Genomic DNA, 60,948 nt, shown 5'->3' on the forward strand with positions numbered 1-60,948 from the left:
GGACATGCCTGGAACACCTCACCCAGGAGGCGCCCAGGAGGCATCCTTACCAGATGCCCAAACCACCTCAGCTGGCTCCTTTCGATGTGGAGCAGCAGCGGCTCTACTCTGAGCCCCTCCCGGATGGCCGAACTTCTCACCCTATCTCTAACGGAGAGGCCAGCCACCCTTCGGAGGAAGCTCATTTCCGCCGCTTGTATCCGCGATCTCGTCCTTTCGGTCACTACCCACAGCTCGTGGCCATAGGTGAGGGTAGGGACGTAGATCGACCGGTAAATTGAGAGCTTCGCTTTTACACTCAGCTCCCTCTTCACCACGACGGACCGGTGCAGCGTCTGCATTACTGCAGCTGCAGCCCCAATCCGTCTGTCGATCTCCGGCTCCCTTCTCCCATCACTCGCGAACAAGACCCCGAGATACTTGAACTCCTCCACTCAACAAGTGTTAACACTCTAAAATATGCCAAGAATTATATCGCCACCAACACCTTGACCGTTGAGAGAAAGAAGGATGGATCCATGCTCGCACGTTGTCTATACCAAATTCTGACCCTACTGTCGCAACATTACAATAGACTCATCAGAACAGGCACCATTTTTCCAGTCTAGTTGTCTGGTTTTGCTGAGCCTGTAAGAACTGTAGCCTCAGTTTCATATTTGTAGCTAACAGTAGTAGCCTAGCTCAGCGGTCTCCAACCTTTTTTGCGCCACGGACCGGTTTATGTCCGACAATATTTTCACGGACCGGCCTTTAAGGTGTCGCGGATAAATACAACAAAATAAAACTAGTACCGGTACCGAAAAAAAGAAGATTTACTCATAACACACATGAAAAGACCCAGGAAAACCGAGTTAATGATAAAAACAATAACAAAATAACGCTGAAAACCATACATTTCACACCCGAGCCTCAACTCTCGCGGCCCGGTACCGGTCCGAGGCCCGGGGGTTGGGGACCGCTGGCCTAGCTCATTATTAACATAAACAATTAGACAATTCACTCCTCTATGTATCAAAATTATCTTTATTGATAATATTCAGGTGTTTACGAGTGCTCAGAATAACAAGAGGAATGAGATGCATGACAGGAAACAGCAAACAAGTTCAGATGTTGTCATGTGCTCTAGTATAACTGGAGAAAGTTTTTACTCTGATTAAATACAGCGTATTCTTCATATGTGTTTAAGGCACAGTCTGGGACGAGCTAATCGGTATTTATCCAAAATATCTTTTACAAATATAAACCACATTGCGAGTAGCTCACAATGTGAAGTGACAACACCTCCAGTGGTTTCTTTTTCGACAACATGTTCAAAAGACCATTTAATATCAAATCCACATATATACACAGCTATAAAAAATACCTCAATCCAGGAAACATGACACAAATATACATATTTAGAAAAAAGCAAAGAATATAAAATATTCACCTTAAAAAGCTGTTACTCAAAAAGACGAACACTTAAGTCAAAAACCAAGCATTTCCAGCACACACGCAAAAAATAAAGAATTAAATGAAGTTACCTGGTTGTCTTGGACAGCAGAATAAAAGATGAAATATGAATTTTCACTTTTTTTTAGTTCCAGTAAAGAAAAGCTGAGGATGATGAAATGAGACAGTCATTAAAAGCTGCTGAGAAACGATGCACGCTTTAACAGGCAACAGGAAATTAAACAGCTCAGTCAGTGTTTCGATGCATGCACATGAGAAAAGATTATCGCCACACTTGTGAAGTGGAATGATGGTGTAACCTCTTTTAACATGCGTGCATGAGCAAAAACTGTTTAAATTTTTGTGCAGTTGAACCAAATCATATGCATATGACTTCAATTTAAATACAATGTAATCTCTGAGAGAAAGAATAACACAATTATCACAGCACACATCACACTTCCACGTTTCTCCTTTCTCGTAGCTCCTTCTACAGTGCAAAGAAGAATCAGGCAGCTTGGTTTTTTTTAGCATCCTTTCTCCTCCACCTCAGACACCACAGGCAGGACAAGATGGGAGATGCGACTCCACAGACCACCAAACTTATCATTATTCATTATATTGAAGGAAGTTTCGCCACCAGTGTCCACCAGCCTCTCCTTAAGATAGTCTTGCACCATCTCTTCCACCTCTTTTAGTCTCTTTTCCTTCGGGATCTCATCTTGAGGCAGCAGCACAGAAAACAACAAGAAAACCCGCTTATATGCAGCGTTCTCGTGGTCGCAGTAGCGATAAAAAATGAGAGTGGAGCCTGGCGGCAGCTCTTCCAAACGATGAATGATGGCCGCAGGTTTTTCTCCCTCAAACGCTGCTTTCAGCTGACTGTCAATGTCTAACTTCACCTCATCACTGTCCTGGCCTGCTTTGCTTTTTCCATCAATGTCAAGGAAAGAGGCATTGAGGGCAGATGAGAAGGAAGCAGCCAGACCCCGAGCGAGGCACTGCAGTGTCCTCTCAGCCTTCTGGCCTGCAGTGAAAATCAGACTGACTGGCTCAGAGGGATGGGCTGTTTCAAGGTGCTTCTCCAGGTGGATTCTGCTCATCCTCCACAACTCAGGCCGCTGACTGGGGAACTGAGTCTGAAGATCAGACAATTGATCAGCAAACCTTTCTGGCTTCACAGCCCTGGATGACTGCCCTCCACCACGTGTCATGTCTTGGAGTAAAGGGACGATCTTGTATATCAGCAATGTCACCATCACAAATAGTACCAGGCGAACTAAACCCCACAAACACCATGTGAACCCTTTAATAACACAGAAACAAAAGAACACACAAAGTTAATAAATAATGTTTAAAAAGCATCATCAGGTCTAAAGATAATAATTAAAATGACTTACTTACCTCTAGAGGAATTTCTGGGACGTGTCTTGGTAGCAACAGGTTTCTGTTTGTCTTTTAATAAAAGAAAACATGATTATATTAATGCACAGATGTCACCACTATAGCAGGTGTTGCAGAGGACTTTAATACTGAGATAAAGCAGCAATACCAGATTCTTTGGAATGACTAGTCTCTTTTCTTGGAACGTTATTCACACGTCTCGGATGCACACTCTGGGTAAGGTGGTTAACTTTGGATAAATCTGAAGATGAGGCAGAATTTAGAAAAGAAAACATCTTTTCAAAGATCAAAATTCATCACGCAGACGCTCAACCTTTGTATACAGAATATGAGCAGCACAATACCAGCGCTCTGGGCTTTGAGCATCATCGTCCTCTGGTAGTCTGCCATGTTGGACCGCTTGAGAGCCGGTGAATCATGTCTGTTCCCTGTCGCGCTGATCTGTGCGACAGGCTTGGTGGGGGGTGCAGGTGCTTTAGGTGCTGGTGTTGCTGAAACTAAACAAAATAGGTTAGGTCAAATAACTTACACTATGATTTAACACTCTGAATGTCAAGGAAGATGGAGCATTTTTCTACCTTTCTTGGATTTCATCAAGTTGGGATCCTCAGTCTTAAGACTGGGTCTGTAGAGCTCATCAAGCACTACACGGGGATTTAAGTTCCTATCTCCGAGAGCATCTGTGTTAAGCAGAAGATTTTTAAGATAAAATCCTAATAAAGTCATAAAAGAAAAGTAACTTAACACAAAGTGTATTTGTATATTATTATATGGCTTATATAGTGAAAATAAAGTATTGGTCCAAGTTTTTTGCCTTTGTTTTTTTTTTTAAATTTATTTATTTAAATGTGATGCATTCTCAATCATCCAGGTAAGTAAATCTCCAGAAGTTGATTCTGTTCATCTGGACTTTGCGTTTTCAGAGGGAGAAACGTTTCGTCACTCATCCAGGTGACTTCTTCAATCTCAGCTGACTGCAGGTTTCCCCAATCTTATGAACAGTACATTTGCATAGTTTCAGTAATAGACCCTGTGCACGAGAAAATGCTAACTTCCTGGTTTGAGACCGGATGTGGGGTTGTACATTTCCAGTAGCTTTACTTTGCGGTCAATCGCTACTGCGAAGATATACTCCAAAATCATGTCCAAAACTCGAAAACAGAAAGATGGCGTTAAGTTACAAAGAGCAGAAGGTGGGAACACTCACCACTGTTGTGTCATAAAAGCTAATGATCAAATTTGACGTTTAAAGAGTTTAGATCGATCAGTTGTTTACATCACTAAACACAAGCAGAACTGCATCACTGCAGCAGAAGACACATCGTCCACATTCAGAAGCACATCTCTGTATAGTGACTGGTCTTATGATTTAAACAGGCAAATGTTCAGCATTCAAACTACAGGTGAAGAAAAGTCAAACCAGATGTTTCCCCGTTATGTTGATATCAGCTAGTCAAGTACACACCTACACAGCATGTCAACAAACCGTGAAAAAAGCCACACAAAAAATGAATGATTGCTGGTAACGGTTTCTATACATTAGTATTTACGAAGGGTATGTTGTGACTTACCTTCAAAATGACAGTGGTCCCTCGCTATAACGCGGTTCACCTTTCACCTCGCTGTTTCGCAGATTTTTTTAAATGCAAGTTTGCATGCTTTTTTTACGTCACATTGTGTCCTGATCGCTGCAGACGATCTCCTTCGTGACGTCTCTCCTGTACAGAATCGCTGCATCGATCGCTGGCAGTGTGACTCTGAAGTGCAGTGCTGTATGTCCACGATGTCCACGAAACGTTTTGCACCGTCAAAAAATAAAATTGGCTACTTGATTTCACTTATCACTGGTTATTTTTAGAACATAACACCGCGATAAACGAGGGACAGCTGAGAAATATAACATTTGAATCCCTTTTCTCTTTTGCTCTGAGGCGCGGGGAAAAATATCGACAAGTCGATGAACATCATTTACAGATATATTGGGTAAATGCCCGAGACATCTATAGAAATGTAAATCGCCGCTTGATTCATTCATTTGCGTAACTTGTTTTGGACCGTAAACAAGGCGCAAATAGGACACCGGAAACAAAGCTCCCCAAAGGAGTTTCTGCACCGGAAGTAGCATATGCTAACGTGCACATAGTCTATTTAGCAAATGAACTGTGTATAAGATTTTGGAACAGGTTGATGAACAGAATCAATCTTTGGACATTTAAATGTGGTGTTTTGATAACTTAATTCAGTCCTGTTTTATTTACACTTTATACAGCCTCCCTATTTTTTAAGTTACTCTATTATCCATTTGTTCTTTACATTTAATAAAAATAAATGAAAAGGGAATATTATCTAATCTCTATGATTTATTTCATAATGAATATTCACTAGTTGTAGTACAGACCTTTGCGTATGTTTGGCAGATCAGTGACTTTAAAGGAATCCTGTTCAATATCCATTTCCTGGTCTTCATTTTTCTGAATGTCTCCAGATGATTCCTCAACATCCATCTTACTTTCAGCGCTCTTGTCAAACACTGCTTTTTGAGCATCCAGTCGGCTCTTCTTGCTAGGGGACTCTGTTAGGTAATAAATAATAGACACGGATTGTTTGTTTTTTAACAGTGCCTTGAACAGTGAGGGTAACTAAGGGTAATCAGCCATTAAAATTAGGCAAATACTTAATTCCAGCAACTAACCTCCATCTTCAAAGTCAGGCTCCCCATCTTTGGTACCATTAACTGATGTAGGAGCATCAGCAGCGTCAGCTTGTGCTTTTTTTCTTTTGGTCCTCTTTATAGGCTGCCTAGGAGTTGCCTCAAAACTCGACCCTTTGGAAGACAGGATTAGAAATGAGTATATCACATGGACAGCTCAGGATAAGTTATTTAGAGAAATAGAGAGGCAAGCCTGAGATAGTTTGGACAAGTGCAGAGGAAGGATAGTGAATATACTGGGCAAAGGAGGTTGAAAATGCAAATGCCAGGCAGGAGGAAAAGAGGAACACAAAAGAAGAAATTCCTGGATGATGTGAAGGAGGACATGCAGAGCTAGGGACAGGGTGAAAAAGAAGGAGATGATCCCCTGTGGGGACCGCTGACGGGAGCAGCCAAAAGAAGAAAAAACCCTGAAACAGCACTGGTGTCCAGCCAGCTTCTATTTTGCTTTGTGTTCCCTATGTATTCTAGTATTACGGCAAGAGACGCGGAAACCTGATTTCAAAATAAAAACCACCTTCAAGTAAATGTAGCTTCAACATTAACCCTGATTTCAAAATAAAAGCATTCGAAACCTAATTGCAAAATAAAAGCTTCGAGTTAATTAACAGATATGTTAAGTACATAATAACAAATATCATTTAGTCTTGTTTACACATTCTGATGTTACATCCAAATGACACACCCTTGTACTCTAGTAGCGCCCCATCAATGCCATTTTATTTTGGATTTCACAGTAAAAGCCTGTGAATTTTCATTTTTGAGCTACTCTGTCACTGACTTCAGAATGCTCTTAAAAGGAAAAGTCATATTTCTACAGACTAGTTGCACTCAATATCAAGTCAGTCTGACTTTGCTTTTCACAGTTTGCCCATATATCAGTGTGTTTAGCGGCTTAATGAAACGTTGATCCCTGTCACTGACCGCCAGTGCTAAAAGCGAAAGTCAGTTTGTGATTTTAATTTCGCTGCTGCTGTAAACTGTTTCGAGACACAGCGCTAAAAAACAAACACAAACAAACAACAACAAAAAACCCCTCACATACATAATGGCTAATATATAGCAAAGCATTTCAATGTAACGAGATAACTCATTGGTTTTAAAGTTGTGCCTGAACTCGTACCAGGAACTGAAACATTAAGTTAATTTTAATACAGATTCCTATCTGAGGATCATTTACACCGGTGAAGCCTGCTAACATTAGCCAAAGCACCGATTCAAATCTGATTTTCTTTTAAACTTGTGAGTATGAGGGAGCTAATTCCGACGGCTAAGCTAGTTAATTGACATACCACTCGAACAGTGCTCACCTTTACCTGACATCCGTCGTGTCAATCTAGTCATGGGACGAGAGAGCTTATCTTCAGAGTCTCTGGTATCCATTTGTAACTCAAATTCAATTGAGCAATGCCAAACAACTTTAACTAAACAATGCGATGTAACATCGCGCGCACAAACAAGCTACAATCACTGGACTTCCCTGTAGCTGGGGGGACATTTCTTGACAGGACACCGTTGCCGTCCGGAATATAGTGCAACGTTTAGTTATCTCGACAGAAACAAAAGCACTAATACGTTCCGCTTCAGAATTTTAGTCTGCTATGAGTGTCACATATGCTAACTGAAAGCTAAGGAAGCGTATGATCTACGGCGATATGACCCGTGACATATTTGGTATGGAGCAGTAATCAGAAAAGCCCACGTATCGTTAGGACTTTTGAGTTACACGAAGGCATTTTTTTACAGTAACACCCAAGTAATGCTTTGGTAATTGTTGGCTAAATTAGCATCTCTCTGGCTGGGCTAGCTTAGTTATCTTTTGTCACTTAAATAACTAGCTCTATTTAATTAAGGTTACCAACAATTTACGTTTCGTGCATGTCATTAGAGCTTAGTTCCCGGCGAGTAGTTATTTCTCTCGCAATAATTTATACTAGCTTTTCTTCGGCTAGCTTACTGTCACCTCGCAGCAAGTTCAGTTTCGATTTAACAACAAAACATTATTTAGCAAATCCCCGAAAGCACAGCCACAAATTAATACTTCCAAATTGCAATGTACATATTTCATTTTTATTTAGTGACAGTTTGAAAAGTTGAGGAGCGTAATGGTTGTTCTTGTTCTTCTTTAACTTTAGCGAGACTGCCTTTGAGCTTGGCTCTGTTGACATGCACGTAAGCAGATTTACAATATTTGTTTGGACCTTTGAACATGTGACGACAAACTGTAACTCGTGGCTTCGCATAAAAAAGAAAAAAAAAAGTAATGTTTATTTGTTTTATTCACGCTTGAACCATCCAGTGAACCCTGAGTGAAGAAAAGGAAGATCATCTATCTAAAGACATGGAAAAGGAAGTCCCCAATCAGAACGCAGCAGGTAAAATTCTAATATTTCCTTGTTGCTCAGCGAGTGTTTGCTGTTTGTTGGTCGACTCGCTGCATTGTTAAAGCAGTACAGACATAACTAATGTTTATCTCTGTTTCAAGAAATACTGAACACATATACGGTTAATATTTGGCATTTACTTCAGTTATAGCATGTTTCTGAACTAAAATGTTATTTGTTTCTCGTGATGAAATGTAAATAAATATTAAAAAATCAGTTATAACCAAGATCTGTATAGAACAAATATATAAAAAGGGAATTACTGTTGCCCTTTGCTTTGTTAAAAGAAATCTCCATTTAGGATGCTGCAGATGCCTGATCCAAGATGATTTTTGGGGCATAATAATATTAAAAATGTAGAGATCGGAAGTCCTAGGTTGCTGTGGAAGTTAAACTATTTTTATTTCATCAGACACAAGTCAAACCAAGACACAAGAGGAAGCTGTAACAACTGTATCACCAATCCAAGCTGTTGTTAACAATGGTGGTGACTGCAAACAAGAGACACAAAAAAGAGAGAAATCAGCCACAGCAGAAGGGACTGCTTCAGGTCAGTGTTTCTGTCCAAGTGTTACAGCACATAATTCAGATATTAGTCAACAATCAGTTATATTATATACCCCACTTTGGAACATCATCAACCAGCATTGTTTGTCTTAGTTATTAGTCATTTGTAAATTTTGTTACTGCTGTGCTCCTAAAATGGTCATATTCATTTTACAAATCTTGTTACAGACATAAGTCTTGAGCCACCCCTCATTTTTCCTCCTTTCTTTTTTCTTCCAATGAGGCAGACTTTATTGTTAAATAGCAATGACAGAGCTCTCTGGGCTTTCTGAAGGAGTTTTAAAACGTTTCTTTGGACACTGGGTGCTTTTTCACTCATTTTCAAGGGATGAGCCGCTGTTGTAACAGACAAAAAACTGATTTTGAATTGTATTTTAGGATCTTTGTTACTTTGCTAAAAACATATATTTTTTTCCACCTGAGCTCTAAAATATGCTAAAGATGGGCATTTTGCACTAAAACAGGTGATTCCCAAAGAACTGTTGAGATCAAACTTGGCATACTCAGCATGGTGTGTAGTGTGTTCTTGAAAAACAGGAAGGTGAAGAAGAGGAAGACAAAAGAAGAAAAAGCAGGACTCTGTCTTCCTGTGTTCCAACAGATTGCAGCTTTTCTTTTTGTCGCTGCTGGACTTAGAACAGATTTTCAATGATCAGGTTGATTTTTATCCCTCAGCTATAAAAAGCTAATGGGGTATCATCGTCACCCTGCCGGGTGGGCGGGGCTAGCACCCAAGTTTTTGAATGTGATAAGTCGAGAATGAGGCGACATAGGATTTTGGAATTCATACCATAGGTGCATCTAATAAAACCTTGGATGAGTTTGAATCTCAGTGACCTCAACTTAAGGTCAAGGTCGGAGGTCAAGTTTTCTGAAAATGTTCCATATCTCACCTATTGTCAGTCTTATTGTTCTAAGTTTGAAAAGGGAATTACTGTTGCCCTGGGCTTTGTTAAAAGAAATCTCCATTAAGGATGCTGCAGATGCCTGATCCAAGATGATTTTTGGGGCATAATAATATTAAAAATGTAGAGATCGGAAGTCCTAGGTTGCTGTGGAAGTTAAACTATTTTTATTTCATCAGACACAAGTCAAACCAAGACACAAGAGGAAGCTGTAACAACTGTATCACCAATCCAAGCTGTTGTTAACAATGGTGGTGACTGCAAACAAGAGACACAAAAAAGAGAGAAATCAGCCACAGCAGAAGGGACTGCTTCAGGTCAGTGTTTCTGTCCAAGTGTTACAGCACATAATTCAGATATTAGTCAACAATCAGTTATATTATATACCCCACTTTGGAACATCATCAACCAGCATTGTTTGTCTTAGTTATTAGTCATTTGTAAATTTTGTTACTGCTGTGCTCCTAAAATGGTCATATTCATTTTACAAATCTTGTTACAGACATAAGTCTTGAGCCACCCCTCATTTTTCCTCCTTTCTTTTTTCTTCCAATGAGGCAGACTTTATTGTTAAATAGCAATGACCGAGCTCTCCGGGCTTTCTGAAGGAGTTTTAAAACGTTTCTTTGGACACTGGGTGCTTTTTCACTCATTTTCAAGGGATGAGCCGCTGTTGTAACAGACAACAAAGAACTGATTTTGAATTGTATTTTAGGATCTTTGTTACTTTGCTAAAAACATATATTTTTTTCCACCTGAGCTCTAAAATATGCTAAAGATGGGATATTTTGCACTAAAACAGGTGATTCCCAAAGAACTGTTGAGATCAAACTTGGCATACTCAGCATGGTGTGTAGTGTGTTCTTGAAAAACAGGAAGGTGAAGAAGAGGAAGACAAAAGAAGAAAAAGCAGGACTCTGTCTTCCTGTGTTCCAACAGATTGCAGCTTTTCTTTTTGTCGCTGCTGGACTTAGAACAGATTTTCAATGATCAGGTTGATTTTTATCCCTCAGCTATAAAAAGCTAATGGGGTATCATCGTCACCCTGCCAGGTGGGCGGGGCTAGCACCCAAGTTTTTGAATGTGATAAGTCGAGAATGAGGCGACATAGGATTTTGGAATTCATAACATAGGTGCATCCAATAAAACCTCAACTTAAGGTCAAGGTCGGAGGTCAAGTTTTCTGAAAATGTTGCAAATGAGATATCTCGCCTAGGAGTTATTATCAATTTTATTATTCCAAGATTAAAAAGGGAATTACTGTTGCCCTGGGCTTTGTTAAAAGAAATCTCCATTTAGGATGCTGCAGATGCCTGATCCAAGATGATTTTTGGGGCATAATAATATTAAAAATCAGAAGTCCTAGGTTGCTATGGAAGTTAAACTATTTTTATTTCATCAGACACAAGTCAAACCAAGACACAAGAGGAAGCTGTAACAACTGTATCACCAATCCAAGCTGTTGTTAACAATGGTGGTGACTGCAAACAAGAGACACAAAAAAAAGAGAAATCAGCCACAACAGAAGGGACTGCTTCAGGTCAGTGTTTCTGTCCAAGTGTTACAGCACATAATTCAGATATTAGTCAACAATCAGTTATATTATATACCCCACTTTGGAACATCATCAACCAGCATTGTTTGTCTTAGTTATTAGTCATTTGTAAATTTTGTTACTGCTGTGCTCCTAAAATGGCCATATTCATTTTACAAATCTTGTTACAGACATAAGTCTTGAGCCACCCCTCATTTTTCCTCCTTTCTTTTTTCTTCCAATGAGGCAGACTTTATTGTTAAATAGCAATGACAGAGCTCTCCGGGCTTTCTGAAGGAGTTTTAAAACGTTTCTTTGGACACTGGGTGTTTTTTCACTCATTTTCAAGGGATGAGCCGCTGTTGTAACAGACAACAAAGAACTGATTTTGAATTGTATTTTAGGATCTTTGTTACTTTGCTAAAAACCTATATTTTTTTCCACCTGAGCTCTAAAATATGCTAAAGATGGGCATTTTGCACTAAAACAGGTGATTCCCAAAGAACTGTTGAGATCAAACTTGGCATACTCAGCATGGTGTGCAGTGTGTTCTTGAAAAACAGAGGAAGGTGAAGAAGAGGAAGACAAAAGAAGAAAAAGCAGGACTCTGTCTTCCTGTGTTCCAACAGATTGCAGCTTTTCTTTTTGTCGCTGCTGGACTTAGAACAGATTTTCAATGATCAGGTTGATTTTTATCCCTCAGCTATAAAAAGCTAATGGGGTATCATCGTCACCCTGCCGGGTGGGCGGGGCTAGCACCCAAGTTTTTGAATGTGATAAGTCGAGAATGAGGCGACATAGGATTTTGGAATTCATAACATAGGTGCATCTAATAAAACCTCAACTTAAGGTCAAGGTCGGAGGTCAAGTTTTCTGAAAATGTTGCAAATGAGATATCTCACCTAGGAGTTATTATCAATTTTATTATTCCAAGATTAAAAAGGGAATTACTGTTGCCCTGGGCTTTGTTAAAAGAAATCTCCATTTAGGATGCTGCAGATGCCTGATCCAAGATGATTTTTGGGGCATAATAATATTAAAAATGTAGAGATCGGAAGTCCTAGGTTGCTATGGAAGCTAAACTATTTTTATTTCATCAGACACAAATCAAACCAAGACACAAGAGGAAGCTGTAACAACTGTATCACCAATCCAAGCTGTTGTTAACAATGGTGGTGACTGCAAACAAGAGACACAAAAAAGAGAGAAATCAGCCACAACAGAAGGGACTGCTTCAGGTCAGTGTTTCTGTCCAAGTGTTACAGCACATAATTCAGATATTAGTCAACAATCAGTTATATTATATACCCCACTTTGGAACATCATCAACCAGCATTGTTTGTCTTAGTTATTACTCATTTGTAAGTTTTGTTACTGCTGTGCTCCTAAAATGGCCATATTCATTTTACAAATCTTGTTACAGACATAAGTCTTGAGCCACCCCTCATTTTTCCACGTTTCTTTTTTCTTCCAATGAGGCAGACTTTATTGTTAAATAGCAATGACAGAGTTCTCCGGGCTTTCTGAAGGAGTTTTAAAACGTTTCTTTGGAAGTTAAACTATTTTTATTTCATCAGGCGCAAGTCAAACCACGAAGCAGGGAGAATCTGAAACAACTGTTCCACCAACCCAAGAGAAAAAAGATGATCAGATAGATGGAGGCGAAAGTGAGAAAGAAGAAATCTCAGCCACGGACAACAAAGACTGTCAGTCTGGAGACCGTGAGTCTGACCTTTCTGAAACATCACTGATCAGAATTCTTTTTTGCTTCAGTCAGATAACTTTCTGTGACTCCACAAACAAAACTGTGATTTCTTTTTTACAGAGTTCAGTGAAGGAAGTACACAGTCAACAAATACAAATGAAGACAGATCCTGTGAGAACTTAGACGGTGATCGGGCTCATTTTCAGGAACACACAGTTACAGCAGGTAAATTGTTCAACCGTTCAGAGTCAAGAGAACATTTGTTACCAAATGTTTCTACTGATCAAAAAATGCTTTGATCCTGTTTAATCAGCCACAGCTCAACATGCTGACTTCAGCGACACTATTCAAGGTAAGGAAGGAATATTAAAGAGACCACGTGTGGGATCTTGAAGAGATATGACAGATTTCATGGGTAATTAACATAAATGAGTCACGTGGTTATTGCAACCTGTTGCAGAAGCACATTCTCCCGATAAGGACAGCACACAGACGGAGAAGAAAAGCAATCCTAGTCAAACTGATGGCAAACAATTGTTATCAAAAAATGAGAAACAAGTCACGATAGCGCCAAAATCAGGTTAGTGTTCCTGTCAGAGTACTGTAACAGCTGATTCAGATATTATTATGGATTTATTTGAAAGACAAAGTCTATATTTAATTTGGTTTAAAACATACATTTAGCCTCGTTGTTCTAAGATTAAAAAGGAAACTACTGCTGTAATAAAAGTTTTCTAGTCATATTTAAAGATGAAGCACTTGCTTAATCCTATGGGACACAAGTGTTTAGAGATCCAAAGTCTTAGGATGTTGTGAAAGTTAAACTGTTTTTATTTCGTTAGATGAAAGTCGCGTCACAACGAACGAACCATCAGAATTACCCACTTCACAAATCCTGAATGACAACGCGGATGACCAGGGCGATGAACCAGAGCCTGAGCTAAATGAAAACATCTCAGCCATGAACAAGTCAGATAATCAATTCGGAGATGGTGAGTCAGAGCTTTTTGGAACATCACTGACTAGAATTTGTTCCTTAAACCTTTTGCTTCAGTCTGCTAACTTTCTATGACTCCACGAGGAAACTGGAAGTGTGTAAGTTGTTTTTTCTTTTCTTTACCATGTTTTATTTGTGTGAACTTGTTTTTTCCCTGTGAACAATTTTTCAGCTTCAGAGGAAATAAAGGACAGACCTGAGAGCCCAACACAGTTAGATGACCGCAGTAATGATGTTGAAAACATCGGTCCTATCACCCCAGAGGCTAGTCAAACTGAAGATCCACAAGTCACTAGCGGTAATCTTAGTACATTTGTTCTTTTTTTTTTAAATAATTATTTTTGTTATGAAGTACATGTTTAAATAACACTGGCCTTTTCTCTGTAGGAAGTGGAAAATACTTGCTAGCAGTTGCTATAGTAATGGCAATTGTTGCTATCGCGCTGCAGCGTTTTCTTCAGCCAGAATCTCCGCCTCAGACGAATGATGTACGGCACATAGACGTCTTCCTCAGGCAGCTGGAAAAAGTAAAGACTCGGTTTCCTAACCAGCGTGCTGAGCTCTGGAATAGGGGCAGGATCCACCTTAAGAGACACCTTCAGACCGCGCAGCCCACGGAGCCCGTGAGTCTGATTCTCACTGCAGGCCTCAGAGCTGAGAAGACGCTGAACTGCCTAGCTCGGGACCTGGCCTCCGCCTACTCTTCCGCCCTGAACGCCTCCGTCCTCCACATAGATGGAGCCAGCAAAGCCAGCCAGGACAGTGACCACGTCAAACTGGACATTGACAGGAAGTTGCAGGGAGCGTTTGAAGGAGACAAACCTGTAGCCGTCATTCATCGCTTTGAAGAGCTACCTCCGGGCTCCACGCTAATTTTTTATCGTTATTGCGATCACGAGAATGCCGCATACAAGAACACTTTTCTGATCTTCACTGTGCTGCTCGGGGAAGAAGACGAGATTCCTGCTAAGATTAACTTGTGTGCTGTTGAGGAGATGGTGGATGACCACCTTCAGAAAAAATTCCTCACTCATGGCCACCCAGTGTCTTTTGACATGATGGACCTGGACAAATATGGAGGACTGTGGAGTCGTATTTCTCACCTTATCCTCCCCGTGGCAGCAGAGCAGAGAATAGAGCTTGAAGGGTGCTAGAGAGCAGAAGCATTCATTCTAGTCTGAACTTTTAATCTGGGAACTAAGCTAAGACCTCAAGAATATTGAGTATACAGATGTGGACTTCCAGAATGAATGAGAATCATTATGGTGTGGGATTTAAAGGAATTTCTCTGATCAGATGTAATTATGAACAGATAATTGTAAGTTTATTTGGTCTCTGCATTATATTTAACATTTTGAAGGTAATTTCTGCGTTTTAATAAATACTTGGAGTCACAAGATAGAAGGAAGAACAATTCTTTTGGTATCACGGCAATGGGGTTTTTAATTGTTATTGCAAATGTCTTCTACGATTTGGAAACTTGCATGGCGCCGACATGCCTTAACTGAACACACAAAGTCCTTTTTGTCTATATGTACATGTATGCTTACACTACGGGATAAAGAATGAAGATAAGTACATAAATTATATGTGCCTTAAAGTAAAAAATAAACGCTGAAGAATTTTAAATGTCTTTTGTGACTGTAATGAACACTGTTGCCACCAGAGGGCAGCAAATCCACATCGGAAACTTGTCTCCAGCGTCTGTGAAAAGGCTTGGTGGCAGCATAAAGTTTGCATATAAAGTCAAACTACACCTTCTTTAATCTGGAACTGCAAATTAAATTGAACCTGAAAAAAATCCGAGTTTGGAGGTTGCGTTTTAATCACGACTAACACTAACAAGCTGCACATCATGTCTCTGAAGTCTTTTGAAGCAGTTCAACTCCTCCTCGCCAGTTTGATCAGGCCCGCCTCCTGTCGGCGTTGCTCCAGCACCAGATGCCGGCTGCTCTCCCACAGGGTGCACTCTTTCTTCAGTCTCATCAGTCTGCGTTCATTGTGACTCTGAAAAAGATGACCCATGAAGCCTAATCCGGATATTTGATGTCATTTTTTTTCACGCACTCTCTGATTTCTAAAATCAGAGGTAGGCTATGACTTTTTCGTGCACCTGAATCTATTGGTGACGGGCTATTTGTTATTTCTTTTATCTGCGCACTGTGAGCCTCACATAATGTACAAGTTAGGCTTTGTCATCGTGATAAGCTGCGCGTTTTTTCCATGGGGATCTGGAGCGCCAAAGCCCCTGGCTGAAGATCCCAGGTCCCAACTTGAGAGCAGTGCAGAGCAAAATGACAGACTGCAAGAGGAGATAGAAGGCCGACAGAACATTCTCTCCAAGGTAGGATAAATAGCTCATTTAATGTTTCCTTATATCCTGCATTTTACACTTTGTGCGCAAAAATTGAAAAGTTCACGATTGCTGGTGGAAAATACATCCGTCCTCTTCTCTTTATAGCTGCTGGGTGATTATGACAAAGTGAAAGCCCTGTCGGAAGGCTCTGACTGTCGGTGTAAATGTGTTGTCAGACCCCTGAGCAGAAGCGCCTGTCGACGGATAGAAGAAGGGAGCGCCTCTGCGCAGGACTTCTACACCGTGGAGACCATCACTTCTGGACCGGAGTGCAAGTGCGCCTGCATCGCCCCGCCATCAGCGGTCAACCCCTGCGAGGGAGAGTACAGGCTAAAAAAGCTTAGGGAAGCTGGGAACGAAAATGTCAAGGTGAAGTTTCCTCCTGAACATTTATCATGCCAGAGCCTCCACAGGTGTTCACGCTCCAGCGACATCTGACTGTTGATTTGTAGATGGACCTGGACCCCTGGTGGCATGGATGTCTGATATTTATCAATTTCCGAAAAGGATAATCAATATCTTACCACAACCAGAGTTTGAATGGTCTGGGGATGTACCTACTTCATGCATTCTATGTTTTGAATTCTTTAACTTTGACGGAATTCACTTGATCATCTATTGTTGTTGTTGTTTTAGCTGTCCACCATACTTGAGCTGCTGGAGGGATCCTTCTATGGCATGGATCTACTGAAGCTGCACTCCGTTACCAACAAGCTCATTGATCGCGTGGATCACATCGAAAAGGTAGCGCAACCGGAAACACATGCTAACTCTCCCTAACAGGTGCGCGTGTAGTGGTGGCTTCTGGAGGTCCTGTCAAAGACTCCCTTAGGTGCTGCTTTCAGATTTACAAGAAGCTTGACCAGGAAGCAGTGCTCAGAATTTCTGTTACATGTGGAACTTTATCTGCCAGAGCTTTTCTTTGGATCTTTGGATCCTTTTTCTGAGTCAGTAAAATACCAGATTTTTCTACAGTACGTGTTTGTTGGCTTTGTTTGTTTGTTTGTTGGGCTTTAGTCTATAAACTTACACAAGAGCAAAACTGTAATTACAGCACGAACATATAGAAGTTCCAAATTACCTAAAAGCAGCACATTTAATACATTACCTGAATGTTTATGCTCTTCTCACATGGACTTCGAGTGAAGCAGTTGGTAGTTTTCTGAACTCACTAAACTCCATATACTGAAATGAGCCAATAGCAGCATAAACCATCAAGTTTTCCCCCTGGAACAGGTGCAGCAAAATGAACCAGAGGGTTGCATGCTTATGCAGACGAGAGTATAACGCTCATAACTGAAAACACCTGTCAGAGTGTGCTGGCAGTCTGTTCGCCAAAAAATAAAGATAGGAGCCTGCACCTACCGAAGTTGAACCACAGAGTTGAAACGAGGTCTACAACTGGCTACAAGATGTTTTTTTATGTGTCATTGTTTTTGCTGCTTTAAAACTTTGACTGGTTTCCTGATTTAATTCATATTAATATATTAACAAAATACTTTTTCTTCCTCTGCTAGTGTTATGATTGCTGATCGTTAACAAAAATATAACACTTATGTTAGTAGCTTGATGTATCCATGTATGCATTTAGGCGGTGTCTCTGAATCCATCTGTGGATGAGGTGAAACTCAGGGAAGGTCCTACTGGTCAAACAGGTTTAACTGAAAGCCCGACTCCGCTTCCCCATCAGCCTCAGGGTGGAAAGATAGTTGGAGAGGTTAGCAGAGCTGCAGCATATCAAGACCCAGAGGTAAGTGTAACATCTTAACATGGATATATCACAGCCTTAACCTATTGAGACACTGTAATAACATAGTAACTACATAACTACTGAGTTCCACAGATAATTATTTGCCTGTCTTTAGCACCATAGCAAACTCTATCTTTGCTTGGTAACAATTGGTGCAAAATGCAAATATTATCAAAGGGAAAGCAAAATACTGTAACTAACTATTCCCTATTCAGTTCACAAACCAAGAAGGTTTTTAGTTTTTGTCATTAAATTAGACAACAAATTTTGCCTACATAAAGTACATTAATCTCTAACTAACACTTTTTACTCCACTTGAGCATTTTATATGATGTGCTTCATTCACACTTTTTTCTGTCTAATATTCACACTTTAATGAACCCATTGAAGAGAAACTTGGGGTACAGTATCAAACCACCAACCTTTTAATTAGATGACCTGCTCTACCTCCAGAAATACAGCCCCAAACAGCTTACTCACCTGATGGCTTATATTCAGGCACATCTAATGTTATATTCATAGCAATTATTTCCATTTATAGCAAATGAATAGGTCACTTGTAGAGATGTGTGGTAATGCCATAAATAGTGAGTAAAGATGCTGATCACGCTGATTTCTTGAAAGGGAGCACTTAAACTGTTTTAGCACTTGTCCTTTACATAAATAAGGACAAAGATTTGGACACATCACAACAATAAAAATACTCAAATGAACGATGACTGAATTCTGTTGAGCTGTGTTGGTTTCATGATTGTTTATTGTCAGGACTTCCAGTTGCAGTCTCTGAATTGAAAGTCCTACTGATGACCTGAGGTCTTTGACACCCTAAGTTTTTCTTCCTCTGCTAGGATTAGCATATGCAAGGTCGGGATGGTTGTAGCTCAGAAGGCAGAAGGCATAGCTTCATCTACAACTTCGAAGGCTGGGGTTCAATCCCCAGCTGCTTCAGTGTGCATGCCAATATCTTTGGGCAAGATACTAAACCCAAGTTTCTCTCTGATACATCCATGGGGGGGGTATAAAGTGTATAAAGTGTTTTGAATACTCGAGAGTAAAGTGCTCTATAAGAACCAGTCTGTTTATCTTTCACCATGTTTGCATGCAGTTGGTGTCTCTGAATCCGACTGTGGATGAGGTGAAGTTTTGGGAAAGTACTTCTGTTCAAGGAAGTGTGACTGAAAGCCCACCTACTCCTCTTCCAAATCAGCATAAGGATGGGAAAACAGTTGGTGAGGTCAGCAGGGCAGCAGCCAATCAAGACCCAGAGGTAAGTGTGACAATACTGACATCACAGGCTTAATCTATGGAGACGCTGTAATAACATAGTAGCAACTAAACAATTACCGGGTTCTACAGGTAATTATTTCCCTGTATTTAGTGAAATAACTGTTTGCTTATTAACTATTTAAATACAGCTACAATAAAATTCTTTTCAACTGTAAATGTTTGTTACTAAAAATGAGAATACCTACATTGTTCAGTAAGTATTGCATCAAGGACTGCATGATTGCAGTATATCATGTCATCACGAGTAATATATTCAATTCAATTCAATTTTATTTATATAGCGCCAAATCACAACAAAAGTCGCCTCAAGGCGCTTCATAGATACAGAGAAAAACCCAACAATCATATGACCCCCTATGAGCAAGTACTTTGGCGACAGTGGGAAGGAAAAACTCCCTTTTAACAGGAAGAAACCTCCAGCAGAACCAGGCTCAGGGAGGGGCGGGGCCATCTGCTGTGATTGGTTGGGGTGAGAGAAGGAAGACGGGATAAAGACATGCTGTGGAAGATACTGAGATAACATTGTATCAGGAGTCACTTTTAATTTGCAGCACTGATATTTCCCATTGAATGCAAGGCTGTGACTGAAGGAAACACGTATCAAAGAAGTGATCACAGTCAGATGTTTCTGTTTAGCCTGCTAACATTCTTCCAAAGCAAAAGGAACAATTACGTGTTCTTTCCACAAAGTCCTTCGTAAAAATCATTGTCTCCGTGATTAAGGCCCAGAAATGTGTAAAAGAAAGTTATTGATGTAATTGAAAGGATTGGCAGGACGATAGCAGACCTCAGACAACAGAGCGTACCGCTGGGCCCTGGTCCCTGACAGCTTGAGTATAAACCTGAGAGCCCATCCAGTAATACATGGTCTTGGACTTTAAACACAGTTGATTCACTAGAAAAAATACAGGAAACATCCAACAAGGTTATTAAAGTGACAGTAAAACAAGGCAAATGTTTTAGATTAGGTTTGTGATTAAAACTTTCCTCTGCACTTTGGGATAATTTGGGATCATTGCAACTTGTTGGAGTTTCAGCTCTTCTATGCTATTCTTCTCACTAGATCTGAACAGTTTCTTTGCCAAACACTGACTCATTATTTACACAACTCCAAATTCTCTTTTGATGGTTGTGAAAAATAAAAAACATAACATACTTTTTGAAAGATTTCACAGATATCTTTGTTACACCAATCCAAATCCTTGACAGCTGTTTGTACAGTTTATAGCCAAAGGGTCGTAATTGATCTCTTCTTAATACAGAGTGAATGATTTCCTCAGAAGTTTTGTGTGCCTTGTTGTCTAACAGGAAAAGTTTGACGGGAAGCTCATTGTGGAAAATCAACCCTTCTTACACACAGACGGCTCTGGTCAGATCATTGAGGTCAGACCTCAGGTGACCCTCAAAAGTAGCGCTAATAAGGAGGCTTCTCAGGTGTCAAAGGCTGGATCATCTGGAATGATTATCAGAGGAATGACTTTTTATAAATCGGAGCCTGATCCGATGGTGGCAGATGATGGGGAGCCTGGAGAGAACTGTGAGTGCAATCTGTCTGTTACCTTAAGTGGCATTAAAGCAACGAAGACTAGAGAGAAGTGTTTATTCTGGATGTGTAATTATAGTCATTTGTACAGTTCAGGATGTGTCGTAGCAGTGAGAGATGGTCACAGAAGCTTTGCTGGCTCTCAGCTAACAAACAGCAGAACTCTGCTTCTAACATTTTCTTGTGGTGCTCAAATCTTTTTCCTCTCTTTCTTTTAGTTTTTGAGTATGGTTTGAGCGGTGACGGTCCAGATAACCTCTTTACCGAAGAGAATCTGCTTCAACCCAGATCTCCTCGGCCCTGGAGCAGAGAAGGACTGAGATTGTTTCGACCAAAAACAACAGGTCCTTTGCACGCACCTAAGAAGACCAGCCAATCAAAAAACACAAAAGAAACTGAGCCCTTAAAAACTCCTCAAAGGTTTATCAGTGCCATGGGAACCACATCGGTTGCACAGAGTGACACATCCATGGTGAGAAGCATCAGCCTTGGACCACCTATTGCAGAAAACAAAGAAAGGACCACAAACTTCGTGCCTCAGACCACTCAAACAGTCACTGCTGGAATCACCAACAGACCAGTCCCTTCGCTGATTGAAGCAGCAAACATTTCTTTAAGTATTAGTCAGCCGAAAAAGAACAAAACCTCAGTCGAAGCCTCTGAAAACACAGCGACGGAGGAAAATGCACAAGCATTCACAACAACAAATACACCCACCAGTGTGAAGGAACCCTCTGGTGTGGAGCTAAAAGACCAATTGCAAACCATAGCTGGCAGTACTTCAGCTAATCCAGGCTCTGTTGAACTAAATCCAACAACAAAGCCTTTAACTACCAGCCTGGAGACTACTATGACCCTCACAACCCACGCTGACCCGACCACAGCACCGGTACATCCCACAACAGCTGCCACAACTGCTACCTCCACACAGGCTGCTACTACAAAACAACCAGAAGAAACAACATCCACCGACTTTTCAGGCTCAGATTTGCCACAGACACCAACAGCTTTGCTTCCTGCAGCATTAACTACCTCGTCTTCAACCACCACCACCACAACTACCACCACCACAACTACCAAACAGGCTGCTCAGGTCAAACAGAGATACAAAATCAGCTGGGAAGAGGAAGGACACATGGAACTAGACGAACCGATGCAGAGGCATGAGGAATCCAGGCCAAAGAAACCCGGTAAATAATAAAGAACTGTGTCCACCTGCAGCCAGAGCCAGTGTATAGCCAGAAATTATTGTCAGCATATGTCACTTCAAAAGTACAGACTTACCTCACATTTTCATTTAGAGAAACAGAAACTGATATTTGTTGGTGAATGACTGAACTTCACAAGACAGGGCTCTCTTCTCTGTGTTACCCCTCCCCTTTCCGTGATTCAAGCTGGTTAAAACAAAAGCCTTTAATTGTTTTCAGACCCTTTGACGTAGGTCTGGATGATGTTAAAGTGCCTTTAAAACTTCCCTCAGAGCTCTCTGTCTTCTTTACAGAGGAGTGCAAGGACACTTTGGCAACAATCTCCGAGCCAGTCACTCACAACACCTATGGCAGAAATGAGGGAGCATGGATGAAGGATCCGAAATCTGATAACGGCAAAATTTATGTGACAAACTTCTATTATGGAAACAACCTTCTGGAATTCCGCAACCTGGAAGTTTTCAAGCAAGGTAAGAATGTGTGCTTTTTGGAGTTAGAACTAGCTTTAATTTGACATTTTTTTGATAAGATGTAATAAATGTCATCGTCTACGTATCTTTTCTAGGCCGTTTCAGTAACTCCTACAAGCTTCCTTACAACTGGATCGGCACAGGCCATGTGGTCTATGGCGGGGCCTTCTATTACAATCGCGCCTTCTCCCGTGACATCATCAAGTTTGACCTGCGACAGCGTTACGTGGCTGCCTGGACCATGCTGCACGATGCCCTGTATGAAGACTCGTCGTCGCCTTGGGATTGGCGTAGCCACTCGGACATCGACTTTGCTGTGGACGAGAGCGGCCTGTGGATCATCTACCCGGCACTGGATGACGAGGGCTTCTTACAGGAAGTGGTTGTCCTAAGTCGACTGGACCCCTCAGACCTCAGCATGCAAAGGGAGACCACTTGGAGAACGGGGCTCAAGCGAAACCACTTCGGGAACTGCTTCGTTGTGTGTGGCGTCCTGTATGCTGTTGACAGCTATAACCAAAGAGACGCCAACCTGGAATATGCCTTCGACACGCACACAAACACTCAAATGATTCCCAGAATGCCCTTCATCAACAACTACACCTACACCACACAGATTGACTACAATCCTAAGGAGGGTGTTTTGTACGCATGGGACAATGGACACCAAGTCACATACAACATAAAGTTTGCCTATGTTGATGCTCAGTAAGGATCTGTTTTAAGTGTAATTGTTAATACTATGGTTTATGGATTGTAGATCAGTCCACATGGCTTCATGTATGGAGAGAAGCGAGGGGCCAAATGTATAAAATTCAATATATTGTGTTCAAAATTGTTCTTATTAAGTTTTTTTTTTTGTATTTCTACTTAAAATAAATTAATAAGACTTACTCCTCAGTCGACACATCAAGTTGCGCTCTATACTCTCATCAGCCACTTTATTAGGTATACACTGCTGCTTTAATTCTTCATGGCACAGACTCAAGAAGATGGAAACATTCCTCAGATTTTGGTCCATATTGAGAGGGTAGCAACACACAGTTGCTGCACATTTATTAGCTGTACCTGCATGATGGCATTCAACCACATCTCAAAGGTACTCTATTGGATTGCGATCTGGTGGCTGTTGATGTAACAGTGAACTCATTGTCATGTTTAAGAAACTACTTTGAGTTCATCTGAACTTTGTGACAGGAAGCAGCCACCAAAGGATGGGTACACTGTCGTCATAAAGGGATGGATATGGCGAGTAATAATACTCAGGGGCACAAAATTGGAAGAGAGCCTTTTGGCTCCCACCAGCCTGCATGGCTCCTTCGTGTTGTTTACACCACATTTTGACCCAATCATCTGAAAGTTCCAGCAGAAATGGAGGCTCAGACTAAGAAATGTTCTTTTCAATCTTCTATAGTGAAATGTCGATTAGTCTGTGGAGACTGTAGCCTCAGTTTCTTGGTCCTTGCTGACAGCACCCAGCATGATCTTCTGTTGTCGTAGTCCATCTGCTTCAAAGTACAACATGTGCAATCAGACATGCTCTTCTGCATAGCTCGGTTTTAAAGTGTTTGTTTGAGTTATTGATGCCGTCCAACAGCTCATACAGTTCTCTGATCTCTGGTATCGCCAAGGCATTAGAACTGCTGCAAACAGGATATTTCCTCTTTTTTTGGAGCGTTCTCTATAAAGCTACACATGCCTACGTGGGAAAACCCCAGTAGTTCAGCAAAAATATACAGACCAGCCAACCTGGCAACAACAACCACGCCAAGTTCTGCAAAGTCTCCTAAATCACCTTTCCCCATTGTAATGTTCAGTTTCACCAGTTGGATAGGGTCGTTTCCCCAATGCCTAAATGCACTCAGCTGCTGCAGTTTGATCGGCTGCATTAATAAGCAGCTGAACAAGTGTACCTAACAAAGTGGCCGGTGAATGAACATTGAATGCTATAAAAGAGAAGCTGAATAATGTCGAAATGTTTCTGATCGACAGCTCTGTTCAGAGAAACAGAATTCATACAGTTTTGTATCCTTTTTGAACTTTCGGCCTTATATGCCACACATCCTTCCTCACATGAAAGCGCTTACTCCCTCCATATCAGACTGCTTTGAGGAGACTGCAATAAAGTTTTGAGATGCTAACAGAAAATGTCTTCATTGTCTGGCTAAACACGGATAACACCTAATTGGCTCTAATCATAGCTTGCAAGCATTAATTAAACTCAAATGCTGTGAGGATAGAAGGAAACCAGGCAGGAAAGGACTAAAGAGAAAAGACCATAAATACAGACATGAAACGAATGACTGTTCACACCTGTAATTTAAACCACTGTTACTGGTTGTAAAGTTATTGTGGGAGAAAAGACCCTGGAACAGCTTTTGTACCTGAGGGAAAAAAAATCAAACGTATTCTGTTTAGGGTTTCCCCGAACAGCTCAACAGATATGAACACGCGGCTACAGAAAATCCAGTGTTTATTTTGGTTTCTGCACATACAAAAAATAAAAATAAAAGTTTTTTTATTGTACTTTTTCTTTGCCCCCATATACAGCAGAGATGCAGCAAAAACACTCTTGACCCAAATGTATTTCTGTAAGCAGAAAGGACGACAAGAAACGCACAGCGATACAGAGACGACTTCGCTTTATCGCTATGTACAGGAAGACAAAACAGGTTACTAATTCTGATCACATATTTTTTTTTTATCTACTATTATATGTGATTTATTATATAAGATCTGTCTCTATTCATAGATAGACCAAAAAAAAAAACAAATATAAGAAATTAAAAGCCAGAACAGTACATCCAATGTTCTGCATTAATAGTGCAAATTTTACCCTCAAATTAGCAAAACAGATCATAGACCATCATAATTCTGCACAAAAATGCAACTGTTCTCAAACGCAGTGAATAAAAGCAGGAGCTGTGTGGATGGAGAAGTACTCCAGAGGTTAAACATCAGACCTTTTAGTGTAACTATTAAGTGTTTATGCAACTGAAAAAGGCATTTTTTGCCATTATATCAATTAGGATTTATTGTCTCATAAGTTCGAGTTAGTAAGTTGAAATTTTGATACAGAAAACTGAAACTTGTTGAATGTTTTTTTTAATTCAGTGGCAAAAACGAGCTTTTATAAAATATGACGAAGCTTTTTTTATTGCTCTGGGACAAAATTTCATGATGAATAGAAACTAGTTTTTATGCATAAATAGATTTTCTATCTGCCATTTATTATTTCATATATAAAACATGTTTTTTGGAGTCAACAGGAATAACAAAAAAAGCATTTAAAAACTTCACTACTGAATTTTTCAAAGGAAAATAAAAATGAGGGAATTGGATTAAACCACAGATGTGTGCTGTTACATAATAACAGCAATAAATATGTACAGTAACCAAACCTGTCCATGAATATAGAAACACAGCGAAGACCCGAAAAAATTAACTGGTGAAAATCTTCATCAACAGCAATAGAAACCAGCAGATAACAGAGCAATTAGCCAGATAGGGTTCAAAGATCACTTAACTTCCTGAGTTTGTGCCTCTGTTGCTGCAGATAACTCATCTGCCATGTCTGATACATCACTGATCAGATTTGCTTTATTCAGAGACAGAAAGAAATGATTATAGCACTCCATTTTGTAGCAAACAAACAGGTCATTTTAAATAAAAATGCATTTTTAAAACGTATTTAATGTTTTTTAAACACACACACACACACACAGAGCTTTGGAGCTTGTGCAGAAAAAAGAGCCAACTGAAAGTAAGCTGTAAGGGGTAAAAGTATTTGTGTTATGACGGGGTAACTCAAGGTTCAATGCTCTGCCCCCTGCCGCTAAACAATTACCCTTACATAAAGCATCTGGGGTTACACGGGTAAGTCAGTGTTGCCACACAAGGAGCTAGTCTGCTGCTGCTTGGACCCTGTTACAGTCCAGCTCCAGAAATCAGCCAGAAAGCGGCTGAGCGGTGAGGACAAATCGAGCTTCCTCTGTAACCTCCAATGACTAGTTTCCACATTCATACAAATAAAAATGAGAAAAATGATTAACTGAGGTGTTATCTTGTGCTTCCGTTTATGAGTTTTAATGAGGAGGTGTAAAGAAGGCAGGAGTCGCTGATGATCTTACGCAGACCCCATTAGCACGCCGACAGGAGGCGCAACCTTGTTCTCTGCTGGGGAGTTCTGGTAAAACGTGTCAGTGCGGTTCACCCGGAGCAGAGGCGGGATGCTGGAAGATCTGATGTGGAGGATCCTGGTGTCTGTTACTACACAGTCAATCTGCATCATCACCTCAAAGTCTTTGTCCCTTATGATGCTGTCTGTAAGGCAAGAAAGGGAGAAGAAGGTTGTGAAATAAATCTGCAAATAAAGTTAGCGTACCTTCATTTGTGTGTTTGCTCGAGTGGAGCGAGTGGAAGTGTACCGAGTATTGTTTGAGACATTGACATTAGGTAGGGGGGATAACTGCAGGGAGTTTGGGCGGAGGCTGGGCTACACAGATGGAGTCCAGAGGTGAGTCACACGCTGGATTTCTCCATCGTGGAGATAAACAAAACATCTCTAAACAAGAGCAGGACATGCGAACTGGAAAGAAGAAAAAGTCTGGCGAGAGTGTGGGAGAAAGAAAGAGTGATTGCAGATGATGAGTCAGGATGCTTCTTGCTGGGCTGAGAGACGAAGAGAAAGTTTGGCAAAGCTGAAAAGTCAGAAAGGTTTTGCCGCCGATGAGTCAGGCTGTTGTGTTTGAAGAAACCCGGGGAAAGCAGATGGTGTACAGTGCAGACAACGTTAAATACTGTATGTTTCACAGAGTCATCTGAAAGCTTGACCTACAAACAAGCCATCTGCTTTTATTTTGGGAAACTTGGAAAAAGATACTGGACTTGATACTAGTGGCTCATGGTTTGTGGTATCCAGCAAGATTCTCAGCCTGGAGTGGAAAAAAACACCCTTTAAAGTGGACAAAATGGGAATTAAAACATGTTGAAGGATCGCTTATATATTCACACTAACAAACAACTCAAATAACTTGCGGCTTCTTTTGTGTGGGGGTTGAGATAAAATTGGATCACACCCAATCCAAACAGCCTGCAAAGATCTTTTCAAAAGCTTTGGTCATTTTTCCAGATACCCGTGTAAGCCATCAGCTTCCTAATCTTTCATCAGGACATACATTTGGAGGCAGTGGGAGTTCGTCTGATTGTACAGAGGCTATAAAATAGTTCCTTCTCAAGATGGAAGATTCCACTGATGTTCATATCATTAGACAGCTAGTACCGGTAATTCTGAGCATGACTTCATCTGCTGATAAACCGCAGATTCTGCACCTGCACTGAAACCAGAGCTTTTCCAATAGCTTCAGTGTTTCAGCAGACATCTCTGGAAGTCATTCTCTGCACCTGCATCTCTCAATTTAGGTCTGAAGGAGACTGGAAAAATGAATCATGTATATTACAGCTGGATCAGTTCAAGGTCCTGTGACTCTCAGAGGCTGGACTTATCACAGTGAGTTTACACATTTTTCGCCTTTTACGTTCGGCTTACGCGGCTTTTGCTGCTACACTTGGACTTATGTGACCACTTTCTTGCAGAGTTCAGCTGCTGTTAGCAGCCTGCTAACATGCTGTGTTTACCATTTTAGCTCTATTTGCCAAATAGTGCTCCTGTAAATACAAATACTCACCATTTCAGTCGCACTTTGTTATTCCTTAATGAAATCAATACTTTTTAAGTGTACAGCAATGACCCTGTCATTTCTGGGCTACTGCCTAAATCATTATCCAAACTGAGGACTTCCATGTAACACTCGACTCTGTTTACATCAGTCTTTCACCAGAATGCCAAACTGTGTAACTTCTTTTTAACTAACAGCTTGTGAGGCCTGAACAGTGAAAGAGGAAACACACAAACACACAGCTTTCAAATAGCAAGTCTTTGAAGAGGCTGCCAGATCTGCCATCCTGCTCTGCGTGGTCTCATTTCCTCCTTATACTGGTACCATCTGGATCTGTTTCAGAAACCCTCAGCGTCACAGCGAGCTGGTCTATGCCGATAAAGGCCCGATGTCTGGCAGCGGTGCATCTGAGGAAACCTGAGAGGGCATCTCAGGAGGACGTTGGCTGCCAGGCTGGAACAAACTCTAAGGATATGTTCATGAAGGAAGGCCTTTTGTTTTGTTTACATCAAAAGGAAGCATTATTCATCAGTAAGTATGGTCCCAAACTAAATAATGTGATTTAGGACAATGAAAATAAATGGAGGGTCACATTCACACAAACCATCAGTCCAGTTTTAATGTTCGGCTTTAACCTACGAAACTACAAGCTATCATTCTACAGTAGAATGTAAAAGCCAATTAGAAGCAAAAAAAGTAATGCTCACCATTAGAAATAAAGAATAATACGCTTAGATTTGACTTAGTAACTGCCAGTTGTGAGGGGGAAAACCTGTCTGGTGAGAAGTTGCTAGCAGTAGCTGGAAAATCAATTGCTAAAGCCCCGATCACGGAGGCCTGCAGTCTGTGAGCCCGTGGCCATTGTTGATCACTGGGGAAACGTTTATATTCTCCAACTGGTTTGTGAGTGGTTGCTGGTAGTGCTGTGGTGCTGCTGCAGCGAAATCCTCCTTTTTAACCCGCTAGCAGGTTGCTGCTGTCATTTCCATAGAAAATGCCATTTCTGCCAACAAAGGAGCTTGCAAAGAAAAGCATCTGGACTTCTTTAAGTTACTTGAAGACGTTTCACCTCTCATCCGAGAAGCTTCCAGAAAAACTCAGGAGGGTTTTCTCCAAGCATGACATCCCGGTGCATTTCAGACCCAGCAACACCCTCAGACAAAAACTGGTTCACCCGAAAGACAAAACGCCAAAACACAGACTTAACAATGTGGTGTATGCTGTACAGTGCAGCGAGGAATGCCCAGACCTCTACATCGGAGAGACCAAACAGCCACTTCACAAGCGCATGGCACAACACAGAAGAGCCACCTCCACAGGACAAGACTCAGCTGTCCATCTGCATCTTAAGGTCAAAGGTCACTGTTTCGAGGATGCCAATGTTCACATTTTGGACAGAGAGGACAGATGGTTTGAAAGAGGAGTGAAAGAAGCATCTATGTCCACTGTGAGCGACCATCTTTGAACAGAGGCGGTGGTTTACGACACCAACTCTCTGCCATCTATGATCCAGTTTTGAGTTCCCTTCCCAGACGCCTTAACGCCCACTCACATCCTGGGCCATCTGACCTCAGGAATTCGCATGATAAGGTGGAGCCAGGTTTCACAATGAGCTCACCCGAAACCCTGGCTGATTGGGACTCACACCCAGTTTCACACCTTGGCTCAGGCGATTAGAGGATCATCAGGGGGTCCTTTTGTCCCTCTGTGGGGGGATACTCCCACTAGATTTAAATCTGGGACTCCCCACCATTTGACCTTAGAACTGAAGAAGCTTCTCGTATGAAGGTGAAACATCTTCAAGTAACTTAAAGAAGTCCAGACGCTTTTCCTTGCAAGCTCCTTTGACTACGGTGACCTGGATGACTGAGAACCTTCACAGACATTTCTGCCAACCGTCTGTCTGCATTCAAAGTAAAAAAGCTGCACCTGTCAAAATGCGTTGGCTGCTGTGGGACAGCAAAACCTTTATTTTGAAGGGAAATGTTCTCCATTTCAGAATATTTCAAGTTTTCAAGTTGGGGAATCCACATTTTTCCCTAGCAACCAGAGGTTTCCAGGGGGATCACTGACTGGTCCCTATGACTGAAGCCTTACTGAATTCAACCAACAAGCGGTTAAGATTCATCTGAACCGCAGTGCTCAATGATGGACCAAACAAGTCATTTCTAAAGGCACATAATCACTATAGTCACGGGAGTCTTATTTTTCTGGAGTGGCTTGAGTTAAACATTTGGTTTGGTGAGAGTGAACTCCATTTCTGAGCACTGCTGTTTAGATTAGGGAAGTAGGAAAATCTGACCCTCGAGTCAAACAGCAGTATAGACCTGTACATTGAACCCCCAGTGAAAAGCAGCCTGTTGGCTACAGTGCGCATGTATAATCTCACAGAAGTAAAAATAGACTGCAGTGCGTCTCGTACGTCCATCCACCTGTAAGTGATGTCAACCCTGAAAAATTCCCCTCTTTCAAACACATCGCTTTCAATTGATTGAGCTGCTTTCAAACTCAGAGGATTACTGAATAAACGCACCCCGCAGCCCTTATAAGGAGCCACTGCTGTGGCTGACACGTTTTAGAGAAAATCAAATATGTCTCGGTTAAATAACTCGATGAAGTGTGGACGTTAGATCAAAAACTCCATCTTTAATGTTCAGTTATTGACCAAGACAGACGAAATGATCACTCCAGATTAGCCAAGCCTCTCCATCCCCTCCAGATGAAAACTATTTAGTGACTAGAGAAGGAAGGCATTCTTAAAGCAGAGCAGCAACAGCGAGCTGGAAAGAATTATCTTCCAGTACAGTATTACTCTCCAGTAAGAGGACAGTGTTTCTCCTTCTCTAAGGGTCTCACCAACTAAATATGCATACATTTGCACTTAATCACTTCAAAGGTCCAAACAAGGACAGCATAAATCTAAAATGCTACTTGAAGGCTGCTATCTGTGCAGCACATGGGGCTCCATATCTAAAAGGAAAGAGGACCGTGTGGAGAATTACTGCATCCTTTGCTTTGTCAGCCTTCCCTGTCTTGGTTTTGCATTAGTCCTCACTTTTCAGTCACAAGGCAGGAGCAGTTGTGTTATTTCTGAACATAAAACAGGTGTTAGCCCTCTCCCTAGGAACTACCACATCATCGAGCCAACTTATTACAAGCAAAGACACGAACAGACAGGCATTAACCCGCTGTTTTGAATTTGTAACTCAATTCAAGCGTCCATGACAGATCGTGCAAATTTGAGACCTTTGTTGAGCAATCGAGAATCTTTCCAGACCTGACGTTTCTTTATAAATGCCACCTTTGTTTGGCCATTTCAACAATTAGCTCACAAGCACATCTTGGATTTCACTATTTACTGCTTATTTCAATGGTTTCATTTGACTGACCTGGACCTTAACATTCCTCCCTGACAAGACCAACCGAGAACAATGTTTACCTTCATCTATCTTCACCTAACACCCATCTCACAGTGAGCGGCTCACATTTCACCCACTCACTCCTCCCAGGGTTAGCTGAAACATTAACTAAATTGGATGCTTCTCCACTCACAAGTATGAAGTTAACAGGAAAACAAAAAGGTTCTCAAATAAAAACGACAGTTCAACTGTCAACAACAGTGTGGTGTCTTCCTATTTGCTTACATCAGACATAAACACAGCCCCTCTTGAGCGTGTTTCTCTCTCAGCTCACTTCTACACGTGCTTTGTGAAAATCAGACCACCTGTTACTGAAGCATCTAATGACCTGCCTTTGACAGAACGCACTGATAATCCTGCAGATCTGACAGCCGTGAAGGAACGTCTCGATGACGTCATGGATGTCAAAAACGCGCATGCACCAACTGTCAATAATTTGAGAATATGCACAAGTGCAAGTCTACGCTTTCTGCTGATCCAGTGTTTGTTTTTGAAGGCAGGTGGTGAAAAGAAACGAGCGACTACAAGCTAAACGGGTTGGTGGAAAGCAGCCCCCAGAACGCAACCGAGCGCGCTCTGATTGCCACCCACTTTGTCCACAGCTGTGGACCGCAAGAGCGTTTTCATGAGTAAATTGAGTCAGATGAGCTGTGTCTCTGCTCTCCCATCTGAAGCAGACATGAAATTTGCTTTAAGTTATTTGATTATTAACCCTTTAAGACCTACCATAGAACCAAGTCCGCCAGAGCTTATATTATATTTTTACCTGCTGTGGAGCCATTTTTGGGAGCATTTCAAGTTGCTATACATCAATACAACCATTATAACCCAGATTTTAATAATATGTCTGCATTAAGTGCATAGTAATTACATAAATTGCAAAAAAGTGCAATAAAGTACAAAAAAATTGAAAATCGTTTTTGTTTTTTTAACATATATTTCTAGTTAGAGAAATTTAAGAGGCTTATCCCTCAAAACTGTAAATACAAAAAAGTTGCACAAAATAGTTTCCCACCACAGGAAATTTATTTTAAGTGTCTTCATAGTTTTATTTTTGAAATACACCAATTTTTATATAATGCAGGAAAAAACAAAAATAAATATTATAATGCAAATTTGCAAAAAAACAGCATATGCATCAAAATAAACTATTTCCAGCAGTGCAATATGAGTCCTAAGCATCCCAGAAACGACACAGAAAGTCATAAAGTCAAAGATAACTTTTAAAAACACCAGTATAGGCTCATGAGGCAGGTAATGGCGGACATGCGATAGTTCGCGCTGACATCTATTCCAACGTAGAAAGTGTTACGAACAGCTGATCGGATCGGCAAAGCGTGTTTCTGGAATATTATGTCTTTGTTGCTGCAAGTGCTTTTTATGCAGTTTTTGCAAAGCTATATGTGGAAGGAAACTGTGACCGAGGACAAGCTGATGGCATAAGATGTAAGTACAACTCCTCCGGTTTCATGTGCAAAACAAATTATTGCGCTAGCTCACGTGGTTGCAGAGCTACCGGGATTTAAAAGTAGTTACGCAAAACAGAGCGTGCCCACTCCGACCGGCTTTAAAGGGTTAAATGACAAGTTATTATGTGACTCAGTAACAATGAATGAATTGACCGGTGTACTCTGAGCAAAGTGCTTAGATTTTCAAGTAGGTTTAATCAACTGATGCTCTCCAGGCAAGAAACAAATGTTCTTCACTTATTTCTTTGCTTAACTGTTGTTTAATTTGCTTCTAAACTAAAACCTTGAAAACACAACCTCAGAAGTAAAACACAAACTCTTGTTCTAATAGAATTTCTAACCCTTTTTTTCTGTAAATGTCTTAGGTCACAAGTAATGCTGCCTTTTATCTGTCACATCGCGCTGCACGTCCAAACTGTTGTGTCTGTGCTGCACTTCTTACCGTTTATGTTCATGGCTGGCAACACGACAGACATCTTGGGTGGACTTCCTTTATTGTGGCTGGTGGCAGGAAGTAGGAGATGATCCTGAGAAGAAAGAAGAGAAGGTTGGAAACTGGAGAACGCAACAAACTCAAAGCAAACAAAACATTTGGCTTGTATGTGTTTAATGATAAAGAGGCCTTTTACAATGAGTTTAGAGCCTTTTCTTAAAGAATACACACGATCAGCTTCGGCAGCTTAACGAGGCTTCTGTCATCACGGGCAAGATAATAGGTGGAAGAAGCTGGAAGACGTTACAAGTTGCTCGTATTATTTATCAGAGCGTGAAGCCGTTTGTTCCACAAAATGACTCGAAGCTGAAAATTTTAAAGCTATTAGAACCACTGCTGTGTAAAACTAATCTATATCCAGTGCACATTTTAACAGATGAGTAAAACGAGCAAAGCAAATGAATTAATATTAATAATAATGATAACAAAAACAAAGAAAATGAGGAGATTAAGACAAAACAGAGTCTAAGAATGAAACACGATGACAAAAGATGGTTCTTATTCTTTTCCCAGTTTGTGAGGCAAAAACATATTTGTGAACTCATAGAGGCTGAGAAAACCTAAACAGCTGCATCGACGCCTGCTAAAGACAATATCATGTGACCGGTTTAACGTTAACAACAGTGAACCTCAGCAGGTAACTGTGAGGTTCTGGTGGCTTACCAGCCACCCAGAGACCAAATGTAAACAGTAGGGGTGCAACAATACTCGTATTGATATTGAACCGTTCGATACAGTGCTTTCGGTTCGGTACGCATATGCATGAACAATACAAATTTTTTAATTTATCAACTTTCCTTCTGACGGTGCTGTCTGTATTGAGCGCTCAGTGGATCTGCGCTCGACAGTGCAGCCTAGGCGGAATAGTCGAACACAGATTCACTGAGCGCAGGGTAAGCTAGCAAGACAGAAGCTAAGCTCTCCTTGCAACATGGCAAATTGAACCTCCCCCACCCTCATTCAGATCTGGTGTTTGGAACCATTTTGGTTTTCATGTGACGTATGACCCTGAAGGTAAGCGCGTCATGGACAAAAGTAAAACAGTATGTTGGATGTGCCACGCAATGCTCAATTACATGGGTGGGAACTAGTGTGTTAGCGCAGTTAGCTCGCTAACGTGTTGACGCCGTCCAGCCCCACGCACGGGGCGATCCGTGGTAGCTCGTTAACGGAGATTTGCCGTGTTGTGGCGTTAACGTCATTTCAGATTAACGCTGACAGCACTAGTGGGAACACAACGAATATGACTGCACATTTACTCCGACATCATCCAAGTGCAAAGACAAGTGGAAGCAGACAAAAACAACAAGCACGCATGCTACAAACTTTACCCGAGTCATTTAGACAGCCGTTAGCACATGATTCTCCTTATGGGGACCTGATATGTTTAATATGCTGCTGAGAATATAGCCCAGAAGAAGCGTATAGTAGAGCTTTTATTTTGGAAAGAGACATTTCTCTGTAATAAACTCTCTTTTCCAAAGATGAGTGATTTCTCGATCAGATAGATTTTTTTATGACTTTGTTGTTTTAGCAACATTAAATTTAAAAACTGTACTTTTGAGTTAAAATATATATTTATAATTTAAATAAATGACAAATTAAAAAGGCATGAACATTTTTTTTGTATCAAAAAAATATCGAACCGTGACACCAAAGTATCAAACCGAACCGTGAATTTTGTGTATCGTTGCACCCCTAGTAAGCAGGTTACCGTCATCATATATTGAATGACAGTAAAACTGAGGTTATTGTCTTTGACAGCCATATTCCATTGAACCGACTAACTGTTACCCTTGGCCCACTTGCTAGCTACCTCTCCAACGTTGTAAGAGACCTTGGGGTACTCCTGGATAGCTCTTTCAAATTAGAGAAACAAGTATCTACTGTGGTTAAATCCGGTTTCTATCAGTTACGTCAAATTTCTAAAGTTAAGCCTTTCCTCTCCCCCAAGGACCTTGAAAAGCTTATTCATGCATTCATTACCTCTAGACTGGACTATTGTAACTCCCTCTATTTAGGCCTCCCCCACTCCTCTCTTCACCGGTTGCAATTAGTACAGAACGCTGCTGCACGTCTTTTATCGGGTGCCAGAATGCATGACCATATGACTCCAGTTTTAGCCAAGTTACACTGGGTCCCTGTGAAATTTCGCATTGATTTTAAAATTCTTTTATTCACTTATAAAATCTTAAATAACACTGCCCCTAGCTATCTAATAGATCTTCTTCATCTGTATAACCCTGTAAAAGCACTAAGATCTTCTAATCAGATGCTCTTAATGCAACCTAAGTCTAGGTTGAAAACCAGAGGCGACCGTGCCTTTGCTATTGCAGCTCCTAGATTGTGGAACAGCCTCCCTATTGTCATTCGCTCTTCTGAAACTGTTCAGTCTTTTAAATCTCGTTTAAAGACCCATCTTTTTACTCTGGCTTTGACGTAAGATAGTTTGATTATCATTTGGTTGGTTTCTATGTTTGTCTCGTCTTGCGTTGTATTTGTCTTATTTTATTTTATTTTTATTTATTTATTCTTTTTCTTTTTTTAGTTGTGAAGCACTTTGATCAAAACTGTTGTTTTTAAATGTGCTATATAAATAAATTTTTTGATTTTGATTTGATCATGCTGGGCTTGCAAAACTCTGCATGAGTGACATGAAGGTTGCTAAGGTGACGGTAGACAGGAATATGGGTCCAGGAGATGGATTACAGAAAATAAACAGGATGGGGCAATGACAGTTTCTTTTTCATAACAGTGAATATGAGAATGTGCTTCGTAGTTTCTGTAACGTTTCATCGAAATGGTGCAAAAATTCATAAAGAATTTTGTTTGGGTTAAGTGTATGTTGTGATCTTTGCTCATGGCAACTAAATGTAAGCTGAAAAGGTGAAATTATGTGTTAAAATGACGGCGTGTCTGTGATTGGAGAGTGGAAGGAAAAACAGAAAACACCGGCCACATTACTGCTCCTCATCAGGGGCTTGACAAGTCCGCATGACAGCTGATGCCGCCATAGCGATGGCTGAAAGCTGGCAGTGTTTCCATCACGTTGCCCCAATGCACACTTACATAAAGCCACAGGCGCCACAACAGCATCAGAAGTGACACAGGGCCACACAATGACGGCAGAGTAAGACACGCCTGGACCATTCTTTCTTTAGCTCGCTGAGAGTTGTGTTTTCCATCGTCTTACCTCATTTACTACCTAAATTAAGACACAGGTGGTAACGCATCTGCACAGCCTTAAGCTGCCTTGACCGAAACGTGACCGTTTTGCAACATACTGCATAGAGTGACTTCAACTGCTGGACGGTGCAAGAACAGACCATAATGAAAAAACACTTTTGTCTCAAGGGACAAAATTCAAAAATTTTTGTGACTGGCTTTAAAATATAAACAGTTTAATCCAGAACTTTGGCAGTCTTGTAATAACATCATACCAACTGGAACAAAAAAAAGCAAAAGCATTCCTGCTTTGTCAGACACACACACCCCGAAACCCAGGAAACCAAATACAGGCAAATAAACTGAGCGAGAAAAGCTAACAAGGTCTGTGAGAATTAAAAGAAGGTCACAGTGAACGACTGGCCTGTAACTGAAACACTTTACATGAAGTGTCTATTTATCATTTCGTCCTCGTGTTTTTGTCATATTCATTAAAAACAGTATTTTTGAACGCTATCTCCAGTTGAATAAAATCAAGATAAGATCAGAAAACACACAGAAAAAAGAGGAATGGGCTAAAACGTGGAAAATGCAAGTGTAAGAGAAACACCTGAATAAAGTGCAATTCACCTTTAAAGAGTTCAAAATCTAAGAAACAAATTCCTAAATCTAACAAATCCACTGAAGCGCTTCATTATTGTTATTTTCTTTCTTTTTAATGCCTTTTTTGTAAGGAATGACTGGTTAATCAAACTAAACAGCTGCCCTAAATTTACGTTTGAACTATTCAATTGTTTGTAAAATATCCACAAAGTTTCCTTTTGCCAAAAACCTTGTGAATGAAAGTTAAAAAGAGAGAGAGAGGGAGAGAGATTATTACCTGTAATGTTAATGGTTTCTGACACAAAGTTGTATTTTACTTTTCACTTGGAGAAACCAGACCACCCTCCCCCCCCTGCATCACAAAGCTGCTACAAACTAAAGGCTGGCTACTTGACCTGCAAAGACCGTCACCTCGGGTACACCATTGTTCCCTTTGTCCTTGTCGTCACTATGCCAACCTAAAGCCGAACCTTTGTGTCTCGATCTTTGGATACATATGTCAAAATTCTCACCACCCTGACTAACCCTGAGCTCACCTTCGCCGAGATTATCCAGCAGTCTAGAGCAGGAACATTCTTAGCCTTTCTAGTTAAACTCAGTGCAGCTTAATTAGCACCAACCACAGAAAAAAGGTGTTTTCCAGCTTCAAAAGAGTTTCTGATAGCCAACTTAATAATATCAGTGCTATCACTTTGGAAGCTGCTGTGCGTTTTTTTTGTTCAGTGAGATGGCAAAGAATAAAACTCCTGTGAAACTCAAAGCAAAAAGTTTACCGTGAACCAAACTAATTTCCCTTTTTCCTGGTTAGAATGAAGGGATGAAAGGCAGATATGAATATCATCAAGATAAGACTACAAGCCACATTTAACTATACATTTACATAGTGCTTTGTTCTATGAACTTGCAGGCCAATTTAAAACAAATAAAACCAAACAAGCACGCTTTCCAGAAAACTGGAATGGCCGATGGAAGCCCGTACCGGCACTGGCAAACTCCACACAGAATGGTTTGAGCAGAGCTTCTTGCTGTGAGGTAACAGTAATAACCAGTACCCCCCTGGCAAAAATTAATAAAGATCAAGATAACTGACAGCAAACAATAAACAAATATTGCAAATTGGAAACTGGCCTTTGGTTCAACCTCTCTGCTGAAGAAAAGAGACATTGCACTAAATTTGAACCCCTTGCTTAATTTTGGTTTAATCACAAATCACAATCTGACCAGATTCAAACAGAATGAAATCGGTTTAGTGTTGATGTGTAAAAACTTCCAGCTGCATTTTACTTCATGCGCCTAATTCTCATATTCACCTCAGCTAGAAACAAGTCCAAACTTACCCTACGGAAAGACACGACATAGAAGGTGTCGCCGCGGCGGTTCAGCTCATCGAAGAAGTCGGTGTACGTGTGACGAGGGGCGTAGTACACCTGCAGCTCACTGCCAGGACTCCTGTGGAAGAAACGCAGATAAATATGAAAACACTCGTCAGACAAATATGGTAGCAATAAAACCTACAAACATTCAAGCATGCATACGTGCAATTAACTGCAGATAGCAAATGTAGGATAATCTGTAATATATCTGTCCACTTTCCATATTTCAACTATATGATTTATATCACAGCGTTAGTCCTATTTGATTTCTGCTTGTTCAAACACCATCAACTCAAACAGCAACTACTAAACCATCACAGTGGTCTGTGCCTCAGTATAACAGACTTGCCCAGTAATTTGCTGCTGGAGCACAAAGTAAAGCCTAAAAACTGCAACTTCGCTGTCTCACTGCAGCATTGAGTGCTTCCTCCTATTTTTGGTGTTATGTTTTTTTCATCTGGCCTTACAGAGGTTAACTTCTGAAAGTGATTTTCTTTCATTTTCCTATGAACTCAGATATTTTGTAGCCAGATTTAAAAGCGCCAAAAAGCTATTGACACCATCTGTGTGATCGAAACCGTGCAGCAGAAAAGTTTCTCGTTCATCGCCAAACTTCTAAAGCGGTGTGCAAGGGTCATCCTTTAAAAATCACTGCATCATAAATCGAATATTATAAAACTGTAAAACATAAAAAAAAGGGGACAAATGCCTAAAATGCTCCAGTTTCTATTTAAAGCAACGCTTTGGTCAAATTCTACTAAAACACCAAAACATGGCAGGTTATAACGTCTACAGGTGCATCAACTAATCAACCTTCATTAACAAAATACAAACACCTGAAACTTTCTGTAGCCGGCCTTTACTTACTTTTCCGCAGTAGTTTCTGTGTATTGAACCGTCACAATCTGCCTACCTTCGTCCTCCTTATTTCCTGTTTTCTGTCAGGGAAAAACCAGACAATTAGCTATAATCTGTGCAACCACATCAATGCCCATGAAAGACAGCAGTAAAAATAAACAGTATTGTTATACATAAAAGCAGACTATCCTTTCAAAACTCCTAGAGATCCACACACACGTGTAAGTAAGTAAGTAAAATTTATTTATATAGCGCTTTTCACAGATAAAAATCACAAAGTGCTTTACAACACAGGAAATGGGAATATAAAAACAATATAACAGTAAATAAAACAATGTAAAACAATAAAACTATAAAAACAGCATAAGAAGAAATTAATCAAATGCTTTTCTAAATAAAAATCAAGGTTTTCTGTCAAGGTTTTCTCCTGATAAATTACATCTCGTTCAGAAATTTTACAGCTGTCATGAAGAAATAAAGACTCAGGTGGTGATCCACAGGCACATGTTACATCAGAGTGAGCAGATTTACTGTTCAACTCCAAAGGCCGAATAGGTAAAACAGCTGAATACAGGCAGGCAATAAACACCTCCACCTTTTCTGTTAATATAGATAAGAACAATGTGTGTATATACGAAGTGGGCAGATGGTCGGCTTCAGTAGACCGGACCTGCTGTGACAGATTTTGAAAAAAAAAATGAAAAAATATGGAAAAAAGGAGCAGGGGGCACTAATCCCATAGCTCCCCTCTAAGTGTTATGTTTACTTTCTCAGGGCTGCCGGATTAAAGTCAGCCCAATAAAGAGAAACGAGAGGCAGAAAAAGGGGGTAGGTGTGACTGGAGGTGAAACAGTGGTGAAAGACAGGCTTTGGGTTGCCAAGAGACTTTTAAAGTGGAAAGGCTTGAAATCCAAATGAGGTTTAGTTTGCAATATGTATTGCCAGCAGCAAATATCACGTAAATTTGTGCACGGACCACTACGTGTGTTTTACTGTTTTGCAAAACACGCTGCTGTGACTGACCAGAATCGTCCTGGTGGGTTTGTGGTTGCTGTTATTCTCTCGTCTCGATTTGGTCTGCTGAACTTCGTGACGGTGGACCCAACCCCTCAACTCATGGGCCAGCCTGCCAAATTAACACAGTGCGTCTTTGCATTTTAGCATGAGGGGAAACATATGGACAGTAAGCTGTATATGAAATAAAGCTACTTACTCAATGCACTTGGTCCTGTTGACAGAAGGCTGGCAGGGCGGAGACGGTCTGACAAAGATGGGATCCTTTACCACCATCAGGGCTTTATCTTCAGATCTAAAACAGAATAAAAAGCACAGAGACGTGAAATAACGAAAGAGCCAAAACTTTGCGCAGCCACTAAGATACTCAAAAATCTACGTCAACCTGCTAAAAATATTGTGTATAAAGAGCAACAACTAATACGGCTGCATGCAGTTCACAGCAGGCAAAGTACCCATGGTGGAATAAGTAACCAAGGTTATTATCGTTAACGAAAACTAACGAAATAACGAAAACTAGAAGTGAAAAAACATTTTCGTTAACGGAAATAAAAATAAAAACAAAAAAAGGAAAACTAACTAAAACTATAATGAGTGTTCACAAAACTAACTAAAATTAACTGAATTTATAGCAAAAATGTGTTTAGTTTTCATTGATGTGTGCGTGTCATACAATAGTCAAGGGTGAAAATGAAGATTAGTTTCCAGATTTTTTTCTTGCTGTGTCTCATTATGCCAGCAGGTGGCAGCACGTTAGTCGAGTTGTCTGTGTCGCTGCTCCGTCCACGCGCAGAATCATGTCAGGAAAAGTCGGGAGCCAGAGTCCAATTTGGGATTACTTTGAATATGACTGTGTTTTGGATAAAGCAAGTGTCTTGTAGTGGAAAGAGACAAATTATGAGGGACATTTCTAAAGGGAAAAAAATCCCACAAACCTTAAAGTGCACTTGAAAAGCTCACACAAGAAGGCTAACCTAGCTTACCTTGAGAAGGTAAGGGAGCACACTCAACCCTCATCCCCAGAAAACAGAAGCTAACCCCAGGCAAGGCAGCGTGATGCATCCCGAGACAACAGGACGGGGATATCTACACAACTGTGTGAGTCAATTGCCTTCAAAAAGTTTATCAATTCACTTGAACCAAAATGAACACCCGGTGCTGCGAGAGTTAATAGTGTCATTGGGGCCAAGATATACATTTTATAGTTGCCTGGTATCAATGGTTGTTCATCTGCCTTTATTTATTTATTTAAAGAACCCATAGGTGGGAATGTGAGTTGTCTGTCTCTGCGTGTTAGCCCTGCGACAGACAGGCGACCTGTCCAGGGTGCAGTATGGTAGCTGGAATAGCAACACACCCAAGGATAAGCAGAATGACTGATATGATGAAACTGGGATTTTGTTACACTTAATTATTGCAAACACAACTAAAACTATAACTGAAACTAATCAAAACTAAACTGAAACTAAGGATTTTCAAAAAAATAAAAACTAAACTAAACTAGCAAACAATTGGTAAAAACTAATTAAAACTGATATAAAATTGAAAATCTGAAGTCAAAACTAAATAAAAATAAAAACTAATGAAAATTGCAAAACTATTAAAACCCTGTAAGTAACAGAGAACAAAGTGGCACCAAATTGGAATTCATCATGGCTTTAATGTGGTGATAATTACAATAGAAACGAATAAAAAAAACGTTGGTTCTTTTTGCTCAACATGTGCAGAGGTGGCAGTGATCCAATCGCTGAATGCATGCATGAAGACATATACTTGCATCAAAGGGTCGAGTGCAGCGACGCATGCTGCTGTAAATCCTGCGCACGATTACCATAAACATGCTACAGAGTTCAGCATTGCCACCCAAATGGTCACATATAGTCTGACTCTGAACACAGACATATGAAAACAATCAAACGAACCACATTTAAGTTCAAAAGATTAGCACCACGCAGCACCTCCTGACTTTACTCTGCAGATTTTACTCCCTGACTCTGGTTAGAGAGTTACAGCGAGTGAATGATTATATTGCTCGAGGTGCTGATGTAGACGACCCAAAGAAAGTGCCCACCTGTGCGGGGCTTGTTAAGAAAAATGTAAGTCAGCGACGTAATCCCTCCCCTGGGCCTCACCAATGTGAGCCAATTTGTTGACTATGCCTCATTTTCCCGTCTCTTAATGTCCTGGAAATGGTTCCATGAGACAACATGTCAGACCAAAGAGGCCTGATAGTAAGTTTAAAAGAGGGGCCCATTTTAACCTTCAAGCACACGAGCAGCTTCCTGTTCAGTGGGACCCTAAGATTAGATCGCAATCATTCGTCTCACTGCTGGGTTTGGTGCTGTCACCCCTTTTGCAAAGGCTAATGTGTTCCTTCCTGCCTGCACTGTGTTTAATGCTGCTGAGAAACTTGATACGACACAAGAACAGTCTGCATTAACATGTGACAAAGCCTTGGCAGAGATCTAACACACAACGCAGGATGCCTTGGAGGCGTTAGATGTTTGACCACCTTGCAAAACATAATTTTCGTGACATGGGGAGTCAGGTATGGTACCAAACAGGAATGTTATTCATGCAATTTACAAAAGTAATTGCAGGATCTGGAGTGCATTTAGAAAAAACAAAGAATATATACATAAGCACATAGAAAAATAAACTATTAACAACATACAGCTTTCTGTCAAACAAGAACTGACCCCAATTTCTCACCTTGCAATTCAAAGCGCAACTACTAGACTACAGCAAGGACGCTGGAGGCATTCAAACGGCTGTTTGGACAAGGTGGGTGATCAGCTGCCACTTGTGTTTACATGGGCCTTAATGAGCTTCAGACTGAGCACAGGTGCATCCTGGTCTACTTACATGCTGGATAAACATGCTGTTGTGAAGGCAGTTAGGGGGTTTAGCTCATTACCTGTCGCCCATCTCAGACGGCCTGCTGCCAAGAGCGTCAGGACCCATCAGGCGTTCAATTTCTGCCTCTGGTGAGAAACCCAACAGGTGTCTGCCGCTGTGCTGCATGGAAGCAACTTCGAGCGAAGAGCCCGGGCCACCCTGAAACAGACTGATGACGAAGAAAAAAGTTAGTTAAGAAAAACAAAAAACCCGCAGGTGAGGTAAAATCAGGACACTTGAGTTAGAAAAGAAAAGAAATGTAAAAAAAAAAAAAGAACTCGGTGCTGGACTTAGATGACCGCTGAAATGCACGTGACCCACATCCTGTGCACAGGAGGGATTTTTGTTTTTAGCCACGAGCAGAATCTGAACTCTGATCTCGACCGCACAACCCAAAGGGCGCGTGCACACAAGCAAAAATACACACAGTTACTTTGAGTGGTATTACTACGCTGTGTGGCATTTTCATTTCAAAGGGATCTAACCTCAAAGCGGGCATTTTTTACATTCCAGAGGAGAGCCCAAACACAAAAAGCCACAGATGTGAGCACAGGTAGAGGCTCACGCACACTTCAGATACTGTGAATACAACCGCAAAAGCAAACTCATTCGCAGTCCTGGGAAACTTATCCATGTTTAACCTCGAGATAAAAAGGAAAGAAAAAAGTGGATTTTAGTAAAGAGAAGTTTCAGATCCAGAAAAGATATGCTTGGATCCTCGTGGAGAATGCTATTCCCAGTAGGAAATAAACATTTTTACAAAATGAGAACAGAAAATTTTTCAATACACTTGGAGGTGAACTGCGCTCTTGAGTTACACAACCCCTCCATCTGCTAGCTGAGAGGAATCAAGTCCCCCCCCCTTGGTGTAGTTTTATATAACTCATTACAATTTGTCCCAGTTGTTAATATTACAAGCAGAGATAAGAAAAATGACCATGTGCAAATGCTTTTTACATTTCTTTCTAATGTTTGAAGCCAGAACGATTTTATTTTACTTTCACAAGTGGTAACAGTTTACTTTTGCCCCAGCCCATCGCAGTGTTTTGAGAGTTATTCATCCATTAGTCAAGAAGTCCTATAAACTCTGGCAGCAACATCAGAGGACTGAACTGTACACAAGAACAATACGGCACATATGAACTATTAATCGTCACTTTCTTTTCCAAGAGATTGGCTTTGGTCAGGATAAAGGTAGGCTTTTATAGCATGTGCATTAATGGACTACATACTACTCAGTACTATGCTCTGGTGCTTGGCTCCAGAGCATAGTAGTAAAGTCTTACGGGGAAACCCCCAAAAGTGTTATCATGCAAAGTCAATGACTTTTAATATACACAAATATTAGCTCAACCGATGATCACCTTTTATTTCCTTTTACTTTTTGTTCAATATACTTGATAAAAGAGATTTTTCTTCGTTTTGAGGGAGCGGGGCGGTTAAAAAGTTGAAGACGTTTTTTGCATAATATCTTACATGTAGGGCGTGCTTCCCACTGTGAGTCATGGGGCTTCCCATTTCTATTCAGTCAATAATCATGGCAGAAATATTCATGACAATATCAGCCGTCATCAGCACTCATTTGGTTTGAATTGAATTTCAGCCATCGATCGCTGTATCAAATTACTTTTTATGGCAAGTGAAAGCATTCATCTGTTCAGTGTCCCAGGCTCACCTCATTGGTCCGACGTTAAGAACGAGGAACACCACGACCACCATGAGGCACACCGCTCTCCTTTTGGGTGCTGTTGCTTTCAGCGCTGTATTCTGCAGAGAAAGTGAGGAAACCCATTGTAGTAAAAACTACTTCCAACACGTGCACATAGGGCTGCTCAATTAATCGAATTTTAATCTCGATTACGATCTGGGCTTTCAACGATCATTAAAAATGACTGAGCCGATTATTAGCCCCTCCCTCATGCTTTACTCTCGCGCTGCTCCGTGTGGCAAATCGAGCGCACCTCTCTGCATTTCGAACACGCGTCACAACAATTAAGAGCAGTGGTCTCCAACCTTTTTTGCGCCACGGACCGGTTTATGCCCGACGATATTTTCATGGACCGGCCTTTAAGGTGTCGCGGATAAATACAACAAAATAAAACTAGTACCGGTACCGAAAAAAATAAAATTTATTCATAACACACATGAAAAGACCAAGGAAAACCGAGTAAACGATAAAAACGATAACAAAATAACGCTGAAAACCGATAAAAACCCTGAAAACTATACATTTCATACCTGAGCCTCAACTCTCGCGGCCCGGTACCAAACGACTCACGGACCGGTACCGGTCCGAGGCCCGGGGGTTGGGGACCGCTGATTAAGAGGACCCGAGGGAAGCTCGGAAAGCTAAGCAGAAGTTATTTGGAGAGGAGAGTGACTGCTGTTGTTTGAAAAGAGGTAAAAAAAACTTCAGTGGTGTGGAAACATTATGGGTTCATGAGTCAGACGTGGATCAAGTAGACACAGTGTGTAAACTTTGCTACAGTGTCGTAGCTGCACCACAGAGCAACACTGCAAAGTTCACTAAACATAGATGTTTACATTTTTCATTTATTTTTTATATTGCAAACATTTGCACTGTTATCAGTATTTGCACACTATTTTATATTATTTTTTGACAATCTTTAAAGTCATTATTCAACACATTGTTATTGTCAAATAATCGAGATCTCAATTTCAGTGAAAATAATCGTGATTATCATTTTTGCCATAATCGAGCAGCCCTTCGTGCACGTGTGCCTGTACTGTGAGTGAAGTGCTGGTCGTATCTCACCTTGCTCAGAAGGCCCTCCAGCTGTTTCTTTAGGTTGCCGTTCTCACTCTTGAGCACCTCGTTCTCAGACAGCGCCACCTTCAGGCGAGCTTCCAGCGAGAGCAAATACTCTTTCTTCTTTTTCCGAGACAGGGATGCCGACTCGCGGTTTTTTATCATGCGCTGCTGCCTCTGGGACAACTTGGACTACAGTGGGAATGTGAGAAAAAACAGAAACAAGAACATCGTTTATTATTGAAGTCACGCCAATATTTTATCCTTCCTCGACTCAGCACGTATCCAAACAGGAAAGAGAAGCAGTTACTGCCTAAGCCACCTGTTGGACTGCAGACCACAGGTTCTTCTGACTTGTGTGATAGTTGACTTAAATAAAAAGTCTTTTGAATCACATGAGCAGTTCTTTTTAGTAAAATGATCCAAAAGTGGGAATGAGGAGAAAACTAGAAACATCTCGTGCTTCCAAAAAGTTAGGTTAAGGCTGTCTCATCCAATATGCATTACAGACATCATAAATACAGCATCAGAGGAGATTTACTCAATCACTACATCTCTACTCCGTCACTGGTACCGAACTTACTTTCTGTTCCAGAGTGATCGTGCTGAATACTGCTGGCAAAACATTATTATTTCCCAGAGTAGTTGATCTTTCATCTTTCGAGTGTATTTTTTGGATAATTATGGGAAATAAGCGTGTGAACGTGTGCTTTGTGATTTCACAGTGACTTTGACCGTTGACCATCGAGTCCAAACAAGAACCGAGGATGGGATTAACAAAAAAAGAAACTAAAAACACACAAAATAAAAACAAAACAAAACAAAAAAAACAGATGGGACTGCCCATAAACATAATTACTCTGACCACAGCGTCTCTGGGAAACTAAACATCATTTTACAGTCAATTCTAAAGACGTATGTTATATTCATTTGTATTAACTGCCATTTCATTTCACATACATGTGCTCCGACATCTGCTCTGTCGATTTCTTGAACCAACACTCATGAGAAAGAAGAAATCACAGGAAACCAGGAAAGATAAACCCAACATAAAAGCCAGTGCCGACTGTTATTCTCACCCAGAGACTCCCTCTGTTGCTGGTGCTCTAGTTTACTTCAGTGATAGAATAATAAACAGACACATTAAGGATGTATTGTAAGGTTAATGACAATTCTTCAGCAAATCCTGGCATTAACATCGCTCCAAAGAGCCCTTAAGTGTATGCTTTAAGTAAAATATTTACACCAGGATCCTCTAGGGGCATAAAAGGTCACCTGCAATGCTTCAATTCTATACGTGTGTTTAGAAAAGGTGTCACTCATTGATAAATGGGTTCACACCAGGCACATAAACACAGAAACAGTTTATATGTTAGTGGTCTAAATGTGGAAACAGAAGAACGGCCACAGCCAGCATCTATTGTTTTAACTCTCAAGGTAAACTATAAATAAATAAATACAATTCTGGCATTTTTTTTCAGTTTAGATTTGTTTATCTGAGGCATTTGTGTGAATCAAGACTTAAAAAATATCAACATAAACAAATTAATAAATAAATAAAGACACGCTCAAGTAGATTTTTTCCACTTGACGTCAGTAAGATGAGAACTGAAATCAAAGTCTCGCATGCTAACCCAAATAGTGCATATGTTAACATGACCTCTCTCAAATTAACAGAGCCAGTGGCACAGATTACCCAAACACCTTCATTGTCCACCCACTCCCCAGCTATCTCGCCGCCCCTCTTCTCCAAACACGAACGCCCTCCTAAGGGTAAGTCTGTAAGATCCAGGGTCTAACAGCCCCGCTGGTGATTAAGTTATTTGGATCCCTGTATTTGTGTTCTGTCTCCTGAGAAACTCTTCTGTCTCCCAGCCGAGCTCTGGGAGCCGTGCCACTAGCCCGAGCCTGGGAACACTGCAAGTAAGCAGTTACCAGGGAGTGAAGAGCACGGGGAACTTCACGTCGCGTCCACAATGAGGCTGGGGAGGAAGATGTGGGGCAAGGGGCAAAAAAAAAAGGGGCTGAGTGGCATTTCTCAAGAAGCTTGGCGGGTTGAGAGGCTAACGGTGATACTCGTTCACACTCAAACTATTTGAATGCCAGTGGGAAATGCAAACAAGGGGGGAAAATGCCCATTAGCACAGCACAGCTCATGCAGCAACAGCTGCAGACAGCTGTTGGTTTACTGATCAGCGCCATGTGAATGCATCTAATTGCATGATCATCCCAACTCCTGGTCAACAGCACTTCAACAGATGAATATGGGTGAAGAGAGAAAAGCATACAGGAGTCTGATCGCCACAATGCAAGTGAGGAACCCCTCATTCAGTAAAAGGAGCTTCTGAAAAGCGTCTAGACTTCTTTAAGTTGCTTGAAGACGTTTCACCTCTCATCCGAGAAAGCTTCTTCAGTTCTAAGGTCAAATGGTGGAGAGTCCCAGATTTAAACCTAGTGGGAGTTTCCCCCCACAGAGGGACAAAAGGACCCCCTGATGATCCTCTAATCGCCTGAGCCAAGGTGTGAAACTGGGTGTGGGTCCCAATCAGCCAGGGTTTCGGGTGAGCTCATTGTGAAACCTGGCCCCACCTTATCGTGCGAATTCCTGAGGTCAGATGGCCCAGGATCCCACTAGGTTTAAATCTGGGACTCCCCACCATTTGACCTTAGAACTGAAGAAGCTTCTTGGATGAGAGGTGAAACGTCTTCAAGCAACTTAAAGAAGTCCAGACGCTTTTCTTTGCAAGCTCCTTTGACTACGATGACCTGGATGACTGAGAACCTTCACAGACAAACACCTCATTCAGTTCAACAGTCCAAGGATTATTCCAAAAGGAAGTTTGTGATTAACCATTAATCTATCCAGATGATAGTGGCTTCCTCTAACAGGTCAGGGTGTAAATGTTTCATGATTTTACTGTGAGTCATAAACCCTCATAACTGTGAAACGGTTTCCATAGGTGACATTTCAGTCGAGCGTGACGCAGACAGTCGCCGAGATCACAAGTCCCCCAACAGTCGAAAGGATACGCACAGCACCAACAAAGAAAACATCTTTGCTAATGCAGGAGGAAGCCGGGAGAGAGAGGTGATGAGTTACAGATCTGTCGTAGCCAATGTGGTTGCAATATGTTGAGCAAAGAGCAAGCAGAATGATGAAGCTACTTCAGCCATAAAGTTTGCTAATAGGGTGCGAGTGGATCAGAGCAGAGTTATTATATTATAGTCGTGTATTTTCTAATGTGATTTTTGTTTATTTCGTTTTGACTTCTTGAGATTAATTCAGTTTAGTTTCAGTTAGTTTCCAGAGTGTGTTTGGTTGTTTCAGTTGAATTTTTGTTGTTTAAAAATGTTTCGTTTTAATTTAGTTAGTAATTATTATTGTATGGAGGGCATGAGCCAGAGGCAAGATTTAGGAAAATTAGTACAGGCAGTAGAACTTTTGGAAATCAGTTGACTCTCAATGAACACATCAATTTTAGGCTACGTCCACACGTACCCGGGTATTTTTGAAAACGCATATTTTTCTATGCGTTTGCACCTTTCGTCCACACGTAAACGGCGTTTTCGGTCACTGAAAACTGAGATTTTTAAAAACTCCGGCCAGGGTGGATGTTTTTGAAAACTCAGTTTTTGCATTTACGTGTGGACGTGAAAAACTGAGAAAACGCAGAAAACGCAGCGTCAAAGGTGTGCGCCTTTTTTGACGTCACACTGTGCGCCACGTTATTGTTTTGGTGAAATGAATTTCTACAATACTGTTACTGTTAATTGTTCTCTCTGCAGTGTTTAAATGCTTACATATACACACACAGTTACTGTCCCTCCACACATACGACTCGGCTCTGCTTCTATGCCCCAGCTTTGTTTACTTTTCCCACCGAGGCTTCTAGACTTCTGATTGGCCAACATTTCTGCACGGTTAGGAATATATCGCCACCTGCTGCTTTGGCATGTTCCTAGCAGCGTTTTCCTTCATTTCTGCCTTTACGTGTGGACGGGATTATTTTTTAAAACGAAAACGGAAAATCTCCGTTTTCAAAAAACGTGTGGACGTAGCCTAAGTTAACTATAATAACGCTGGATCAGAGTTCTGGCAGTTTAAGGACAAAATTTCGGAATTATATATAAACAGCGAGCGATTAACCGTGCTGTGCTTATGGAAAAAATACAACAGCTAGTACTATTTTTCCCCATCAGCAGCATGCAGTGGGAAGTGCACAGTGCTTGTACGGTGAGACTACAAAAAGGGGTCTTAAGTTAAGTGTTCGTGTGTTATTTACTCACTGCCTACTTTCTTCAGCTGCTAATGGCAAAGAAAGGTGATTTAAGTGGCTTCTGAGTATTTCACAAACTGCTGACCTACTGGGATTTTCCCACACAACCATTTCTAGAGTTTTTAGAGATTGGTCCAAAAAACAGTGAGTGCCAGTTCTCTGGGTGGAAATGCCCTGTTAATGCCAGAGGCCAGAGGCACACTGTGGGCCTGTTAGTACCAAGTGAGAATGCCAAAGCCTACCACACTATTGTTACTGAACATGTTTTTACCACAGTGTATGCATCTTACAATGGCTGCTTCCAACAGAAATAGGTACAAGGCTCTTCAACATGACAATGAGCTCAGTTTACTCAAAAAGCCTCCACACCCACCAGATCTCAATCTAACGGATTAAGTCTGAGACGTAAAGTGTTGGAACGAGAGATTTGCAACATTGAAGTGCAGCCAGCAAATCTGAAGCAACTGTGTGATGTTGCTGCAAAACCTCAGAGGAATAGATCCAAGCATCTTGTTGAATCCATGTCATGAAGAATTAAGGCCATTCTAAAGGAAAAAGGGGTCCAAGCACTAGAAAGGTATGCCTAAAAAAAGTGGCCAGTGAGTGGATTCAATGTTTTTAATCAAGCTCAGTCTCAGCTGTCCAGCTTTAGAAATATTTCTGATGAAAAAAAAGTTAAACATGCCTAAATATCTGAGTTAGCTGTACGCAGGGACCACCAGGCCTTCCTGGGGCCCACGCCTATAAATCCTTCCATCCTACTAATGGGAACCTTTGTTGAGGCCTGCAATTTCAGACAGGATTGTTTTCCCTTGCATGCATGCACATGCACACAAACACACACACACACACACATGCATCTAAATCCCTTGCCATTTGGGAGCCCATTACACTACACGGACCCAATCCCTGATGGCTATTTACAGCTGCCGCCCTGCACAACACCTGTCTGAAGCATGTAATCCTTTGCAGCCGTTTAACATCCAGGCTTACGCAGGCCAAAATACAGAACTGTGGAGACCAGAATCAGTGACACACACAGACTTACTGTAGATACAACATGCAGCAACACCTGGCACAAGCATGCCATCTTTAACAAGTCCACCACTCTGCTGCAGCCAAACCACAGTGAGTGAACACAGCTGCAGTGCTCTCTCACGAAGAGTCGAGCCTCTTACATTCTCCTTGTTGTGCCACAGAAACAACTAACTCTATTGAAATTGCTCTAAATATAAAAACATTCCATCCTTAACAAAAATGTGTAAAAACTGCCCCAGTTGTCCTTTAAAAGGCTCTTCAGAGGAGCTTTTTAAATTTCCACTACCTTTTTCTCTTGGTAAATAAGGTGAACTTCAAAACTTTGGATCTGTTTGTCCTGCTAACAATTAAATGTTTACAGACCCTTTCTTTTAATCACCTATTATAAACTTTATTGACTTGGTTGGCTTTACAAATGGCTGAGAGGAGTATTTGTTTTGGCCTCTGAGGTTTGGAATTCCTCGACATTTCTCTCGATGTCTGGCACAAAAAGCGCTTCTCTCGACTGAATTATGCCCGCGATAATTGGACAAGTTCCTCTACGCCCTTTTAGGGGTGGACGGCTTTTACAGCTAGAGGTCAACCATTACATTTCATTTAAAAAACACAACAAACCCAGACAAATACCCGATTAACCAAGTTAATATTAATTAAGATGATGTGAACTGTTTTTCATGTTCACATATATCACTGCCCCATGAGATAATAACAACAGAAATCTGGATACATTTTCCCACTGTCACCACAGAAATCACTTCACATGGTTTTAGAGACATTCCACAAATGTGACACATGGTTTTCCATAATTAACAAAGGTTCAAAATATGTTAACTTTTTATTTTTGCAACTTTGCTGTTCAGCCTAACGCTAAGGAGACGTGCTGTGAATGTGGAAGTCCTGCTAACAAAACAAACAAGTCTGAAAGAGGAGACAGAGTGAGAACATGTTTCTCAACCCAATAAAGGTCAGATGAGAACAAGACATGAGTAACTGCTGTGCTGGAGACCAAAGCCCGAAACAACAGCGAATTTGCTAAAAGTCACAGCGAGTCGCTAGCCTCGGGTCTTTAAAAGATCACGACAAACACGCCCACACAAAATAAGACAAGCACTTGTAAAAGTTGGTGAAACTTTATGAAGAGACCAAGAATATGTGCCATAAACAATAAAAAAAACACTACAAATTTACTTTATGTATTTTAAATTGCTGGGGCAGTCTCTGCTGCAGTTAACGGGGCCGTGGTTGCATGTAAAAATCGTAAAAATCAACCAGGGAGAAACGAATGTGTGTGGGGAAAGCGCTGCATTTATGAATCGCCGCAGCTGTCCTGGCATCACCCCTGAACGCATCACACGAAAGAATACACCCTCTGCCATTAATACTGAAAGCAATGTCCTGTCCTTTTCATACTAATCTGTTCTATTGTAGCAAATTTAAAAACAAAACAAAAAAAACACTCATCATCTATTTGCATTTTTACATGTTTGTGTCGTCTCAGTGCTCTGCAGCATTCCTTAAGATTTATCTCTGATTACAAAGTGAAAATCAGTCATTTCAGATCATAACGTGGTCTCAAGCCACGGTTCTAAAAGTGGGGTCTGTGGTCACAAATGGTGGCCGTTGTTAACATTTCATTCGGCCCCTGCGCACAACAAAGAAAGAATGTGATTCTCTACATTTCATGCTACGTATAATGGTGCAAAATGAGACAAAAGGAACAGTTTTCTTCTGTTTTGACTTCTTAGGGGGTGGCTGTGGTTTGGGAGATAGAGTAGGTGTTCTCCTAATGGGAAGGTTGGTGGTTCGTTGCCCAAGCGTACTTTGGTATGATCTGCATGCCAAGAAATCCCGGGGCAAGATACTGAACCCTGAGTTGCTCCCGATGCATTCACCAGAGTGTAGGTGTATGCGATCGTTAGAGAGAAAGCACTAGTCTAGAGGCAAGGCACAGAAAAAGGTGCTTGTGCGAATGCATGTTCTATAAAGCACTTTGAATGCTCATGTAGAGTAGAAAGAAGCTGCATAAGAACAAGTTCATGTAACTTTCAGTTCTGCTCTAGCCACCATAAGTCTTAAGAAACAGAGTTGGTTTCAAGAAATGCCATCGGTGGTTTAAAAAAAAACCCAAAACAAAACAAAACAAAACCCCCCAAAACTACAAAACTTGCACAAAAATGACAACCACCAAGACAAACCACCCTCTGAGCAGTGACATTGCAAAGTAAGTGTTTCCCGTGTGGATTTCTATAGCCCTCCATCATAAACTGGCTCCCTACACTGGCACTTTGAGTGCCTCTGGTATAAAGTAAATGAACGTGCCTGGCACTCACTCTCTATGCCAGTGACTGGCATGGTCCATGCAGAGTAATAACTTTTCTCTCAGTGTGGAAAAATGGATTCATTATAATAAATAATAGCTATAAATGCTTTTTCATTTCCACCATTTTAACAAAAAATCAAAGTTAATGGTTTGTGAGATTAAAATATATACTAAAAAAAAATGTTTAAATGGGGGAGTTTAGGTTGGACAGGATCCACTTCGAGCGTAAACACCCGGAGCACAGCATCACAAAGTGAGCAACTGCACGCACACTCACGACGCATAACAATGCTGCTCCGTGCAAGCGCACACAGGCAAGTACTTGCATGTCGATACACACACGCGCACACAAACACAGGTGTTGAAGGCACCATTTATTCCTGTGAATTACTTGGGCATATTGCTAGTTAGGTAGCAAATTAAAGACTACGACCATCACAGCGTTTTGTGAGCTTAAAAATCCTACCTATCCTTAAGATACTCCTCCACTGTCGTTGAAATACTCATTAAAGGCCTGCATGCTTCTAAAACACACAGGGTAAAAAAAAAAATGTTTTACAAGCATGTAATTTATTTATTTATTTTGGTAAACTTGCTCTGAACGATAATCAGATATATTACTCCGGTGCTTTCTTTTAATTTTATATTTACTTTTAACTCCAACTCTGGAGTTAGTTTGTAAAGCACTTTGTAACCTGCCTATGAAAAGTGGAACAAACAAGAATTATACTACTTATACTTATATCACCACATGTGCCTGCATTTAATGCACCTGATTTTAGAGTAAACACCCAACAAATCCCCACAAAAACAAGTTAACAGTCAGCATACAGAGAAAGATGAATAATCATGACACACAAAATAAGAAATTATTTTTTTTCCTGTATATTTTATGGATAAGAGCTTTTAAACCAGAAGTGGTAACATCTCCGTGTTGGGTGATTATATAGAAACTCTCATAAAAGAAGATTCTTAGAGAATGCTCAGAACTCACATCATCCTCTGAGGATGGGGTCAAAAGTGTGCCCGAAACCACTGGTGGAGCAGCGACGGGTACAGACCAGTCCTGGCTGAGTGCTGGCATAGTGACCACGCTCCCAGAGATGGCCTGTGGTGTTTGGATCTGCAGAAGCTGGCTTGGCTGAGACAGCAAAAGAGGGTGACCTGAGAGAGAGACACACAGGCTTTTCAAATTAAAGGTCTTAACCATGCTAATCATATTTTTATTGTGTGACTAACATAGACTAATGAAGATTACTTTGCTTTCGCATTTATTTTTTCACTAGGGCTGCCACAAACGATTATTTTGATGGTTGACTAGTCACCGATTAATTTTGCGATTAGTCGACTAATCAGATCATCATCCATTGGACGTAAAATGTACAGCTTATTGCACCAGCAGCATCTGCTCTTATACAACTATCATTAGCTTACAGCTTTAAGTGTTTAAGGTATGTGCTAACTAAAAATAAAGAGAAGATGATAGTTTAAAGTTTAATGAAATTTGCAGATTGCTTTGGTGAAGTTTAATAAACCCCTTGCTATCTAAAATATAAGGGGACACCTGAGTATATTCTCGTGATCTCACACTTCTGATAATCAGTTGTCTGCTTGACGTTTATTCAGCTGTGTAAAAACTATAACTTTAATCTCAGCCAAACTGATTTACTCAGGAACAAATAAAATACTAAAAAAAAAAGCCAAACAATAACATTTTGAAGTTACCTAAGTGACTTATATATATTTAACCTGAGTAGCGAAAGACGGCGGTGGGTTTGAAAACGATCTGCCAGGAGTCCGGTGTTCTCACGGCTCTAGTGAGCCTAGCCCCCGGCTAGCTATCGAGCTAGTGGGTAACAGACGTCTCCGAAAACGTCGGAGCGCTTTTGAAAATATGTGGTGTCTTGATAAACTGAGCAGATATTTGAGGTTTCCACAGCTACATTCTCGCCTGAAAATATGTTAAACTTTATTTTGTGACCCAGAAAGAATAATAAGAGTAATATTAAAACTAACTAGCTGCCGCCATTGTTGGAAACTGAGCTGGGCCGCGCTATGAATTCTGGGACACTGCTTCTTCTTCTTCGGGGTTTAACGGCAGCTGGCATCCTTGAACATGCAGTGCTGCCATCTTCTGTTTCAGTCCGTTATTACACTCTTAAATCCTACTACTTATTCCTGCGTCTTTTGTGATTACAAAGCTTCAAACGACGCGTCGACTATTAAATCAGTCGTCGACGATTTTGATAGTCGACGTAATCGTGACTAGTCGACTAATCGTGGCAGCCCTATTTTTCACCCAGCTTTCGTCTTGTACAGTGACAATACACAAAAGAAAGATGAACCCAATGTGCCCTGTAAAAATGGTGCAGGTGGTACACTCCAGTTCCTCCAAACTCCTGCCTGCCTCTGGTGACCTACATACACCTCCTTCTCTTTAACATGACTTTTTTGTTAAAATTACAGGTGGAGAAGATGTTTGCCATCTTGACCCATGGTCTTAAACTTGCACATTCCACCGTGATAGGTTTGTGATGTTTATGAGCTTAAACAGACATAAATGTGCACGTGTCCCCACACTTGAAGTACAACATAGCTCAAATGAAATAAACAAGTAAAACATAATGCAAGACTGTCATTATAAATTAAGGCCTTACTAATGCAGAAGCCTCCCAGAGCGGTGTGCCAGGAACCACTCATCAAGCTGACCCCGCCACCTTCCCCTTTAATGCTAAACCTGTCAATGCTAATTGTGCAAGTGTTTGCCAGTTCTGCTAATGAATGTGTGCATTGCCAACACCAAGTTCTGCGCCCAAGTTCACCATGTGTAAGAATTCATAGGCCTAAAAAAAACGTCAAACGTTTGCTTCAGCATGTTTGTTTGTTGGAAAATAAACAGTTTAATTTTCTTTATTTCCTTTTTCAAATCGTCCCGTTGCTGAGGAGGTTTACTCCTCAGCTGTGAATGTTGATGAGCTCATAAAACAATACCCTTCGTAGCACTGAGCACGCTTGAATACATTTCCATCTGGGGCTTTGCATTTGAATGTCTTGGCCTTAACCATCTGCCATCTTGGCCGTTACAAGGCAGACAGCAGAGCCAAGTTCAAATTCACTTCGAGAGAGGTCAGATGCTCCACCCATTTGGGACCCAAGCAATGACATAAGTATTTACATTGGCTTAGATGCTGCTGATGTAACAAACACCGAGGGCCTGACTGGTCACCCAGAAAGGCTAAAGCAGAAAGAAACAACAGCAATAATGACTCTAATGCACGAAACACATAGCAGCCCATAAACTGTCTCACTTTTTGGTTAGAAAGCAAGCTTGTTTGGCTATTTATTAAAAAATAATGATTTAAAAAGAGCATTTTTTTTTCAAATGTCAGGCAAATATGGACATATTTTGATGAAGATAATCTACTGTCTATTTTCATTCTTATGTATTGATCATCAAGCAAAATAGTGAGAGACAGCCTCACACAGAGCAAAACCTGTGGTTAAAGCACCACCTACTGGCAAAGATAAAACAATTAAATTATTGCTTATAAAAGATTCAGTAGCACTGACAACATAATCCTGATATAATATCATCTCTAAATTATGAGTTACAAAGTATTAAGAGTAAGACATATCAAATTGACAGTTAATATGACTAATGCATTGGTCTGATGCAGGGAGAAGCATGTTTTGATGTGTTGCAGTGTGAGCCCTGACCTGCAGGGGGTGCTGGTTTGATGTTGACTGGAGCTGGTTTTACCACAGGGAGCACAGTGGTCTGCAGAGGCTGGATGATGATTGTCTTGGCCTGCATGGGAGCTGCTGCTTGAGCCAATGGCACAGCTGTAATCAGTGGTTTGGGCTGGATGGAAACCTTTGGGCCAATCTGAATCGGCTTCTTGACCGGCTGAACTGGCTTGGCTGGTGTGCATGTGTGAATATGTCAAAGGACAGGGATGGAAGTAGTTAGACAAGGAAACGGTATTCATATAAATATCCTAAGCTCATGAAAACAAATATGCATTTACAGTTATAAGTTATTCTTAAAGGACTTGTTTTTTTTTCAGGACACGACATCCCAGAGTTTTGCAAACCCATACTGTGGTGCAAAAATAGCAAATCTTCCCTGTTTTAGTAATCAGATGTCTAAATATTGAGAAAAGCTGAATAGCTAGCAGACGTGTGGTGGCAGAAGCTGCCTCACCTCGTACAACCTGATTGGTCCTCTTTGCAGCTTTTCTAGGTGGGGAAGAGATTTCAGAAAAGCCACTGGACTCTGAGCAGACTGAAAGAGGAGACGGCTGCGATTGTGGAGACAGGGCCTCATCCTGAATGAAGAAACAAATGAGATTTAGATCGTGTATCTTCGAGGACGTGATCAGTGTAGTCACATCACTGTTTAAATACGTTTCACCCGTGACACTATAAATTAATTTGTGAAGCCATTTGTACTCTATGTGTGCTCAAGGCACGCCCGATAAAAACAGATAGAGTGTCCTTATCGGTACTCAAAGACTCCAGCAGACAAATGTGTCCTTGGAGAAGTCAGGACGATTCCTTTAGCAGACAAATGCGTGCAGACTGTGTTGGGGCCAGAAAAAGATGTAACCCTTGTCCTTGTTTTGACACGCTGTGAAAACATCTGCCTGCTAAATTATGCTAATACGCTTGAAGCTGTCAGCACCTTTTTTTCCTGTTTTTAACGAGCCGTTGGAGCAAATTTCAGATGGATGGCAAATTATTAATCTGACAAGGTGTTTAAGGCTTTTGGTAATAAGTGTCTCGAGTGTGCGCATCGCCGTCCAAAAGGAAAGAGCAGCTGTCATTGTTTGAACGCCATCTGGATGAAAATTTTTGTTGCTGCAACTGCTCAAAGGAGGGGCAAGCATGTAAATAATCACATTGTGAAACAAAGTGCAATTTGCATTGGAAATGCAATTCAAATGCAGAAAAACCAGGAAGGACAAAGAGTTGAAAAGCATGTCTTACCTGCAAGGAACACGGAGACAAAGCTTCCACTGAGGCAGGAGAGGGCACCGAGCTCAGAGTGTGGGCAGGTGACAGAGAGTCCACGCTCACCTCACCATCTGGACGCACAAGGACATGGAAACAATGGGCAATATGTGCGAGTCTTATTCAGCATAAGCCAATGAGTCTCTCAAGTATTGAACCATTCAATACTTTTGTATTGTTGGACCATTAGACATTGGACAAGTTTGAAAAATAATGACGCACCAATGTTATATGCATGTAGTAAAACTATTATCCCTGAATAATATCCCTTTTAGATTTATTTATATAGTCCTTATTTTGTGCTGCAGTGTGACACAACGTACCTGTGGAAATGCTGCATGTATCCATTTCATTCCATGGAGGAATGTCGATGTCAAAGTCCAGATCTGGAACACCATTGGCCTGAGAAATCAAACATATGATTTTGAAAAAATGGACTTCCTGAGAAAGCAGAATGGAAGCAAAAGCATGTAAGGAAATCCAATAAATGTGTCATTTATAGCTGATAAAATTAAACACGTTTGAATTCTGGGGCATTTATTTGAGTCTACAGTATTTTTTTTGCATGCACGATGTAGGTGGAATTTTTTATTTTTTTGGTGCATGATCTATCCTTGCATAGCAAAACGTGGCTGTAGCCATCTTAGGCTCTACCTTCAGCATCACACAGTCATTTTTTTTTTTTTTTTAGATTTCTACTGGGCAGATCTTTCACTTCCCCATGTATTTGCATATTAAGAAGATGAGTTACTCACATAGCCAGCATTATCAAGAGCCTCAAGCAGCTCATCTGCATCCCGCAGCTCATCGCCTAGTTTCTCCAGCTCATCGAACAGGCTTAAGTCTGTATGTCAATGAGAACAGAACACAGACAATTGCTTTCCATTAGAAATCTTTATCATGAGATTATTGAAGAAATGAATACAAAACAATTACAAAAAATATCTTAAAAATAAGTAAGTGCCACATTTGGCTTTTGCTTTTTTCTTGCAGTTAACTGCCAGTAAAAGAGACAAGCTGGTATGATCAAATTTACTGTATTTAGTTAGTTAGTTCGGCAATGTGTAATTTGGAAATGCTATCAATACAGTTCAGACTGTGCCACAAAAACATGCATGCACAACACAGCATAACACAATTACAGACAAAACTACTAACACCAAAAAATGTACCCTTAAAAAATGTATCTTTTTTGTCTTTTTCAAAGCATAAACTCTTAACAGGCCAAACAAGATTATTATGGTCACACTTTAACAAATCTGTTTCACTTTCATTTTTAACATCTTATTTGTTTCTTCTACATTTTCTTCAAGTAAGTGCAAACAGCAAGTCTATTATTAGTAACCTAATAAAAAATAGCATTAACAATGATAATAATAGATAACATTAAATATATAAATTGTTAACAAGTTTTACTTTTCGAGACCTTAAAAGCGATTATTAAAATAAATCAGTAAAAATAAGAAAAAAAATACATTCTTCGTGTTTTTGTTTTTTAGGGTAAGTTATGCACTTTATATATTATCTATATTTAGTATTACATATCTGTAATAATGATCAGACAATGCAGTGTGAGGTGTGCCCTGTCTCCAGTTACAGTGCTGGTTATAACTCCAATTACGTGCTGTTACATCATCACAGCATCACGGCTAATGCTAAATGGCTAACTTAGACTTAGGAGTGTGACAACAAGCACAACACATAAACCTCCGATTTGTGTCTTTAAAACAACCGACTTATAAAAACTCCTCTTTTATACGTGTTGTCTCTGTTGATATCCTGGGTCAGCTACACTGCTTCTCTCTATGAGTCTTTCTAGAATATGTGAGCTCCGTTGTTGCTTACCCCACTCTCCCTCCTGATCGATGGAGATGATGCCTGCCTCACTATCCATCACAGGGTATTGCCGATGATTTTCGAAGTCTAACGTTAAGTCGGATGACATCCTCTTTTGAATTCATTAGTATATTATCACACTGTAACAAAGCGCGATCATACCACTGTTGATCAAGCGGCTGTTTGGGGATGAACTTCCCGTTTAGATACACGTCTGACTTTACCGTCAGTCTACGGGTGCCGCCGAGGGACTTACAACCCGTCGCGCAGCGAGCATGGGCGCGCAGCTGGGAATTTTATTATAATAATTTATTTTATTGCTCTCTCATTCTCAAAACAAAAACAGTAACAGATACAAAATAGAAGACTGAGTTATAGCTTTCTAAATGAAAGTAAGCAAAATAAGAGATCTTAAAAGAATTACAAGTAAGACATGTATATATATAAATACACACACACATATATAGGAAGAA

At 40.8% G+C, this 60,948-nt stretch overlaps 4 protein-coding genes across 5 annotated transcripts; 2 read left to right on the forward strand and 2 right to left on the reverse strand.

The window, feature by feature from the left end:
* Window positions 1-1,007: 1,007 nt before the first annotated feature.
* On the reverse strand, window positions 1,008-7,060 carry LOC102780492 (uncharacterized). The gene is made up of 8 exons (XM_087836705.1): window positions 6,856-7,060; window positions 5,528-5,659; window positions 5,234-5,407; window positions 3,414-3,515; window positions 3,180-3,332; window positions 2,984-3,076; window positions 2,836-2,886; window positions 1,008-2,737 (listed from the first exon to the last, which is right to left on the reverse strand). Exons 1-8 carry the CDS (start codon window positions 6,926-6,928, stop codon window positions 1,959-1,961), a joined length of 1,557 nt encoding a protein of 518 aa, XP_087692831.1. The 5' UTR covers window positions 6,929-7,060; the 3' UTR covers window positions 1,008-1,958.
* Window positions 7,061-7,109: 49 nt separating this feature from the next.
* LOC102780761 (uncharacterized) lies at window positions 7,110-15,425 on the forward strand. 2 transcript variants are annotated; one of them, XM_087836364.1, is made up of 13 exons: window positions 7,110-7,219; window positions 7,845-7,920; window positions 8,342-8,479; window positions 9,581-9,718; window positions 10,804-10,941; window positions 12,036-12,173; window positions 12,513-12,656; window positions 12,761-12,865; window positions 12,954-12,992; window positions 13,101-13,220; window positions 13,483-13,632; window positions 13,810-13,935; window positions 14,025-15,425. In XM_087836364.1, exons 2-13 carry the CDS (start codon window positions 7,887-7,889, stop codon window positions 14,789-14,791), a joined length of 2,037 nt encoding a protein of 678 aa, XP_087692490.1. In that variant the 5' UTR covers window positions 7,110-7,219; window positions 7,845-7,886; the 3' UTR covers window positions 14,792-15,425. The 2 variants fall into 2 exon arrangements, with proteins under 2 accessions (XP_087692490.1, XP_087692491.1); XM_087836365.1 differs by lacking the exons at window positions 10,804-10,941; window positions 12,036-12,173.
* A 168-nt stretch (window positions 15,426-15,593) lies between these two features.
* On the forward strand, window positions 15,594-23,144 carry olfml2ba (olfactomedin-like 2Ba). The gene is made up of 9 exons (XM_087835855.1): window positions 15,594-15,981; window positions 16,099-16,362; window positions 16,630-16,737; window positions 17,585-17,743; window positions 18,849-19,010; window positions 20,339-20,567; window positions 20,792-21,763; window positions 22,075-22,251; window positions 22,347-23,144. Exons 1-9 carry the CDS (start codon window positions 15,814-15,816, stop codon window positions 22,961-22,963), a joined length of 2,856 nt encoding a protein of 951 aa, XP_087691981.1. The 5' UTR covers window positions 15,594-15,813; the 3' UTR covers window positions 22,964-23,144.
* Window positions 23,145-24,723: 1,579 nt separating this feature from the next.
* Window positions 24,724-60,706, reverse strand: atf6 (activating transcription factor 6). Its single transcript, XM_087835856.1, has 16 exons — window positions 60,485-60,706; window positions 59,395-59,483; window positions 58,963-59,041; window positions 58,616-58,713; window positions 57,831-57,954; window positions 57,344-57,547; window positions 54,621-54,790; window positions 45,998-46,183; window positions 44,897-44,988; window positions 43,241-43,390; window positions 40,523-40,618; window positions 40,333-40,435; window positions 39,319-39,389; window positions 38,416-38,527; window positions 33,260-33,344; window positions 24,724-26,574 (listed from the first exon to the last, which is right to left on the reverse strand). Exons 1-16 carry the CDS (start codon window positions 60,582-60,584, stop codon window positions 26,378-26,380), a joined length of 1,956 nt encoding a protein of 651 aa, XP_087691982.1. The 5' UTR covers window positions 60,585-60,706; the 3' UTR covers window positions 24,724-26,377.
* Window positions 60,707-60,948: the final 242 nt, after the last annotated feature.

The sequence above is a fragment of the Neolamprologus brichardi genome, chromosome 23 (genome assembly GCF_056152115.1).
Source record: "Neolamprologus brichardi isolate AB-2024 chromosome 23, ASM5615211v1, whole genome shotgun sequence".
NCBI classification, from domain to species: domain Eukaryota; kingdom Metazoa; phylum Chordata; class Actinopteri; order Cichliformes; family Cichlidae; genus Neolamprologus; species Neolamprologus brichardi.

Coding starts and splice junctions, on each gene's coding strand:
- atf6 (XM_087835856.1), bottom strand. CDS start 60,584: ATGTCATCCGACTTAACGTTAGACTTCGAAAATCATCGGCAATACCCT. Junction 57,955..58,615: donor TGTCTCCGTGTTCCTTGCAG/GTAAGACATGCT, acceptor TTCTTCATTCAG/GATGAGGCCCTGTCTCCACA. Junction 54,791..57,343: donor CAAACCAGCACCCCCTGCAG/GTCAGGGCTCAC, acceptor TCTCTCTCTCAG/GTCACCCTCTTTTGCTGTCT.
- LOC102780761 (XM_087836364.1), top strand. CDS start 7,887: ATGGAAAAGGAAGTCCCCAATCAGAACGCAGCAG. Junction 12,657..12,760: donor AGACTGTCAGTCTGGAGACC/GTGAGTCTGACC, acceptor TCTTTTTTACAG/AGTTCAGTGAAGGAAGTACA. Junction 13,221..13,482: donor CACGATAGCGCCAAAATCAG/GTTAGTGTTCCT, acceptor TTATTTCGTTAG/ATGAAAGTCGCGTCACAACG.
- olfml2ba (XM_087835855.1), top strand. CDS start 15,814: ATGTACAAGTTAGGCTTTGTCATCGTGATAAGCTGCGCGTTTTTTCCA. Junction 19,011..20,338: donor CAGCCAATCAAGACCCAGAG/GTAAGTGTGACA, acceptor GTTGTCTAACAG/GAAAAGTTTGACGGGAAGCT. Junction 21,764..22,074: donor ATCCAGGCCAAAGAAACCCG/GTAAATAATAAA, acceptor TCTTCTTTACAG/AGGAGTGCAAGGACACTTTG.
- LOC102780492 (XM_087836705.1), bottom strand. CDS start 6,928: ATGGATACCAGAGACTCTGAAGATAAGCTCTCTCGTCCCATGACTAGA. Junction 3,077..3,179: donor GCTCAAAGCCCAGAGCGCTG/GTATTGTGCTGC, acceptor CCTCATCTTCAG/ATTTATCCAAAGTTAACCAC. Junction 2,887..2,983: donor TAGTCATTCCAAAGAATCTG/GTATTGCTGCTT, acceptor TTTTATTAAAAG/ACAAACAGAAACCTGTTGCT.